This window comes from Danio rerio, chromosome 2, assembly GCF_049306965.1.
Source record: "Danio rerio strain Tuebingen ecotype United States chromosome 2, GRCz12tu, whole genome shotgun sequence".
Lineage (NCBI taxonomy): Eukaryota > Metazoa > Chordata > Actinopteri > Cypriniformes > Danionidae > Danio > Danio rerio.
The window spans coordinates 1742112-1803059 of record NC_133177.1 but is presented as its reverse complement, the minus strand read 5'-3'; the positions used below and the strand labels follow the sequence as shown (position 1 = coordinate 1803059).

The 60948-nt window shown below is 36.2% G+C and overlaps 2 protein-coding genes and 1 long non-coding RNA gene across 50 annotated transcripts in view; 2 read left to right on the top strand and 1 right to left on the bottom strand.

Annotated features, from left to right (window-relative positions):
- Positions 1-2534: 2534 nt before the first annotated feature.
- Positions 2535-4254, bottom strand: si:ch1073-339l18.2. Its single transcript, NR_111928.2, has 2 exons — positions 4049-4254; positions 2535-2934 (listed from the first exon to the last, which is right to left on the bottom strand). It is a non-coding gene; the product is annotated as a si:ch1073-339l18.2 (long non-coding RNA).
- Positions 4255-4506: 252 nt separating this feature from the next.
- prkacbb (protein kinase, cAMP-dependent, catalytic, beta b) lies at positions 4507-29183 on the top strand. The gene is given in 10 exon segments (NM_001034976.1): positions 4507-4562; positions 16305-16366; positions 20182-20310; positions 20424-20522; positions 21715-21797; positions 22906-23032; positions 24701-24796; positions 24912-25034; positions 27467-27631; positions 28243-29183. Coding segments are annotated over 10 exon segments (1056 nt in total). The 5' UTR covers positions 4507-4516; the 3' UTR covers positions 28369-29183.
- A 5766-nt stretch (positions 29184-34949) lies between these two features.
- Positions 34950-60948, top strand: part of dab1b (DAB adaptor protein 1b) — a 74115-nt gene continuing 48116 nt past the window's right edge. For 25 of the 48 annotated variants that reach the window (XR_012389357.1, XR_012389348.1, XR_012389343.1 and 22 more), the window contains exon 1: positions 56805-57442. The gene's annotated coding sequence lies outside the window, so the exon portion shown is untranslated. 48 annotated transcript variants of the gene reach the window in all.

Here is a 60948-nt window from a genome sequence, read left to right as displayed (position 1 = left end):
GCCTGTTCTCGCCGTCAGTGAGAGTCCTCCTGCAGGGGGCAGCATTAGTGTGCATCCTCCAGGTTGCAGTTTGTTTATTTTACATTTTTTAATTATTTATATCTATTTTATATTTTTAATTTTAGTAAGTTTTTTCTGTTTCGTGTGTGTAACTGACTAAGTGATTATATTTTATTAATATTACTAGAGTAAAAATGTTCGTAAACTGCCTGTTTTCTCTGTCGTTAAATGTCCTCCAGCAGGGTGCGGTATACTCCTCCTCCAGATTGCAGTTATTGTTTTCTCATAAGTTTTTTATTCTGTTTCTATATAAATCTAACGAAACAAATTTATTATATTCAGTATTACTACAGTAAAAATGTTCGTAAGCTGCTGGTTTTCTCTGTTGGTGAGAGTCCTCCAGCAGGGGGCAGCATGAGCCTGAATCCTTCTCTAGGTCGCAGTTTGTTTGTTTTATTTTGAATTATTTTTATTTAGTTTTATTTTTTCTGTATAAAACTAACAAAATGAACACATTCTATAAATATTACTAGAGTAAAGATGTTCGTAAACCGCCTGTCATCACTGTCGGTTATTATCCTCCAGCAGGGCGCAGTTATTATTTTTTGTTATTCATTTCTGTTTTTTCCCAGTATGAAAATGACAAAAAAAAATACATGTATTGATATTACTATAGTAAAAATGTTCGTAAACCACGTGTTCCCTCTGTCGGTGGAGTCCTCCAGCAGGGGGCAGCATGAGCATGAATCCTCCTTCAGGTCGCAGTTATTTTTTATTGTTTGTTATTTGCTTGTGTTTATGTCTATGAAACCAACAAAACGTATTATTTGTATTGAAATTACTAGAGTAAAAATGTTCGTAAACCGCCTGTTCTCGCTGTCAGTGAGTGTACTCCAGCAGGGGGCAGCATGAGCATGAATCCATCTCTAGGTCTCAGGCTGCGTCCGAAACCGCATTCTTCCATACTATACAGTTTGCTACAATCAGTATGCGGGCCGAGTAGTATGTCCAAATTAATGGAATTCGAAAAACAGCATGCGAGAAGTACCCGGATGACTTACTTATTCCGGCGAGATTCTGGAGTGCGCATCCCATGCATGCTGCGAGATCCGATGATGCGATTTTATGAATGGGAGTAAAGCGACGCAAATGACGCAGGTACGTCACGTGACTATGTCAAAATGGCGGATGTAGTATGTCCGAATTCCATTCTTACTTTTCACATTCATACTGTATAGAACGCACTTTTCTAATGGTTGCGTAATACGTTTATATTCAAATGCAGTACCTACATAGTCGGCGGTTTCGGACACAGCCTCATTTTTTCTTTTTTTAGTTTTTTATTAATTTTTTTGTGCATGAAACTGACAAAATTAACTTATTGCGTCAATATTACTATAGTAAAAATGTTCAGAAACCGCTTGTTTTCTCTGTCAGTGAGTGTCCTCCAGCAGGGGGCAGCATGAGTGTGTTTCCGCCAGGCCAATTTTTTTTTTAATATACATTTATATAATTTAATTTATTTATTTTTTATTACGGTCTTTTTTGTGTGTGTGAAAAAAATAAATAAATGATTGTATCACTATAAGTAGTACAAATATTCATGCATTGCATGTTTTCTCTGTCAGTGAGTGTCCTCCAGAGGGGGGCAGCAGGTATGAGTGTGAATTCTTCATTTTTTTATTCGTAAGTTATTTTTACAGTTTTAGACAAAACAAATTTAGTGTATAATAATAAATATTAATATTAAAAAAAATATTAATATTGAAAAAAAATTCACAACCCGCCTGTTCTCTCTGTCAGTGATTATCCTCCAGCAGGGGGCAGTGTGAGCGTCGTTCCTCCTCCTGGTCTCCAGCACAGAGGAAGATGGGCTCTATGCACGGCGGCGCGTGACGCATTTCCGGTAAAATTTAAGACCCCGAGCCTACTTCCGCCGATCGTACAGTACAGTGCTACAACAGGAGCGCTGCTGATAAAAACGAGTAATGTTTTGGACAGTTGTCTTAATGTTTTATGCCATTATAGCCCACTTATATATGTCTATGTCAGCTACATAAATATGACATCTAAACGTTTAAAAGTGTCATTTCAAAGACGTGAGAACAGTACTTGTAGATACCACTGCTGTGTTCAGCAACGCACAGCGTCAAAAATTGAACTCTTACCTTAGTTTCCACATGTTTCCAAAAGACAAAGTCGTGCAGAAGAGGTGGGTTGTTGATATTAAACGTGAGAATTTTACAGAAACAGAAAAAAACAAGAGTGTAGCTGACAATTTCAGTCTAGCAAACTGATCGAGGCTCGAGTGCCAACCGGATGCAGACATTTAAAGAAAGGAGCTTTTATGGCAAATAATAGTTTTCATTGCCTTTGAAGTTAAAAAAACTGAACATTAATATACATAAACATTTCTTAAGCTACTTTCTAAGTGCAATATTTAATTCAGAATAAAGACCTTTATTTTATTCACTGTACATATAAAATATAATTCACTGTATATAATTTGAAATAAAAATTGTCAAAAAAATGTAACATTTTGAAAAAAATATTTTATTCAGATGAACAGAAACAATAACATTGAATCAGTTGTTTTCTTGAATCAGGTGCTTCTTCTGTAACTTGTGCTTAGAGAGGTATTTGGGCTTATACGTATTAAATAAATAAATAAATAAATCACCCCTCTGTTTCATGGAACTTAACACATAATTGATCCATTCCAAACAATTGTTCACGTGACAACACACATTACACATTTCAGAGTAATGGGCTGTCTCGAAAAGCAAAGCAACCAAATGTTTGCATATCCCACTCTCAGCCACACAAGAGCAGGAGCTATTAACTAGCAGACGATGGCATGGATCTTCTGACGGATGTCCGCTCCAGGATTAAGTAACACATAAAATTTTCTAGCTCTGAATCTCATAATGTTACCTAGAAAACAGAAACAAGAATATTAATAGGTTTTTAAAGAGAGTCATTAAAGGCACTTCACTCAAAACTGAAAATTCTATTTCCTCATCCTTCACTTGTTCCAAACCTGTATGAGTTTGTTTCTGATGTTTAACACAAACAAAAATACTTTGAAGAAAGCTGGAAACTTGCAACAACTGATATTCATAGTAGTTCTTTTTCCTACTATGGAAGTCAATGGTTACAGGTTTTCAGCTTTCTTCAAAATATCTTCTTTTGAAAGGCATCTGCAGCAATATCATCAGATTAAACTACACAGTAAATCATTAATTTAAATTATTTAAAAGTAGCTCCCTTTAGTCACACTTTAAAATAAGGTTTCATTAGTTAATGTATTTGCTCACTATTAAAATAACTATTTAATATTTAATAGTTAGCATTGTTAAACTAATTTACTAATGAATAAAAATCCAAAGTCATGCTTGTTAACATTAGCTATTACATTGTGAGTTAACAAGCACAATGAATCAGCATTTGTTCATTAACATAAAAAACTAATAAATATTGCAATAGACAAATTGTTGATGTGAAATTAACTAATGACACCTTATTGTTTTGGGTCACCCTCCCATTTAATTACAATGTTATAGGCTAAATAGAAAGCATGCTATCTACACTGTTACACTGCATCTGTCATCTCCACTGTTTCAGCAATAAATCAGTTCAATAAATCACAGTGCTATTTGTCTGTTGTGGATGGAACGGCATTGTATTATTTCATTCCTAATATATCTTGCTCATTAATCATGCTTACAAGCTAAGACAGCATCTGTGTTTCTGTAACTATCCGAACTGAACAGTGGTGGTCACTTTAGAACAGTAAAAATACGAATAGGACAGAACTTCACATGTATGCTGTCCTACTCTCAGCTAGTGAGGAGACTCCGATTTCTTCATAGATCTATCGGTAGTAATGAGCTCTCACTGAGACCTTATTCCTGCCCTGTTTTTACCTGACACTATGAGACAGAATTACGTACACATATGATTATTTTTACTTACGTGATAAAGCTTCCGATGGACGGATCGTAAGAGTATTAACGCTAAAGTTAGCCTTCAGGCTAGCTGAACTTACCTTCATAATTGCACAGGTAGGAAGATGCATAAAACTTGAAACCTTTCTCAAGCTTTGCTCTGCGGTGTTGTAGAGTACATCCGGACAATCATTTGCACATCGTTGACCATAATTTACTCGCAAACAGCGAGTAAATATTGACGACTCTGCCATAATACTGTTTACCTCCGCTTAAAATCACCCAGACCGGAAGCTGGACCGCGGCCTTAGACAAAACGCGGAAGTAATGCGTGCATATAGCCCATTCCGGCTTAGCGAGTGAAGATCGCGGCGAGAAAGTCAAGAGACTCCGCGATCACCGTGGCGGAGATCACAGCTGTCATCCGCGGCACGGAAGCAGAAACCCCGCAGAGGGATCACTCCCGTTACCGGACTCCCGGTGCTCCGCGATAAGACCCGGCCTGAGGTGTCGAGTTCACGGAAGCTTTTCCCAAGGACTCGCCGAGGATCGCCAGAGTCTCCCGCACTATGGGAAACGCAGCGACCGCCAAAAAAGGCAATGAACTGGAGAGCGGTAAGAAGATGAGATTAATCACATTACATTTAAATCACATTAATATATACTTTACATATTTAGGGAGTCTTTAAAAAACGGCGGTGTTTGTTTAACTTTGCAGCTAACGGCGGCTAATGATGCTAGCTGCTTAACCGAGTGCAAATGTTAAGCAGGACTGGAGAGCTTTACCATTATAAACGCACTACAGCTCTTTATTCATCTCTTATTTAAAGCACAGACAGTTTATTAAGCGTTTAAATAAATTAATTAGTTGTTTACATTGTGGAAACCGCAGAGTAAAACCGTTAAACTAGCTTCATACTAGGCCTGAAGATAGTCGATGTATTCGTTTTAACATATAAGTCAATGTACATGATAATTGTGCAGAATTAAACGATAACATTGGAAATATGTAGGTTTGCTTGTAGTATCTGTGCCTCGAGCATATGCAGCGGAGTCAGAAGGTTAAAGGCTAATAAGCTATCCGCTAGTCAGAGGCCCTGAGCTCTGCTGTATCGCCACAAACACTCGATTTCTTATCGTCCACACATGTTTTGTGGGGCTTTAGATAGTGTGTGCATGAGAAGGAAGAGCTGATGTGGTTGTGTTGAAGTGAATAATCGTGAATATAGGGAGATGTTTTGTGTGTTGGGCCTGTTCACAGCAGTCTCTCCTGCCTCTAGTAAACAACATCAAGCCATTAAGTTAATTAAACGCCTGTTGTTGCTGTTGGCAATGCGATAAACTGTTGAAAAAACTGCTCAAATAAGCTGTTTTGTGGGGGTTTTGCTGTAATACACGTGAAGATTAGTGACTGTGGGTTTGTTTGGCTTAATGTTCAGGCTGTTGAGGAAATGTTAAACATAATTAAGTGTAATATCTAAAACTGTAAATTGAGAGTAAAGGTTTATTTTTGGGTGAACTCTGCTATTTAAATAACTACGTTTGTGTCGAGAAATTATTTGTTGTCCTCACATTTTTGTTTCTTCAAATCCTATGTTACTGTAAAGATATAGTTCACCTAAAACTAAAAGTCTGTCATTGTTTACTCACCCAAACATGTTGTTTTATTTTAGATTTTTTCTTTCTGTTGTAAACAAAGGACGTTATTTTGAAAAATATTGGACATCTGTAACCACTGATTTCAATAGTATTTGTTTTTCTGCCTTTAAAGTCATAGGCTTCCATCCACTTATTTTATATGTACATGTTAGAGATGCGCATAAACATTTGATGGAAACAGCAAGATGCGCATAAGTTTCAAAAATGCACATAAAAAGACATATGGGCACTAGGCTTGGGCCGGTATACGATTCTGAGGGTATGATAACCTTGGATAAAAATATCACTGTTTCACGGTATTGTGATTACTGCTGTAAAATATACATTTTTTAAATGTCCAAATAAAAAAAAAAAACTTTTTCCCCTTTTTATTTTAAGTAGCATTTAAAATATTTTGATGCAGTAAACGTCAGACTATAATTTAACTTTACTATAATTCAAAATAATTATTGACTTCTGCTGTCTTAATTTCTTTAAAAAAATATATGTTCTTTTTACGATTTAAAACGGCATCTTTGGAGATATTTTCTGCTGGAGATACTGTTGTAATAAAAAACAAAGTAAATAAAAAAAAGCATACTCATCCCGTAGGACAGAGGTGTAAAGAGTACCTGAAAACCATACTTAAGTAAAAGTACAGATACCTTGCTGTAAAAATGACTCCATTACAAGTTACAAGTCACCAATTCCAGTTTTATTTCCTAATATAGAAATCAAATGAACACCTCAATGTTTCTATATGGCAGAACAAAATAGATTTAAAAAAGTCTCAGTCAAATTCTCAAATTTTCAAAAAAGACACAAACAATTTTAAAAAAAATTACATAAAAAAATTTAAATGTAAAAAAAATTTCTGAGTTTTTCAATTGATTATGATGTCTTCTCTGTATTAAAATTAAACAGAGGAGCAGTGTTATTTTACAACTTAGTAAACCACATATAAATTCAAAGAAAAATACATCACAAACTCACAGCTAAATGCACCTGATGCAAAATGTATAATTTCAGCGATACACATCCCCAATAACCCACCATAACATCTTCCGTCATCATTATATTTTACAGGAAAGCCTGAATGCTTTCATACATCTGATTTGAATGACGTGAGAGGCGATCTTTCTGCAGTCATTACACATTTAGTAAAGTTGAAATAAATGTATTAATCATGTGTTCCGAACCGTAAGTTGTGACCCGTACGAATCAACCGTGATCCATTACACCCCTAGTAAATAGTGAGTACATTTTCTTTTTTTGGTAAACAATCCCTTTGAATCTTTAAGGTGAGTGTTTGTGTCAAGAAATGTACTAGTTTTATGATGTAGTCATTCTCCAAAGGGAGAATGTTAGTATAATTACGCTGCTGATATAATTCTGTAAGTCATGCATTGCTCCAAACTCTTTACACTAATTCATTAATGTTCAAGGGAATTTAGTTTTCACTGGGCTTGGTTTGGTATGCAAACCTGTTTCTGCTACAGGATAATGAGGTAAAAAAGATAATTGCGAACTTCCGTCTTACATTTCTGAGTTGCTTCTTTCAATTATGTCTGCTTTTTTTCACAGTTGTGGGACAAAAGGTCAATTGCGAAATCTAAAATATTAAAATACTTAATCAGAGAGGGAAAATGGCAGAACTTGGAAAATGTTGGAATTGTGAGGAAAATGTGCAATTTTCTTAATTATTTTACTTTTTAATTTTATTTTCATAATGTTTTGAGTTTGAATTTTAAGTTCTGAGATCAAAAAAACTATTTTACTATTTATTTATTTTACTATTATTTATTTATTTATTAGTAAAACAAGCAGCTGAAACAAGCTTCCCTAGGTTAGATTCTCGACTCTGGTCAACTTGTGCCCATTTCACTACAGTAGCAGCTTGAGTTGCATGAGTTTGCACATGCATAGGGAATGTGCATGTGTGCAGGTTGCTACAGGTTTTGATTGACGTAAATGCACATTATAATAACATCCAGATGGATGCTAACTAGTAAAATTAAATACACAATTCCAAAAATAAAAAATACTAATGTATGTTAAAGGCTATCTTAAATATTAATAGTTTTTGTTATGAAATTATGCAAAACAGTTATTATTTCAAGATTAAATTATAATAAGTTGTATATGTATTTTAAATCACCTAAATGTTTTGTTTTTGTTATTGTAATATATTAAATATGTCCTAATAATCAAACATCTGCTAACAAAAGTGGCTCGTGTTTGAGCCTGACCATGTAGGTGGGAAAACAGTTCAGATTGCTCTAAAGGGATAGTTGACCCAGCTTGTTGTATTCATATGTATGTAAATAATTGTGTGCACTATACATTTAAATAGAAGTTTAAATCAATAATCATGTTTGTACTAGTATAATCAGTAGCTATGTAAAATTAAATCATTTGTGCTTTACATTTTCAATTTTACATTGCTCTGCGACCCTCACTAATATCATTAATTACCTTCAGTAAACATGTTAAATAATTATTGATCCTGCTCCATGAAGACACTTTGTACATTTCCCATTATAAACATATCAACACTTAATTTTTGGAAAACTTTGTAAACGATTTTTTCAATATTTGTTTATTTTTATTAAGCTTTTTGATAATGATAAAATCTCAAAAAATTGAAAAAGTATATCCTTAAGACAAATATTTAAAATATTTTAATTAAAAAATATTAAAATATATAAATTAAAATATATAAATAAATAAACTATAGACAAAATAAAAAGTCTATCGTGTCATATTATATCGAGGTGTCACTTAATACATTGTTTATGGTAATATTTTTTTCATTTTATAAGTGCAATAATACACGCAATTACGTGGATGGAGAAAAAAACCTGAATAACTGCATCATGAGAAAGTTGCAGACTTGAAAGTACAATGTTTACATTTTATTTAGCAATTTTTATATTCGACCTGCAGTCATTTATTATTCGAAGTATATTTTATTAATATTTAATTTATATTTCTACATTCTTAATCAAACATTTGCCCTGAAGTTCGAAATAAAATCAAAAATATGATCCTAAAATGAATTAGTGCATAGTAGATACTTTGAACTGTTAAAAAAATGGCTCTTTAGTTGTTATCAATATATGTCAATTATTAATCGATTGAATTTTCAGAAATAGAACTAAATTGTTATTAGTTGTGTATTGTTATCAGGATTTGTGATTACTTATATCCTGATATGATATTTTTGTTGTATCTTTTGCATTATTTCCTAACTTTGATTGACATTCTCCCTTTGTACGTGTCATCAGAGGGGGAAAGCCCCGCCCACTAGTGCTCATCTCTCCGTCATTAGCATGAACAGCAGCCCTGAGTGAGAAGCAGCCGTCTGTCCATTAGCCATCAGAGTTTTTGAGCTGCTGAGGATCATGTCAGTTTAGATGGATAACTTTAGTCTTGATTTTGAATCTGCCGCTATACTGATTCAAAGGGGTTTGTAGCTCCGCCCTATTTTGAAAAGCGCACAATCTCATTTGCATTTAAAGTGACAGCCACTAAAACACCACAATTCGAAACAAAGCCTGAAAGTGTCAGTCTCAGAGAGTTATGAAACATTATTTTTATGGTATTTTCAAGCTCAAACTTTACACACACGCACTTTGGGGACATCACAGACTTATTTTACATCTTGTAAAAAAGGGGAACAATAGGTCCGCTTTAAAATAAAAGCGTTTTAGATGCTTGTATATTTCTGGCATGAACAGTAAAATTCTCTCTGAAGCAGTAGCACTGTGGTGATTTTTCACTACAGCATACTCGCACGCGCGCACACACACCAGTCACCTGTAATCTTGCTACTATCAAGGTCTTTCCAAGCCTAAGTAAGTACACTTAGCTTTAGTCATTGACTTAGCTTGTCATTTTCAGGGGATAAAGGTAATTAGTAGATTTGAAAAGCTCGATGCTATCAACTGCAATCAGCACTGCTAGTCTAAGAGTAAAACATCTTTACCCTAGATGCACTGCTCTGTGTGATAACCCTACATCTGATGTAAACTTTACATTTAAAACGCTTGCACGCAGCTAAAATAATCAGTCTGATATGCTCATATTGATGATTTTTGCTGTGCATTTGCATGGTTTTGATATTTCGGTAGCATTTTGAATAAGACTATACAATATATCGTAAAAAATCATTATTGTGATGATTATATATGCAATATTCATATCGCAGACGTGGTAAACTACATTAATGCATTGGTTGTTTTATCTTATTTTGACCAATCAGATGAAGCCTTACTATCTTTAGCTCCGCCTCACCAGTAATTTCTGTTCTGTTATTGGCTGGAGCGACCCAAAAGCTGAACCCAGAGCTGAAAACAAACACTAATTGCGGGAAAATGACTACAGCCAATCAGAATCCAAATATCTGCAGCGGTTTTTACTCATGCACAGTGTTTAAAAGACTAAATGTTTGCACTTCGACGTCGTTTTTTTGTCTTAATTAGCCCTGAAGGATATCTTTTACCTGTTTATTTTAATATCATTCAAATATTTAAAAGCATAGCTAATAATACTAGCGTTTTTCTAGGGAAATGTTACATAGTAAGAAATAGCATTATCGCAATACTCAACAACAACAACATTGCATATTTTTCCAGTATTATCCAGCCCTAATTTTAAGGTTGTTTGACTGGTGGAGCAGGTTACACAACAGTTAGCCTGTGGTTAAAAGGTAATTAGGTTATTTTGTATGGTGGTGCATCGTTAAAAAATTCCTACATGTCAATCACTGTCAGTCAAAAGTGTGTTCAGAGAAAAACATATAAGCAGGGTTCAACGCTCAGGATTTTTTCAACTGGCCCGATTGGGCCAGCGGTTCAGATTTTTACTTGCCCTACCAATATTTTCACTGGCCCCACCAAATAAAAAAGTTAAGTTAATAGCTGTTTCTTAGCCACATGTTTTTAATATTGTGTCAAAAATGTGTTTGAATCTAGAATTTTTAATATTTTTAAAATGTTAATAAATGTATAATGAGCATATCTTCGCATTGTACCCACGTAAATGTCTGCTTCCAAGACATTCTTTTAGCCTCATAAATTCATTTCGCTCTACTGGGTTCTAACAGGTTACAAAAAAACGACATACTCACAACATCCAATCAGATAGAAGGAACCGAAAAGCAATATGGTGTTTACAACATCACTGAGAAGGTAGCATTTAAAGGCTTAAAAGCACAAACTGTTTCTCGATTCTAAGGCTGCTTTCACATCTGTAGTTCACTTCATTTGGTCCGGACCAATGGTAATAAATGATGCATTGTTGCTGCATCTGCCGTCTTTGGGTCGTTTTTACACCAAAACGCAGTCATCTGACAAAATCCACATCTCTCATTGGCCAGATGTTGTTGAGCATATTTCCTGAACTGCTTATTGATTGGTCAGAATTCAAGTGCGGGAAAATGCCAGTGAACTCCTGCAAGTAAACAAAACCTTTTACTCTGGAGGGACGACTGCGCTGGCTGATTGTATGCCGGCTTTAGACAAACTATACATTTCGAGAATGAAGCGCTGCCGCAGCTGGAAAACAGTGTTTAATGCATCACACGTCACTTCAGGAGGAGGCGTGAATTCATTTAGCTAAACTCTGACATGGTCATCTTGCGGAAATTTTAACAACAATCCATCAGGTAATGTTTTCCTCTCTTTCTCTCTCTGTTGGTAAAGCGCTGTCAACAAATATTTTTCCTCCATATTCCATAATGAACAGCGCATCCGTCTGGCAGCTGAATTAGTCCAAAATGCGCAGTACTTTTTGCGATTGGACCTGTTTTAGTACGGATCATATTCTCACCACAAACGAACCGCTCCAGGGTTAGTTTGAAAGCGTACTGAGACCATCTCTTCAAGCAGGTCTCGGTACACTTATTTACGGTACACGAATACGATTGCTGCATTTTCACTTGCCCAAACGAACCGTACCAAAAGGGGAAAACGAACTCTAGTGCGACTCAATCGAACTAAATAAGGCAGGTGTGAAAGCACCCTAAGACTGTATTCATATGCAGTTGACAAATTGTCGCAGAAAAATTGAACTTTTGTGACTAGGCACTACGAATCAGGCCAGTAACAATTCTGTCTACTGTCCAGAGCGCCTCGCACGCTGGCCGAGGGCCACCGGGCAGTCCTTATTGCTGAGCCCTGGATAAGGCATAACTAATGCTTAATGTTACCAATGTTCAAAACACAATAACTAATTTCAAGTTAAACCTTGACTAAAATGTACATCATTTGACATAATTATATCAAATTTACAGATGTTCAATTTATAATTTGGTTGATAAATGGTTGTTTTGTTGCCAAATGAGCACACCATTTGATTAAAATGATTTAATTTTATAGGAGGCTCATGTACAGGACTTACTTTACATTTTATTACATATGTCATGTATATAAGCAGATGTACGTATATGTTAAATGCGTAGGCTCGTGTTTTGATTTTGTGTACCTCCTGACAAAAAATGAAGCAAATGTTGTTCTTAAGAAGCCTAAAATAAGAATGTTTTTTACACTGAGGGTTGCTAGTGTTGTGGCACATGTTGATTGGTTATTAATTAAGGATGGAACAACAAATTAATGCATCATAAATTGAGAAATAATTAAGCGCCGGTTTTGAATTAGTTTGATTGCATTGTGATTCTCTTTTGGATCACAGTTAGCTGTTAATAATGTGGTGCTGATTATTATTTTGGTACTACTGACAGTGAAAACATCAGAAAAACCTGTAACCATTGACTGCCATAGTATTTGCATTTTCTACTGTAGAAGTCAATGGTTACAGGCACCTCTAATTTGATCTAAAACAAATGCTCTATATAAATGTTTTTCTGTACAACATTATTACAAATCGGTGGACTGATTTCAAAATATAAACGCATTTAGCCTTAAATCTTGAACCATAATTTTAAGCGGTTGTATTTTACTAAATGGTTCATTCCAGGCCGTGGCATACTTGTGAAGAAGAGCATACCATAAAAGGATGAGACAGTGAGAAGATCCTCCTGCAGACGTTTGCTGTGGCAGAAAGCTTCAAACAGCCAGAGTGACACAAGTTAGCTGTTAGAGCTGTGCGGTATTCAAGAAATAAGAATAATTCGATATGCAATATGATATTATTTTAAAAATCTTGCAACTAATACAATTGAAGTCACAATTATTCACCCGCCCGCGTCCTCCTTTATTTTTCAAATATTTCTTAAATGATGTTGAACAGATTCAGGAATTTTTCACAGTATTTCCTATAATATCTTCTGGAAAAAAAATTGTTTTATTTTGGCTAGAATAAAAACAGTTCTAAATTTTAAAAAATAATAAATTAAGGTCAATATTATTAGCCCGTCAAGCAATATTTTGTTTTGGATTGTCTCCAGCAGGGGTCTTCAACCACCACTTTTTTTTTTGTCTGGCAGTTTGGTTTTACTTTGAATACCAAATACTGTTTATTATATGCTTCCACAAAGCATTCTTGTAAACACTTCTGTTTTTCGTGGGGTTTTACAGTATTTTGCCATTCTATACCACTATTTAAAAGGGCTGTATGTACGTTTTTTGACTCTTCTAAAGCAGTAGACCTCAACCACCAGGCTGTGGACCGGTACCGGTCTGTGGATCAATTGGTACCAGGCCGCACAAGAAATCATGAATTGTTTCTGTTTTATTTTTCGGGGCGGATAAAAGTGAAGAGCGGGGGGCGCGGGCCTATGATAATGTCTCCGAGGCCCCCCTAAATGTATGGGCCCTTAAAATCGTCCTAACTCTAGTTCGATATAATAAAAAAATGAATAAACAAAGAGCACTGGTCGCTCACTTACCAAATCTGTAGAGACAGGACAGTTAACTAACTAACTAGAGCCGCGTCTTTATTAAGAGGAGACGAGCAGCAAATCCGGATCTCACCATTTCCAGATGAGAAAAGCTCTCGGGCAAACAATGTTCCTTAGACACGTATTGTTGTCGAGCGTCGCGCGCACTGTAATCCACACGTGAGTCCAGCTGCGCTCTCATAGAGAGAAAATGAAAACAAAACCTTCTCTTTTCACCTTGTTTTGGCAACACATTGTGGTGTCTCTCTGCCGTCTAAACACTGTAAACATTAATGAATATTAATGAAGTTGCACAATAGAGCGCGCTGATTGGTTTGAACCAAGCCTTACTCATGCATTAATGCAGCACACTGTAAGACGTAATAAGACACACTCTGGCAAAGAAGTCCAGTCTGCACGCTGAAATACACGCTATTATCTCATGACCGTGACGCAGCTTCAAAAATTCGTTTCAAACCGGAAGTACGAATTTGCTTGAAAAAACGCAAAAACAACCAATTTACACTTTTTAGTGAAATATAGGTGTCCTAATAGTGTTTATAGCAGTATGGGACACATATACGACTGTCAACAGCTCATAACGTGTTTTGGTGTTTCATGACCCTTTAAAGGGCCATGAAACCCCCTGGTTTCAGCAGGGTGTTTTCACACCTCTACTTTGGAAAAAGTCAGAAAAGTGGGCGTGTCCAGCTCTGTTTAGGGGGGAGTGTCGGAGGAAGAAAAGAGGCACGGTGTGGGAGTGTCTATTTGGGCGCGCTGAATTTCAGAGTCAAAACACACACCCACAGCGGACAAAGTGACTGTGTTTACATGGACATTTGTAGTCAAATTATTTGCCAAATTATTAAATGGTGGATTTTAACTGCAGTTTGGCTCTTTCATTCAGGGAATTCATTCATGTACCTCGCGACAAACGTGATATTTCATTCGAGGAACTGCTCTAAGCGTGTATTTTTCATGCAATGTTTGATACCGCACGGCGAATGAGAGATAAAAAAACTCAGCATTTCCCAGAAACTTAGATGCACTCGACAGGTAGTGTCAGAAAGCCGCGTGTGTTATTCCGGTCACAAAATCCAACGCGAGGTTATAGTTTGGTTGTAGTGCTAACTTGTTTACACTCGGTGCAATAGTTTGTTTGATACGAATAAAATACGAACTGAATAAACAAAGAGCACTGGTCGCTCACTTACCAAATCTGTAGAGACAGGACAATCACCAGCAACTAGAGCCGCGTCTTTATTAAGAGGAGACTACAAGAGAATCCGGATCTCAGCGTTTGCAGATGAGAACAGCTCTCAGGTAAACAATGTTCCTCCTTAGACACGTAAGTTATTGTTGTCGAGCGTCGCGTACACTGTTAATCCACATGTGACTCCAGCTGCGCTCTCACAGAGAGAAAATGAAAACAAAACTGAACTGCAGCAAACTATAAAAGCAACACTTCACACTTGTTTTGCCAACACAACGTGGCGTCTCTGTCGTATAAACACTGTGACAGTAATGAATATTAATGAAGTTGCACAATAGAGCGCGCTGATTGGTTTGAACCAAGCTTTACTCATGCATTAATGCAGCACACTGTAAGACGTAATAAGACTCACTCTGGCACAGACGTCCAGTCTGCACGCTGGAATACACGCTATTATCTCATGACCGTGACGCAGCTTCAAAAATTTGTTTCAAAGCGGAAGTACGAATTAGCTTGAAATAACGCAAAAACAACCAATTTACACTTTTTAGTAAAATATAGGTGTCCTAATTGTGTTTTTAGCAGTGTGGGACACATATACGTCATAAATGTCAACAGCTCAACACATGTGTTTTGGGTGTTTCGTGACCCTTTAAATGTCACTTTAGGCATAATACTAGTGTCTTGAAGAATACCTAGTCTAATATTATGTGCTGTCATCATGACAGAGAGAAAATAAATCAGTTATTAGAGATGAGTTATTAAAACTATTATAATTAGAAATGGGTTGAGAATTTTCTCTGTTAAACAGAGATTGGGGGAAAAATACACAGGGGAGCTGACAATTCAGACTTCAACTGTATGTTTGATATTATTTCAGGAAAGAGAAAGCATCAGTAGAGCTTCAGAAAGTGAGCAGTCATGTTTTACAATCGCATAAAACAAGTCAAACTCAGCGATTTTGCAATCCTGTGATAAACCATGATGTTTCCCCTCAGGTTGTCTCCAGCAGTCATCATAGTTGTGTGATTAAGTGCTGAACCAGTGTCTATTTCTCTCAGCGTTTGCATTGTCTAGTTTTGTTAATGCTGTACTTTTGTCACGTCTAATCCATGCCGCTTAACTATGTGATTGTTTGACGGAAATCTTTCTTTTATCTCTTTCTCTCTCTTTGTCCTTCTCCTCTTCTCTGTCTGATTCTTCATCATCCCATCCATGTGGGTGAATGTTCCTGAAAATCCTTGCTGATCTGTAGAGACTTTTGGTATGATCACAATTACATTAGGTTACTTCAGTGATGGAAAAAACACGACTTTTGTAAATGCTCTCGGCCGCTGTAAGACAAGCCGCAGTAAATACAATGAATAGCTTTCTTTTTTCCATCACTGTGGTCAACTGAAGTCTGCTGTGGTGTTTTATGTTGGATTGTTGATGTCTTGCTCCTTTGTTAATGATAAATGCATGCCTCACACAAGCCATGATGTCCATGACAGCTCGATTTTTCATGTCTAGAATGTGTGACTAGCTAGAAAAATGTTCCCTTGTGCACTTCTAATCTATTTAGACTTGAATGTGGATAATTTTTGTTCATTTAGTTGACTTCCTTTAACAAAAGTTGGAGCGTTTGCTTGGTTTTGCTCATTTCGTTTTTTACTCTTCCTCACAGTCAAAGAGTTTCTAGCCAAAGCCAAAGAAGATTTCTTGAGAAAATGGGAATCGCCACAACAGGTGAGTAACAACTGGATAGTTCACCCTCCAAATAATGAACATTTACTTACTTGTTTCTTCTGTTGAACACAAAAGAAGATATTTTGATGGATGTTGAAAACTGGTAGCCATTGATTTCCATAGTTCGTTCATTAATTTTCCTTAGGCTTAGTCACTTATTTATCAGGGCTATCCACAGCGGAATGAACTGCCAACTATACCAGCATATTAGATTAGATTAGATTCAACTTTATTGTCATTACACACAGGCCCGGATTGGCTAATCTGGAGAATTCCAGGTGGGCCGGTCCGGTTTTTGGCCGCGAGGGCCGGTGTCCCTAGCTGCTTGCACTTTCATCAGTTGCACTTTTTGCATTTATTTGTTTATTTGACCATAACTCTTTTTATTCATTATTTTGCCACAGCTCCGCTCTTTTTTTTTATTTTCTTGCAGCCCCGTGAGCAAAATGCAGCCCGCATCATTAACCTGCATCATCATGCACCCCATTCCACCCCAAACAGCGGCACCTTAGTGAATATTAATTAATATTAATGAATATTACACCTGCTTAATGACAATCAGATGATTCACTACATTAATAAATCTGACATAACTTGATCAGAAATCTAAAAAGGGGAGAAAAAGAGTAGGGTAAAAAAAAAAGATAGTAGACATCAATAGCTGCAGATAACAGTGCAATACTTAACAGCGCCACCGTGGTCTAGTGGTTAGCACGTTATGTTACGACGCAGCTGATCCGAGTTCAAACCTCACCAGAGTATAATATATTTTTTACATTTTCAGTGTGAAGACATAAAATACTGTTTGGGTTACTTATGTTGGGGTACTTATTTTTTTTCGTGTGATGACCGTTACAAAGGACTGGATATCTATAAAGAATTAATGTTCTCAATTTTATGAAAAATATTTGAAGTTCTAAAGCAGCTGTCTCCTTGAAAAAGACGTGTTAGTTTCCTTTAAAACTGAATTGTAAATGATTTTAATATCGTCAGTCGTCGACTGAGGTGGGCCGGTCTAAGGCTTGAAAGTCCAGAGCTGAAAAGGAGTCCCACTCCGGCCCTGATTACACATGTACAAGTACAAGGCAACGAACTGCAATATGTTTTACGCAGTGGATGTTCTTCCAGCTGCAACCCAGCCCTGGGAAACACCCATACTCATTCACACACACACGCATACCTATAGCGCATGTTTTTGGACTGTTCCATATTCACAGCTGAAGCCCGCGCTTTACTTTTAGCATTGGAGTATATAGAAAATGCCCAACAAAAGAAATCCATCATTTTTACAGAATCTAAATCATGCCTCCAAGTTATGGAATCTTCAAAGAATGATCATCCTTTGATTGATAATATCTTAACTAAAGTTCACCAACTACAAAATCAGTTTTATCACATCATTTTTTGCTGGGTTCCAGGACATGTCGGACTTTCAGGCAATGAGCGAGCTGATGCAGCTGCTAAAGATGCTTTGAAGCAAGTAGTGAACAAATGCCAAATTCCTCCATCAGAGATGAAACCTTTTATTAACGCTTACATTTTAAACAAGTGGCAAAAGGAATGGGATGCATTAGAAAACAATAAATTACCTGAAATCCAACCTGAAGTTTCACACATAATTTTAAGACATTTTAACAATCGATTTGATTAAGTAGTTTTTACCAGATGTTGTATTGGGCATACGAGAATAACACATGGATTCTTTGCTCCAAGGTGAAAACCCCACTCAGTGTTTGTGCTGCAAAACTCCTCTTACTATAAAACACATTTTACTGGACTGTCCTGCTTTTACTGATTCCAGAAGACTTTTTTATGAAATGAACTCTTTAAAGGACATTTTTAACAAAGTGAAACCGGAAAAGATTTTAGAATTTTTATCATGTATAAACACAAAAAAATCTTAATTAATTTATGTTTTATTTTGTTTGTTGATTTTTAAATTGTATATTTATGATTGAAAGATTCCTGCCATGAAAATAGCCTTGGTTGCTGACATGGCATTAAATAAAAAATACATTACATTTTGGACTGTTCCTCCAGTGGAAACCCACACCAACACGAGCAGAACATGCAAACTCCACACAGAAACGCCAACTGGCCCAGCCGGCACTCGAACCAGCGACCTTCTTGCTGTGAGGCTACAGTGCTAACCACCGAGCCACTGTGCTTCCCCAAACTTTCATAGTTGAAAAAAGAAAAAATACTATGGAAGTCATCGGCTACTGGTTTTCAACATTAGAATTTAGGGCTAAAAGATTAGTTGAAATTGAAATACAGTTCTGATTTGAAACATATTGTGATTAGCTAATCGCAAAGGCTGCAATGTGAATGCAATATAAATATACCAACATATTTATTCTCTGTCTGAATCTGAGGGCGGATGAATTCTTTACAGCTCTGCCAATAGCTTAAGCGCAGCCTCATTCTGCCCAATCAGCAGTGTCCAAACCAGCTGCTGTCACGCCCACCATAAACAAAGGGGAGTAAAGGTTGATTTACGCTTATGCGTGAAGCACTTGTGTATGGTTCGATGCAGCCTTCGCGCGATCACAGACCCCTCGCCATGGCTGGCGCTGAAGCACACCTCTCAAAAAAATGTAACTATACATCGCAATGATGCATAGCGCAAGATTTGTGATTGGTCGGCTTGGTATCTGTGATGAGTATGGGTTGTGCTGAACGCCACGAGCCTGATGGAGCGAGTGTTTACAGGTGTGGAATCTCGTGAAGGAACTTCAGATTGAAACTTTTGTTTTGTGTTTACCTTATGATTAAAGTTGTTGCACGTCCGTCGGTTTCCGCCTCTGAATGAGCGAGTTTGAGCTACTTGTACATTGAGGTTGCGTTCAGAAAAAACTTTTGATTGTTGATGTTAAGTAATAGTTGATCAAATTAGAATTAAAATAAATTTATACAAATTTATACAGTATGTAAATTTATACTGAGAATTTATACAGATAAACGCACATACTGCATTTAAATTTGTTCGCTTTTCAGGCAAATTTAACTTGAGTAAATTGGAAGCATTTATATATTAAGGATGTAACAGGAAGAAATGTGTTTGTTTGTTTGTTTGTTTTTTTGCTGTATCTATATTATATTTTAATAAGTTTGTATTAGTGGACGAGGCAGTGGCGCAGTAGGTAGTGCTGTCGCCTCACAGCAAGAAGGTCGCTGGGTTGCTGGTTCGAACCTCGGCTCAGTTGGCGTTTCTGTGTGGAGTTTGCATGTTCTCCCTGCCTTTGCGTGGGTTTCCTCCGGGTGCTCCGGTTTCCCCCACAGTCCAAACACATGCGGTACAGGTGAATTGGGTAGGCTAAATTGTCCGTAGTGAGTGAGTGAGTGAGTGAGTGAGTGAGTGAGTGAGTGAGTGAGTGAGTGAGTGAGTGAGTGAGTGAGTGAGTGAGTGAGTGAGTGAGTGAGTGAGTGAGTGAGTGAGTGAGTGTGTGTGTGTGTGTGTGTGTGTGTGTGTGTGTGTGTGTGTGTGTGTGTGTGTGTGTGTGTGTGTGTGTGTGTGTGTGTGTGTGTGTGTGTGTGTGTGTGTGTGTGTGTGTGTGTGTGTGTGTGAATGTGTGTGTTGATGTTTCCCAGAGATGGGTTGCGGCTGGAAGGGCATCCGCTCCGTAAAAACTTGCTGGAAAAGTTGGCGGTTCATTCCGCTGTGGCGACCCTGGATTAATAAAGGGACTAAGCCGACAGGAAAATGAATGTATGAATGAATGTATGAATGAATGAATGAATGAATGAATGAATGAATGAAGTTTGTATTAATAGATTTTCATTTGATAATCTTATTTTTTGATTATTTTCTGTAGAGCACAACTTGTTTAGATGACTTTGACAGACAGAAGACTCTGGGCACGGGATCCTTCGGGCGAGTCCTGTTGGTTAAACACAAGGCTTCAGATCAGTACTATGCCATGAAAGTCCTGGACAAACAAAAGGTTGGTTGTAAAACTCATTAAACTCTCCCAAGCATGTATGATTTCTTTCTCTACAGGGCATATGATCATTTAGTTAATTTCACAACTTATTCATTATCATCATTTTTTGCCAGGTGGTGAAGTTGAAACAAGTGGAGCATACGCTAAACGAGAAGAGAATATTACAAGCAGTTTCCTTCCCATTCCTCGTCAGATTGGAATATGCCTTCAAGGTACAGTAACACTGTTCATTAACTTTGTGCATTGGTAAACAGGTCGGTCAGACAGTACTTTCCATTTAATCTGCAATGACCACGTCTCCTTTAGCCAAGAAAAGGTATTCTTTAATTCATTAATGATACATGGAAAAAGTATTGAACACTTGAATAAAGGGAGGGTGTTTTTGATATTGTGATATAGGTCTGAAATTTAATACTTAAGGGTCTTAAAAAGTCTCAAATTTGACATTATGATATCTGCAGAAACCCTGGTCTATTTTATACTCTAATATTTTGTAATTTTTAGAGAAAATATCAGTTTTGTTAACCAATCAGATATAAAAAATGTAAATAAATCTAATCTAATAAAATAAATATATCCATGAAGCTCATATACACTACATATATATATATATATATATATATATATATATATATATATATATATATATATATATATATATATATATATATATATATATATATATATATACATACATACATACAGTTGAAGTCAGAATTATTAGCCCCCCTGAATTATTAGCGCCCCTGTTTATTTTTTCCACCAATTTCTGTTTAATGGAGGGAAGATTGTTTCAGCACATTTCTAAGCATAATAGTTTTCAAAACTTATTTCTAATAACTGATTTATTTTATCTTTGACATGATGACAGTAAATAATATTTTACTTGATATTTTTCAAGACACTTCTATACAGCTTAAAGTGACATTTAAAGGCTTAACTAGGTTAATAAGGTGAAATAGGCAGGTTAGGGTAATCAGGCAAGTTATTGTATAACGATGGTTTGTTCTGTAGATTATCCAACAAAAAAAAGCTTAAAGGGGCTAATAATTTTGTCCCAAAAATGTTTTTTAAAAAATTAAAAACTGCTTTTATTCTAGCCAAAATAAAACAAATAAGACTTTCTCCAGAAGAAAAAATATTACCAGACATACTGTGACAATTTCCTTGCTCTGTTAAACATCATTTGGGAAATATTTAAAAAAGAAAATCAAAATCAAAAGGGAGCTTATAATTCCGACTTCAACTGTATATATATTGACATATATTATAGTGACAGCATGGCAGAAATAATAATATTGTGTTGTGGAGAGGTAGTGCCAAATCAGAAGCAATAGCACAACCTATTAAGGTTGACCACTAGTTTTGTGTCTGTCCATTTTAATTCTGTCTTTGCTCTCACAGGACAACTCTAATTTGTATATGGTGATGGAGTATGTACCCGGAGGAGAGATGTTCTCGCATCTTAGACGAATCGGGAGGTTTAGGTAAGTGAAGACTTGATTAAACCAACATTAAACTCCAACACAGTAGAGATGCTTGGGTCATTTACATTTTTGAAAGTCTATATTCACCAGATTTTGTGTGTTGTTCACAAAGGGAATGAACTTTGAGGGCCCTGTCATACACCTGTCACAGTGCAACAAGTGTTTTTTTTTTATACTTTAAGCCCAGTGCAGGTGTTATTTTCACATCATGTGTCATGCTTTTTATTTTTATAAAAGCCAAAAACTTTAACGCTCATGGGCATGCTGGTGTGTTTACATTGTTACATTTCATTGTGTTGGCATTGACGCCCCATTCACACAGGGCTTCAGCGTCAACGCTTGACTGAAGGCTTGTCTGAAGTTGGGGCTGAAGCGATCGTCATGGAAGCGTTAGCCAATGAAATTCGGTCAGCAATAGGCCGCTGTCTAGCTGGTGTATTTGCATACAGCGATCTGATTCCCTGACGCTTCCGTCGGCGCTTGAAAAGTTGAACTAGTCCCAATTTCTGCCTATTCACACTTATTCACGAGTCCTGCTGAAAAAGTAATTGACAGGTGGTAAATATGTGTGTAACTTATCTTTATTCATTTATGATTTGGTTATAGGTAAAACAAAGGCCATGCGGGTCAAGTAGTTATAACGGTAGGCTAAAAATAACCAATTCGTTATGAATTAATTAATTAGTCATAATTAATTCACCGCCGCCAATGACGACGATGCCATCGTCCATCGTGATGTTTCATATTAGACATCGTATGATGACAAATTGATCGACATCGCCCAACCCTAGTGTGAACTTAACTTAAAAGGCTTTTATCACTGCCTGTTAGTTCATGTGTCCTTAATATACATCACAGTGTGTTTTTGAAGGCAGGGAAAACTGTTTTTAAAAATACTTGTGTACATATGGACATGGCCTAATAACAACCCTTTTGAATCATGCGCTGGGCGTGGTGGGTGTTTTTCCTATCCTTAAAATAGCAAAAGTGAATTCAGACACTCCCTAGGTGAACCTGTGATCATTTAAACAGAGCCCTCGTGTATCTCTGGCTGTCATTGAGATCTGCTGTTTTCATCTCTAACTTGTGATTTTTCTGTGATCGGCAGTGAACCACATGCACGGTTTTATGCTGCACAGATCGTCCTGACTTTTGAGTACCTCCACTCACTAGACCTCATCTATAGAGACCTGAAACCTGAAAACCTACTTATTGACCAGCATGGATATATACAGGTAACCAGATCATGATCAGACATGATCAGTCTAAACTAATCGCTCACAGATAGTTGTTGTTTTGAAAATAATCACAATGCAGAGCAAGGAAAGTGAAACCTTGGATAATTTTTTTCTGACTCTATTTTAGAGGACAAGCAATAATCTGGACAAACTAAAGACATTTTGCAAAACGTTTAACCGTGGCAGAACCCCAAAAATTAGAAAAAAGAAGAGAAAGACGATAGCAAAGTGATAGCTAAAAAAGATAAAATAATAATTTAGAATCACAGATGACTTATTTAAGCGCAATAGCCCAAATACATGTCATAAAATAATAATATTAACAATCATAATTTAAATGATGAAATTAACCTATCCCAATCCTGACATAGCTGCGTTTAAATAATAACTGAAGACGCTCCTTTAATGCATTCGCATGTTAAATTATTTTAAATTACACGCCCCATCCATAACTAGCCTCAAACCATACCTGAACTCTGTTTAACAGTTCCAAGTAAACTGTTTTGTGACATTCTCATAAAATCTCTCTGGTTTTGAATATCTTTGTTCGTAATTGTTCTTAGCTCTGTCAATGTTTGTCTATTTTGTATTATTATTATAATATTTAATATAATAATATTTCCTCTCCTGTTTCTCTTACGTTTATATTCTTTAGCTGTCAATATATTACTTCGCGTCTATGGAAGAAAGAGTCAATAAAGATAGACAATGTGTAACATCATATTCATCAAAAGACGGTTTATGTGCAAGTAACCGCACCGGTCCGAGCAGGGAGCGATGGGAGACAAGCTCCGATAAGATTGCAGAACAACGTCTGTCCCAGGATCCGAGGAGTGAGCTTTACGCAATCACCAGCTGGCTTCCGTTACATAAGGGCAAATATAGATGACTAAACCCTCATTTACTCATTTTACTCATACTTTTTATTATTTATAATGTCCAGGGCATTGATATTAAAATTAAATGCTACTTTTTTGCCTTTATTAGCCTTTTTCTCGCCTGTTTACTGGGTTAAAAATCTTACATTATTCCATCTCCACCTGCTGGTGAAAGCTAGAGCAGCTGGCGATCTTCACTCTGCAATCTATTGCTTCTCCTGCAGTTCCCGGATGTAATGTTGAATTTTAACAGTCGAATTTGATCCACTGAATTTATGGAAGCGAATATTAGAACTGAAATTAAATGAACTGAAAATGACCTTTTGAATATTATACATCGCATTTTTAAAGGTTTTGAATATTTTGTAAGTGAAATCTGAAAATTGAATATGAGTTATTGAATTTTTAAGTATGAAAACGTGTTTGAAATATTTTTAGTTGAAATATTCACAGCTTAAATAAACAGATATGTTAAATTTCAGGACCTAAAAATACAAACCCTGGAATTCAATTCATTAAAATGCAAGAACTTGTTAATACGTGTATTATTGTTTTCAGTTTGTGATATTCAACAAGCTTTTTAATTCAAGACTTTTGGCATTGATTTTGTTCCATAGAGTCGTGACTAAAATGTACCCCCCATCTCTAACATGCTTTTAACAGTACAATGAGCGCATCAAAAGATGGCACACAAAACATGCCATTTGATCTCTATTTTTGAATATTTTCTAGTGAACAGATTATACAATAAATATAAATGTATTAAACAATTGTCCCCCTCACGCAGGTAACAGACTTTGGATTTGCGAAAAGAGTAAAAGGCAGAACCTGGACATTATGTGGAACTCCGGAGTATCTGGCGCCCGAGATCATCCTCAGCAAGGTCAGCATTTATTTATTTATTTATTTATTTTTTTACCACAATCCAAATTTCCAGACATGCCGCACTTTTTTTTTCTTTTACTTGATTCTTTGACTTATTTTTTGTTGACATTTAGGGATACAACAAGGCTGTGGACTGGTGGGCCCTCGGCGTTCTCATATATGAAATGGCAGCTGGATATCCTCCATTCTTTGCAGACCAGCCCATTCAGATCTATGAGAAAATTGTGTCTGGAAAGGTATTGGCATTTTGCGTTGTGCCCTAAAGGCTTGATTCAATCGCAGAATCAAAATGTCCTTAATTTTTGTACATCTTGCATCCGATCCATTTCTTCAGTCGAAATAGAAATAAGCAAAACATGCAGGATTTGTCTCCATATAGTGGATTTGTGTGTGTTTCCCCAAAAGTATGTAAGTTTCCTCAAAAATAATTGGTGGAGGTGAAACGATAACTCAACACTTTCACTGTCAAAAAAATGACAAACAAAAGACATTGTTATTTGCTTGTGTTTTAGATTTAAGGAGTCTTACAAAGTTACTTTAGGTCATTTTAATTAAATAAAAAACAATTATTACCAAGCATATTTCCTCTGAAAAATTAATTTTGACTGAAGATGTTGGATGGCAAGGGGATGAGGTTTATCTTTAGTTGAACTAATACTTTAATACCTGTGTCTGGTACATACCTGTCAACCCTCCTGTTTGTCCCAAGTATCTCCCGTATTTTACAATTCTATCTCGCCATCATCCCATAAAGGTATTTTCTGGTATTTCTCCTGTGTTTTCCATCAAAGGGTGGCGATTAACATTAAAGAGCCAATCCTCCCTATGCATAACCCATACCGCCAAACCACCAGGGGCCGCCTCTCTCTCTTAAACTTGAATTTATTCTGTGCTTTCATTTCATTTACGCATAAAACACTTGTTACCAGTGTTGACTGGTATGGTCTGGTCACGAGATTAGATTTACAGCATTCCCGCAGGTTCTGTGATATTGTGAAATAAATAAGTTAAAAGGAAAAGTATTAGTAATTTTTTTTTTTGGTACAGTTAGTGTGATATTCAGAGAGGCAATTGCAGATTAGGAAGTGTAGTGGAGACTAAATAGTTGAGTTTTTAGTCGTTTCTTGAAAATAGCGAGTGACTCTGCTGTTCTGATGCAGTTAGGGAGTTCATTCCACCAACTGGGCAGATTGAGCGTGAGCGAAAGTGATTTCTTCCCTCTTTGGGATGGAACCACGAGGCGACGTTCATTCACAGAACGCAAGTTTCTGGAGTGCACATACATCTGCAGAAGTGAGAGCAGATAAAAAGGAGCGAAGCCAGAAGTCGCTTTGTAGTCAAACATCAGAGCTTTGAATTTGATGCAAGCAGCAACTGGCAGCCAGTGCAAACGGATGAGCAGCGGAGTGACATGTGCTCTTTTAGCTTCATTAAAGACCACTCGTGCTGCTGCGTTCTGGAGCAGCTGGAGAGGTTTGATAGAGTTAGCTGAAAGCCCGGCTAGTAGAGAGTTGCAGTAATCAAGTTTGGAGAGAACAAGAGCTTGAACAAGGAGTTGAGCTGCATGTTCAGATAAGAAGGGTCGGATCTTTCTGATGTTATAGAGTGCGAATCTGCACGATCGAGCAGTTCTAGAGATGTGGTCAGAGAAGTTTAGTTGATCATCAATCGTTACTCCAAGGCTTTTCACCATTTTGGATGCAGTAATGGTTGCCCCATCCATCTGGATTGAAAAGTTATGGTGTAGAGTCGGGTTGGCAGAAACTACAAGCATTTCCGTTTTTGCGAGGTTCAGCTGAAGATGATGATCTTTCATCCAGAGTGAAAGATCCAACAGGCAGGCTGAGATGCGAGCTGGAACCGAGGGATCATCAAGATGAAAAGAGAGGTATAGCTGGGTATCATCAGCATAGCAGTGGTAGGAGAATCCATGTCTCTGGATGACTGGTCCTAGAGATGATGTGTAGATGGAGAAGAGAAGTGGCCCAAGAACAGAGCCTTGAGTTACCCCAGTGTTTAGATGCTGTAGGTTGGACACCTCTCCCCTCCAAGACACCCTGAATGACCTGTCAGAGAGGTAAAATCTGAACCATTGTATAACAGTGCCCGCAACGCCCAGTGACTCGAGCGTAGATAGCAGGATCTGGTGGTTGACCGTTTCAAAAGCAGCTGACAAGTCCAGCAAAATGAGTACTGATGATTTAGAGTCTGCTTTAGCCAGTCTGAGATCCTCCACGACCGAGAGCAGGGCAGTCTCAGTTGAGTGGCCTTTCTTAAAGCCGGATTGCTTGTTGTCCATGAGGTTGTTTTGAGTTAGAAAGTCCAGGACTTGATTGAACACTACTTTCTCCAGAATCTTGGCCATGAATGGAAGCAGGGATACTGGTCTGTACTTTTCAAGTAGCGTATGGTCCAGGTTGGGTTTCTTTAGCAGTGGGGTTACCCTAGCCTGCTTAAATCAAACACACAGGAACACAAAACAACACAGTCCTAACAGTGGCTATTAATCTCTTGCAAAAGGATTTTCAAGCTAAACCCAATTTACAATTCTGCAAAGCACAACAGCGACCTGCTTTTCTGTTCATTGAGGGTCATGAAAATGCAGCATTTTAGGCAGTTTAGTCAGTAAATGCCCCATAGACTGCTAATTTCTGCTTGTGTGTTGTAGGTACGCTTCCCGTCGCACTTCAGTTCGGATCTGAAGGATCTGCTGAGGAATCTGCTGCAGGTGGACCTGACCAAGCGCTTCGGCAACCTGAGGAATGGAGTCAATGATATAAAAAACCACAAATGGTTTGCCACAACGGATTGGATAGCCATCTATGAGAGAAAGGTATAATTCTCGAGTTCTTCAGTTCACCCCATTGGCAGGGTGTCCTTTACTACAGCCACTAAATTAAGTACTTTTCTGCGTTACAGTAAACAATTTAAGACTAACTTCACAGTATGACTGCATGATTAATTATTAAATTGTAAAAAAAAAGTTGAGGTCTCGATTCGACCCGAGTGGTTATTTGAGTTACTGTTGCCTTTCTATCAGCTGGAACCAGTCTGGCCATTCTCCTCTGACCTCTGCCATCAACAAGGCATTCGCGCCCACAGAACTGCCACTCACTGGATATTTCCTCTTTTTCTCTGTAAACCCTAGAGATGGTTGTGCGTGAAAATCCCAGTAGATCAGCAGTTTCTGAAATTCTAAGAGCAGCCCATCTGGCACCAGCAACCATGCCACGTTCAAAGTCACTTAAACCCCTTTCTTCCCCATTCTGATGCTCGCTTTAAACTACAGCAGATCGTCTTGACCATGCCTATATGCCTAAATTCATTGTAATTGGCTAATAAAGAAATGTGCGTTGAGCAATTGAACAGGTGTACCTAATAAAGTGGCCGGTGAGTGTATGTGGTATTCTTGTGCTAATGTCTCTATCTCCTATTGTTCACCAGGTGGAGGCGCCGTTCATACCAAAGTGCCGAGGTCCAGGAGACACAAGCAACTTCGACGACTACGAAGAGGAAGACATCCGCGTATCTGTTACAGAAAAATGTGCAAAGGAGTTCTCCGAGTTTTAGTTACGGGACACCTCAACGCTAGACACATGCATGTATACATATATTCACCTATAGCGGTATATGTATACATGCGTTTGTGCGTGTGCGCTTCACACCACACGTCAGACAAAGGGTTCCTTTGCACTCTAAAGACATGGGAAGAGCAGAGAGCACATCTACACCCTTCAGCGTCTCGTGTACTTCCTTCATTCCATCCGCTTTAGAGAGGTTTTTCACGCTCTTAAAACCATCATGCACTGGCACATCTCTCGCATTCACTCCCGTATCGATCCGTCTTTACGTTCTTCCCTGTTTCAAAGATTATTTTTGAAAGTATGATGTTAAAAAGGGGAGGAAAAACACACACAAAAACACAAAAGGCCAATTCAGCATTGTTACATGTTGTTTTTTTTAATGTTTCATGGCACCGTCACACAGTGTTGTGATTTTGAAGGCGTTTATCTGCGCTTTCTGGCATTTTTGGTGTTACGCGTCTTTTTCGTTTTTCCGTTTTAGACCAAAACAACTGACAGCTTGTTTATTTTTTTGTTACGTGTGCATATCTATTGATTTCAGAGTGGTTTTTTACTTGATTTGAACCACCTCGTGTGTTGAACGCATGACCAAAACCATCGTGTTGTGAACGGCAGAGGAGGAGATCGTAAATCTTCGGACTTGCCTTAGAAATCTGGATATTACCGAGCCCACAGAGCGAACGTTTTAGTCACAATGTTCCCGTGAAGGTCCAGTCTCATGCATATACTGACAGATAATGTTAGCAATATAAAATTTATCATATTTTACCACTTTTTTTGTGCTTTTTTTTTTAGTTGTTATGCAAAAATGATTTTTTTTTATTGTGAAATGTTGGAGTAGTGCACCTAAAAATGAAAATTACCCTAAAATGCTCACTCTCATTCTCTGTGCATGACTTCGTCAGTCGAACGCATTTATTGTAGTTTTAAATTGTCCTGGCTCTTTTTATACTGTATAATGATCGTGACTTTTATTTTGAAGCTTCAAGGAATGCCTCGCACGCCGCCAGGGGGTTAACGCATGTCTTAAGAAGTTGATCAATGCGTTTTTGTATCACAAATATTTTCACATTTGTAGTTATAAATTTCAATCACTGATTTCCGGCAGTGCTCGAATGCACGTTATGCGCGACGCACGTAAATGACGTATAATGTAAGACATTCGTTATGGGAGCTCTGGAAATAGATGCATCCATCGGGAACCTCTTATCACACGGTTTACCACCGAATATAATGACGAACAAGAAACCTAGTTGGTGCGATTTAATGTTATACAACATATTACTTTTAAATTGACAAATACTTGCGTCTAATCAAACTTTTTGTCTCGTATCCCACGTATATATCAGTCGCACATAACACGCATTGTTTGCAATTTGTAATTTAATAATATTGCATATATTAGTCACAAAAATGCTTGAATCATCCTTATGAGACATAGCCTGGTGGCGTGTTTAATAGTTTCACGACAGATATATGCACTTTCTTTTGAAAGCTTCAAAATAAAAGTCCCTATCCAACACCATTGTACTGCTAGGATGTCAAACAATGCTAGTGCAGCTTTTGTTTCTATAGTAAAGGCGATGACTGAATGCATGTTATGCATAACTGACGTTCACAACGTTTAACGCAATCACGTAAGACGGGTAAACGCACATACGTGGCATTGCTAGAGAACGCCAAACCAATGAATTTTCTAGTTCGTCGCCATCTTCTGTGGTAAACAACCTATTGTAAGTGGTTCCGGTGAGATGCGTTTATTTTTTCGGCTATTAATACGTCATACATTATTTGATGTATACGTCAGTTGCGCATATAATGTACATTCGCACACCACTGGAAATTAACTGTTAAAATTTAGCAAAATTATAGATTTTTTTTAACAAAAACACATGGATATGCTTTATAAGACGTGTTGATTACCTGATAGCGTATAAGTTAGATCTACGACAGACTTATGCACTTTTTTTTGAAAGCTTCAAAATAAAAGTCCCTATTCAACACTATTGCTAGAATGTTGAAATGATGCTTGTGCGGCTTTCATTTCCATACTAACAGATTGACAGGGTTCTCCAGTTGTTAGTAAACAACTGGAATATTTCAAGTTTTTAAATGTTAAATTTCAATCACTGACTTAAGCTGAATGCATGTTGTGCATGACTGACGTTTACGGCGTTTAACGCAATTACGCAAGACGGGTAAACACGCATACACTGTATTGTAAGAGAACGCCAAACCAATGAATTTTCTAGTTCGTAGTCATCTTCTGTGGTAAACAAACTGATGAAAGTAGTTCCCGTGAGACACGTTTATTTTTTCTGATATTAATACGTCATGCGTTATTTGTCGTATAAGTCAGTTGCGCATATAATGTACATTCACACACCACTGGAAATCAACGATTAAAATTAAGCATAATTATAGGTTTCTATTTTACAAAAATACATGGATCTGCTTCATAAGACATGCATTAATTACTTAATTGTTTTACATTTTCAAAATAAAAGTCCCTATGACACATTAAACTGCTAGACTGTTGAAGCAATGCTTGTGCAACAGATTGACGGGGCTCTCCAGGATTGTTGTAAACAACTGAAATGATTTTAAAATAAAAGTCCCCATCCAGCACCATTATATCTTATAGAAGAGCCAGAATAAAATGTAAAACCACTCTGTGTTCGTCTAACAGAACGAAAATAAATTAGGTAGTAATTTTTATTTTTTGAGGTGAACTATTCCTTGCCGGATTGGTTCGCTTTGGTCATTTCAGTGCTGTTGTTTATTTTTGGCTATTTAAAGACACAGTTCACCCAAAAATGTAAAGTCTGTCATTATTTACTCATCCTTCACTTGTTTGAAACCACTTTGAGTTTCGTCTGTTGAACACTAAAGATGATGCATTGAAGAATGCTGATTGATGACACCCATTGACTTCCATCGTTTTTCTTTCTGTAGACATCGATGGGTAGCATCCACCAGAGTTTTAAATATTAAACCATCTCCTTGGTGTCCAACCAAAGAAACTCAAAGGTTTAAAACCACACAAAAGGAATAAATTGTGCATTGTTTAACTTTTTTTAGGTGAACTATCCCTTTAAAATGAAGAATAACAGCCAATGCATTGGTGCAGTTGAGCTAGATCAGGGTAGTCCACACTCGGTCCTGGAGAGTTTAGCTCCAACCCTGAATCATTTAACCAAGCTCTTGCTAGATATACTAGAAACTTCCTGGCAGGTGTGTTGAAGCAGGGTAGAGCTAAACTCAGCAGGACACCGGCCCTCATGGGATTGAGTTTGGACACCCTTGAGCTAGACGATCACAGCGAGGCACTACTCAGTTACATATCAGTTACTTTTTTTTGGGGTCACCGTTTTTTAATTCGTCAACGTTGAAGCTGTTTTGCAAAGTTCTCTCTTAACCGAAAATTGTAAAACTGCCAAAACGCCGTGTTGTCGTCTCCATCGTTGCTGTTATACTTCTGTCGTTCTTTTGTTTTTTATGACCGAATGTAGTGTTGAAACTTCTAGGTATGCATATTGTTTGAAGAGTTTGAAGTTTTGAGGTACTTTCTCACAGACGTATACTAAGAAATAATGTTACAAAGACAGAGAGGAGGAGGAGGAGGAGGAGATGGGAAGAAAAGCGGGGGTTAGTGAGCCTCTTCTTTGTATCACGTATAATCCAGTTATTGTTCAGCTCATAATGCGTATATGCATTATTTCTTATAAATGTTTTTATTTATACACACATTAGAGAGATGCTAATAAATTTTATTTTTAAGATTGGTTGTTTTTTATTTATATTTCCTATGCATGATGAATGAGTGAATAGTTTTTTTCTAGTTTATATTAAGGTGTCCTTGTTACAGTTTGATGATTCATTTAATTGCTGAGTCATATTAAGTGTTTACTTGTATGGTTGTGGTTAGTTGCGTACAATTACGCTGGATTTATTGTAATTGCTATAGTAAGGACATGAGCCATGTGTAACAAGGACACTTTAAATGGTGTTACTGTGCATTTTCTGGTTTAATGTGGTCAAATAGCTTGCGTTTTGTTTTTTAATTGCAATAAATTGACCCACTCAGCCATTAGTGTTCAGGCAAATCAAGCAAAAACACTGTTGTGTTGCTGTACATGAGAAAAACAAATTAATTCACAAATTTTTTTCCAAAATTCATTAGATTATTTTATATTTAAGATATATATATTATATTTTATTATTTTAATTAAATTAAATAAATATAAACATAAATAAATATAAATATATAATTGACTATTTATTTATTTGTATTTATTTATGTTTATATATATATATATATATATATATATATATATATATATATATATATATATATATATATATATTCAAATATATATTTATGTTTATATTCATTTAATTGTATTTATGCTCATGTATTTATAAATTTTTTTATTTATAATTATTCATTTTATATTTGTTTATTTATTTTTTTGTGTTTACTTATGGAACAAAAAAAAAAATATATATATATATATATTATTTTTGTTTATATTTATTTGTTTTTGTTTATGTATACATTTATTTATTTATATATATATATATATATGCAATTATTTATATATTTGTTTTTATTTATATTCGTTTATTTACATGTATATTTATATATTGATATATTTATTATATTATTTATATATTTATGTATTTATATATTTATAAAAAATTCAGTGAGTGTGTGTGTGTGTGTGTGTTTGTGTGTGCGTGTGTGTGTGTGTGTGTGTGTTTGTGTGTGTATGCAATTATTTATATATTAAATTTATATATTTATTTTTATTTATATTTATTTACACGTTTATTTATTTGTGTTGATATATTACATATTATTTATTCAATTATTTATATTTAAATATTTATGTATTTGTTTTTATATTCATATATTCATAAAAATTATATATATATTTTTTTTTAATATATTTTTTTGTGTGTGCGTGTATATATATTTATTCAATTGTTTATATATATATATATACTATATAAAAAAACTATATATATATATATAGTTATTTATACATTAATATATATTTATTTTGTTATTTAAGGAGAGATTTCTAACATTCCATTAAAAATCATTCTTTACAAAGATTTAAATATTGTAAAAATTACTCAAACCAATCAATCAGTTTAATTCCAGTCCGCTGAGGAGGAAAAAATTATTTATCTACTCATAAGCATTGACGCAAAATGCATTAGAGGACAACTATTAGCCCTCCTGTATTGTTATTTTTTATTATTTCCAGCTGATTTTGAACAGAGCATGGACATTTTTGACACCCAAGTATATATTTTTATAATTCACGAAGTATACATGACAGATATTCGAGAAAGAAATGAAATTTCACAGTGGGCCTAATAATTTTCCTTTCTGATGTACTAAAAAACTACACCTTACTTTTGTTTCATAATTCATTATTATTACTGTATTAAATAATCATTGTTTACAGTCTGCAAAAGCATGGAGTTCAGCATCTCTTCATATGCAAGGAGGTAAGTGATAGCCAAACACTCCAGCAGGGGGCGATATGGACTAATAAGGACTCAAAAAGAAAGATTTTTGGTACAGTTTTAAGTTGCCATGTTATTGACTCTCATGAATAATGAATAAACCAATATCTGTGTCTCATGTCAAAACTTTACTAGATACCTACATTTTTCAGACGGCTGTATGTTTTAGGAGCCTTACATGATGCCTGATGCACTACACATTTTATCCACTTGAGGGAGCCGCATGATTCAACTTCAGTCTGGGTTGCCAGGTCCGCGGTTTTCCCGGTGAAGACTAGATGGGATACAGCTGTGGATGGTACACATCATTATGAAAATGTACAACAATGAATGCTTTTACAGTAAGTCAGGGGGATAGGCGTTAATTAAATACTATTTAATTGGTAATTTATTAACAACACTTCATATAGCTACTGTTTCTACATTACTGTGAGCATTGGGGTAGGGTTAGATGTGAAAAAAGTACAATTTAATGGGTAATTTAATAAATAATATGAATAACGCTCGTATAATTACTGCATATACAGTATTGTGAGGGTTGGGGTAGGGGTTGACCTTAATAAAATACAACTTAATGGGTAATTTAATAAATGAAAAAAGGCTGCTTGGCTGGTTTTAAAGGGGTTTTGGCCATTTCCAGGCTGGTCTTAGCTGGTTAGGCTGGAAAATGACCAGCTAAAACCAGCTTGACCAGCCTAGTAGCCAGGCTGGGAGCCCAGCCAAAACCAGCTTAAACCAGGCTGGTCAAGCCGGTTTTAGCTGGTTATTTTCCAGCCTGACCAGCTAAGACCAGGCTGGAAATGGCTAAATCCAGGCTGGTCGACCAGCTAAAACCAGCCAACCAGCCAAGGCTGGTTAAAGCTGGATTTTTCAGCAGGGATAGTTATCAATACTCGGTGTTATTACTGCTTTTACATTACTCTCGAGGGCTAGATATTCATTCACAATTTAATTGGTAATTTAATAAGTAATAGGAGTAAAGCTCGAAACAGTTTACAGTACTGTTGGGGTTGGAGTAGACGTTAAACAGATTGGTGCTTCCAGCCGCAGCTGTATCCCTAGTAGCAACAACTGCGTACTTGGTCTATTTTACCAACTGTCCGCGGGTTACAGGTTTATTATATTGCATTAAACGTATTTGTGTGGATGTGTTGAGATATTTTAATCTACTCATTTCAACCAAACTTTATATATAGCTAAAAAACTGCTAAGCGGCTGTAGCTAGCAGATTGCTCGTGCGGCTGATTTCGTTTCCATTTCCATAGTAACAGATTGACTCAGCAAATGAAGCTGCTAGTTTAAAAAGTGTATTTGACAAACGCAAGAAAGTCAGTCGAATTACAACTGAATGTTTATTTCTGACGTTTTTAAAAACATCTTTAATTTAAAATTAATTTCACAACCTTTCACTTCCGCCGGAGTTGTACTATTGGTACTTTTGGCCGCATGCCCGCATCTCTTGACATGAGAGACGCCATTACCTGTATCTTGAGGTAAGATTAGTATTTTTTTCAACGTTAACTGAATCTTTATGAACTAACTTGCAGTTATTTGCAAAGAAGAAACCCTGTATAATGCATATTGAGCAAAAAATAAATAAAAAAATGACTGAGTGAGAAAGTTTGCGTTCATATACGTTAACTAATATCTAACTGTTTCTAAATGGTCTGCGTCTAAAAGTGTGCACCCCTGGTCGGTGGATATTTAGAGTTTTGATACTATTGCTAGTACAGTCTCATTGTTTGTAGCTAAAGTCATTGCAAAGTTTACCAGTAGGCTAATAGACTAAAGTTTATAATTTACATGTGTTTTTAGGAAATTTGACTAAACATTTCAAGCAATTTTGCAGGATTAAAAATGTTAATAGTTTTTTTATTATGGTGTATTTCATATTACATACATACTGTATTAACATACAATGTATTTTTTATTTATACAATTTATTTATTTATTTGTTTATTTATTTATTTATACAATGAAGAGTATACAGTGTTATCTTACAATTGACTTTTCAAACTCATACACAACATCCAACCTAGTTCATCAATTCCCTAATAACACATGTGCTTGAACTGTGGGGGAAACCGGAGCACCCGGAGGAAACCTACGCCGACACGGGAAGAACATGCAAACTCCACACAGAAATGCCAACTGACCCAGCTGGGACTCGAACCAGCGACCTTCTTGCTGTGAGGCGACAGTGCTGACCTCTGAGCCACTGGTTCACCAACTGTAGAATTAGCTGAACAAATCAATACTATAGTTGTTGTGTTACCATAGCAACTGCAAAACAAGCCGAACAAATCCGTTACTATAGTTGTTGTGTTAAGGCTGATTTATGTCTGCGTCAAGCGCACACATATGCTACTGAGCAGCCTATGCGTGGACGCATAGCCCTCGCCATGGCCATCGGGGTTGGTGACGCACACCTTTTAAAAAACTTAACTACATGTCGAAACGCAGCAAAGCACAAGCTTAATTACCATAGTAGTTGTTACCATAGCAACTGTAAAATTAGCTGAACAATTCAATTACTATAGTTATTGTTTTACCATAGCAACTGTAAAACTAGCCAAACAAATCAATAACTATATAGTTATTGTGTTACTATAGCAACTGCAAAACTAGCAGAACAAATCAATTACTATTGTTGTAACCATAGCAACTGCAAAGCTAGCAGAACAAATCAATGACTAGTTATTACCATAGCAACTGTAAACATAGCTGAACAAATCTATTACTATAGTTGTTGAGTTACCATAGCAACTGTAGAATTAGCAGAACAAATCAATTACTATAGTGGTTGTTACCATAGCAACTGTAAAATTTGCCGAACAAATCAACAACTATAGTTATCGTGTCACCATAGCAACTGCAAAACTAGCAGAACAAATCAACACCTATATAGTTATTGTGTTACCATAGCAACTACAAAACTAGCAGAACAAATCAATAACTGTATAGTTATTGTGTCACCATAGCAACTGCAAAACTAGCAGAACAAATCAACACCTATAAAGTTATTGTGTTACCATAGCAACTGCAAAACTAGCAGAACAAATCAATACCTATATAGTTATTGTGTTACCATAGCAACTGCAAAACTAGCAGAACAAATCAATACCTATATAGTTATTGTGTCACCATTGCAACTGCAAAACTAGCAGAACAAATCAATAACTAGTTGTTGTTACCATAGCAACTGTAAACATAGCTGAACAAATCTATTACTATAGTTGTTGAGTTACCATAGCAACTGTAGAATTAGCAAAACAAATTAATTACTATAGTTGTTGAGTAACCATAGCAACTGTAGAATTAGCAAAACAAATCAATTACTATAGTTGTTGAGTAACCATAGCAACTGCAAAACTAGAAAAACAAATCAATTACTATAGTTGTTGAGTAACCATAGCAACTGCAAAACTAGAAAAACGAATCAATTACTAGTTGTTGAGTAACCATAGCAACTGCAAAACTATAAAAAAAAATCAATTACTATAGTTGTTGTGTTACCATAGCAACTGCAAAATTAGCTGAACAAATCAATAACTATAGTTGATGTGTTACCATAGCAACTGTAGAATCACCACAGCAGACTATTTCAAGTACTTTACAATGGACCTTATTCTGCGATGAGGAAGTGCGCTCTTTTTTTGAGCTTGTTTTAGAACTTGGTTTAAGAACAGAGTTAGTTGCCTATGGGAGAAATGACGAGGAATAATTAACGGTAAAACTACTTGCTGTTGTTCATGACTATACATAAAAAGTCGAGTAATATAATAAGAAAAGATCAGTTTGTAACACAACAAGCTATTTTTAACGTCTGAAAATCAATGGAGGTGGATGAGACCGGAAGTCGGGAGCCAAAAACATTCCAATGGCTGCGCTCGCTCGTACGTCATGAATAAGCTCAATATTGTTGCATGCCGGAGAATCCTAATTTGGTGCTGTTTAGAACCATTTCCCCATTTTGTCTTTCACCTATTATCCTTGTGTTTATATATAGCCTTTTGCTTCAGTTGTTGTTGGTGGTGGTGGTTTATTGTCTTTATAATACCTTGCTAAGCCGTTTTGTTGTGGCATGTTCCAGATGGACTGTTTTTCTGTCTCTGGATTAGCTTTATCTTGTTTACGGAATAAAAAGCTGCAATTAGATCCGCATCTCAGCTCTTTCCTTCGTGTGATTTTACAATTCCACCCTGTTTAGATTCACCACACAAACCCACCGTATTGCTGTCTGTGCGCTCCAATAATACCGCACCCACAGATCAAAACTGAGTCATTTCAGTTACTCATCACCAGGCCATTCAGATGGGATTCTCTTTGAAGGATGAAGCCACATATATATAGGACAGAGAATATCAAATCTTTTTTTTGTGTACACTTTGTGGAAGTCACAAATGCATAAAACAGCCAAATAACTGCTGTAGACACAGAACTGAACAGCGCAACTTTTGTGTTTGTCTAGGAGGAACTATAGTTGACAAGATGGAAGATATAAATGCATTTTGGGAATGAATAATGTCGAAAGAAACCAACTGGTTTTCTAAGAAATAAATAGCAAGATGTACAGTTGAAGACCGGTATATTTTTTCCCCAATTTCTGTTGAACCGAAAGATTTAACACATTTCTAATCATAATAGTGTTAATAACTCATCTCTAATAACTGATTTATTTTCTCTTTGTCATGATGACATTAAATAATATTAGACTAGATATTCTTCAAGACACTAGTGTTCAGCTTAAAGTGACATTTAAAGGCTTCACTAGGTTAATTAGGGTAAAGTTTGGGTAATTAGGCAAGTCATTGTATAACAGTGGATTGTTCTGGAGAAATAGTTCTTCTGGCTAATAACATTGATCTTAAAATGGGTTTAAAACAACTAAGAGCTGCTTTTATTCTAGCCGAAATAAAAACAAATCAGGCTTTCTCCAGAAAAAAAAAATAATAATTATAGGAAATATTGTGAAAAACTCCTGAATCTGTTAAACTTTATTTTTAATTTATGTAGTTTTATTTTATTTATTTTATTTTATTTTATTTAGTTTTTTGATTTATTTTATTTTAGTTTTTTTTTTTTAGTTTTTTTTTCATTTTCATTTAATTTTTCAAATTTTGTTATTTTATTTATTTATTGTTTTGTTTTTTATTTTAATTATTTTATTTTATTCATTTTTATTTTATGTTATTTTTAATTGTTTTATTTCTTTTTCTTTTCTTTTTTTCATTTTCATTTTATTTAGTTTTTTAATTTCATTTTATTAATATTTTTTTGTTTTGTTTTGCTTTTTATTTATTTTATTTTGTTTATTTTTATTTATTTCATGTTATTTTATTTATTTTAAATTTTTTCATTTTATTAAGTTTGGTTTTTTATTTAAATTTTAATTTAATTTTATTTTATTTATCATTTTATTTATTTTATTTTTTGCTTTTCTCAATTAAATTTTTATTTCATTAATTAATTAACAATTTTTTCATTTTTATTTAATTATATATATATATATATATATATATATATATATATATATATATATATATATATATATATATATATATATATATATATATATATAAATAAATAATTTTATTAATTTTTTTCTTTTTTTTTTTGAGTAATGAATTTAAACGCAAGGCCCAGTAATTAGGAGCCACATCGGTTATATCTCCAACAACAAAGGCACAGCAAAACGTTTGCTACGGTGATTTTTAGAGTCCCTCAACACTTCTTCATTCCTTTTTAAAAGACATTTGAGATTTGCAATAAAGAACATGCTACTGTGCCACTAAAAAGGAAATACGGTTTGCACTATTTGCAATGCTAATGAGCATTCCCAAACCAACTCGATGGGAAAGAAGAAGAAGAAACATGAGTGTTTCAATGTTATTCAGCTCGCAGCGAAAGAAGATCAAAGCATTCATTCTGCCCACACCTCTCTCTCTCTCTCTCACTCTCTCTCTCTCTCTCTCTCTCTCTCTCTCACTCTCTCTCTCTCTCTCTCTCTCTCTCTCTCTCTCTCTCTCTCTCTCTCTCTCTCTCTCTCTCTCTCTCTCTCTCTCTCTCTCTCTCTTTTCGCTGTGCCCCAGTTTTCCGCTGTGGAATTCCCACTTTCCGAAACAGCACACACGTGTCTTGCGCATCTGTTTCTGGGAGACTCTGTTTGGAGAGTCTAGTTCAGGCAGAGGATGAACATCTAAACCAATTACTTTAAAATAAATGGAGCATGATTGTGATTCTGCCAGGACTCAGTCAGGCATACAGCACCATGGCACATTCAAATGATGATATGTTCGCGTGTTGCACAGCAGTGCTGCTAATAACCCTGTTGCTGGAGTCTTGGCATCTGTACTAACGAGCTGATAACCTCAATCAGATGTGTTGCATTAGGGAGACGTGGGTCATTCTTCAACTATACAGGCACTTTTAGCCTTGAGAAGTGGAGTGAAAAAAACGTGTTCAAAATGAACGTAACACATCCTCATAAGTTTAAACAAGTTGTCTAGTTTTAGGATCTGTAAGAGGACAAACTTAGATAAGAAGAGAAACAAATGTCAACTCCAGCACATCTCAATAAACAACTTCAAAATGAAATAAATGATGGCAGTCAAACATTGTCCAAGATCATTTTTTTGTATCTAGTTTAACCAATCTTTCCACAATATATATATAACAATTATACATTTATCAATTAAATAATTTAGTTGTATGCTGAATCGTACACCTGTCACGGGGAGAGCATGCAAACTCCACACAGAAACGCCAGCTGGTCCGGCCGGGACTCGAACCAGCGACCTTCTTGCTGTGAGGCGACAACCCTAACCACTGTGTATATTACTGCTGTTTATTGTTTGATGGGACAGATTGTTTGGAACGGGCTGTATGGACTGCAGTCCTGCAGCATTATGATACTCTGTCACGTGATTTAGCGTTTTGCATATTCAGATGCGCTGAACGTGAAGGTTGAGGAATGTAGGTCAGAGTGGCACCGCATTATACACGCAGATTACACAACACACAGACCGTATTATGTGTGCTGCTTTTTTTAATATCATATTTGTCCTTTTAATACTTTTCAAAATCAGAACAAATGATAAATTCCTAAATCCATGAATTCCATTAATAAAGAGTCGCTTTTGCCATCATCACACAATATTTCTTTCATCATCATCAATACTTTAGTATTATTATTATTTGTATTAATTTTATTATTATTATTATTATTAATATTTATTATTACTATTATTATCATTTTTATATTATTATTATAGTTATTATTATTGATATTTTTTATTATTATTATCATTATTATTAATATTTATTATTATCATTATTATTATAGGTATTATTATTATTAATATTATGAATTTTCTAATTATTATCATTATTATTCATATTTATTATTATTATCATCATCATCAATACTTTAGTATTATTATTATTTGTATTAATTTTTTTATTATTATTATTAATATTTATTATTACTATTATTATCATTTTTATATTATTATTATAGTTATTATTGATATTTATTTTTATTATTATCATTATTATTAATATTTATTATTATCATTATTATTATAGGTATTATTATTATTAATATTATGAATTTTCTAATTATTATCATTATTATTCATATTTATTATTATTATCATCATCATTATTATTATTATTAATATAGTTATTATTTTTTATTATTATTATCATCATTATTATTATTATTATTTTTATTATTATCATCATCATCATTATTATCGTTTATTATTATTATTATTATTATTGTTGTTATTCTTATCATCATCATTGTTATTAATATTATCATAATTATTATCGTTATTAGTAATGTCATTGTCATTATTATTATTATTAGCATCATTATCATTAATATCATCATTATTATTAGTATTATTATTATCACCATCATCATTATTATTGTTATTGTTTATTATCGTTATTAGTGTTGTCATTGTCTTAATATTATTATCGTTATCATCATCATCATTATTATTATTATCATTGTATGCCATTATTCATTCATTCATTTTCTTGTCGGCTTAGTCCCTTTATTAATCTGGGGTCGCCACAGCTGAATGAACCGCCAACTTATCCAGCATATGTTTTTGCAGCGGATGCCCTTCCAGCTGCAACCCATCACTGGGAAACATCCATACACACTCATTCACACTCATACACTACCCAATTCACCTATACCACACAGGTTCCCAGTGATGGGTTGCAGCTGGAAGGGCATCCACTGCGTAAAACATATGCTGGAATAGTTGGCGGTTCATTCCACTGTGGCGATCCCTGATTAATAAAGGTACTACTAAGCCAAAGGAAAATGAAAGAATGAATGTTATAAACAGGTAACCGTCGACTCACATAGTAGAAAAAACAAATACTATGGAAGTCAATGGTTACCAGTTTCCTCCCTCGCTTTCATTCACACTTTTTAAGTGGGCTATATTAGTGGACTGATGTGGAAATTAGTGAATGAGGGAGGTTATTTACATTATGACAGATTTAAATATTACAGTTTAGATTAATTAATGCAGTAATACTTGATAAATAATTGAATTCATCACGAGTTCTACATTAATAATATTAATAATAATAAAAATGCATTTTTCCCAGTACTAGGTTGCAGCTGGAAGGCCATCTACTGTGTAAAACATATGCTGGAATAGTTGGCGGTTCATTTCACTGTGGCGACCCCTGATTAATAAAGGTACTACTAAGCCAAAGGAAAATGAAAGAATGAATGTTATAAACCGGTAACCATTGACTCACATAGTAGAAAAAACAAATACAATGGAAGTCAATGGTTACCAGTTTCCTCCCTTGCTTTCATTCACACTTTTTAAGTGGGCTATATTAGTGGACTGATGTGGGATTAGTGAACGAGGGAGGTTATTTACATTATGACAGATTTAAATATTACAGTTTAGATTAATTACTGCAGTAATACTTGATAAATAATTGAATTCATCATGAGTTATACAATAAAAAAAAATAATAATAATGCATTTTTCCCAGTACTGGGTTGCAGCTGGAAGGCCATCCGCTGCGTAAAACATATGCTGGAATAGTTGGTGGTTCGTTCCACTGTGGCGACCCCTGATTAATAAAGGTACCACTAAGTCGGATTAAATGAATGAATGAATGAATGTTATAAACCGGTAACCATCGACTATGAACAAATCCTATGGAAGTCAATGGTTACCGGTTACCAGTTTCCTCATTCGCTTTCATTCACTTCTTTTAAGTGGACTACGTTAGTGGACTGATGTAGAGCTTAGTGAACGAGGGTGGTTAATTACATTATGCGGTTATATATGGTGGTTAATTCCACTGTGGCGATCCCTGATAAATAACGGACTAAGCTGAAGGAAAATGGATGAATAATGCATTTTGTTTGTAATGCACTTTTATTAGCCCCCAAAGCACTACAATATAAGATATTAAACACATAAAATAATAATAAAAAGTACAAAATACAAAAACAGTACAAAAATAAACCATCAATTAAACACAAGCTGAAATGAATCTGTCATTTTAAAATGATTTCACTCATTATTAACTCATAAGTATCTGTGAATTAGCATTGATCACTGCATATTAGTGCACCAGTATTGTATAGTATTAGCAGAAAGGCGTGCATTTAGTTCTCGCTTTTCAATTTCACATCTGAACCTACATAAAATCAGAAATAAAACGGCTTTTATGATGATTGATCTCAAATCACCTGATTTTCTGAGAGCGGAGGCCATTGAAGTAGATGCAAATCCACTCAAATGCTAGACGCATTCAAATACAGCCTCAAGAGCAGCTTTGATTATATGACGGCTTTGATTTTCTGCAATGTCAAGTAAACAATCAACTAAAACAAATGTAACTCTGCACCCACGTACTGCATGCAATCAACATCTGTAAGCCGACATCTACAATCAAACATCTCTGACTGCAAGCCTGCCTAATTATTAAAACACAACATGCAATTCACAGACGCACATGCCTGTTCCCTGCTGTTAAAAACCCAAGATTCAGACACATTCATCATGATCTGATGGAGAAAGAAGTCAACTGTGGCATGGCTCAGATTTCCCTGATGAAAATTTTATAGGAAAACCTTATTTTTTATCTGTTTGGTGGGTTAGTCATTCATTTATTTTAGATATTAAGAGGATACTGACCTCTTAATTTACTCCCGAAACTTCGCCATCGCCATCACATCACTAAGGTACTCCAAGTTTTGAGACAACCAGGGCTTAATTAGTGCTGGAACACTCCGGATCCTGATCTGGCAGCTCATTTTAGCAATCCCCCTCCTCAACCACTCATCTCCCACGTCCGCTGTTCACTTCCACTTTATTCCACGACTCCCCAACCCTCTACACTTTCCCCTGCGCCATCCAACACCCCCCCCAAACCCCTCCCGCACTTCACTTTTACATTTATACATCCTCAGGTAATACGCCGGATCTGTTAGCCCGATCTGTTCCGGGACCTCACAATTCACAAATGAAGCACTGGAGACAACACCAGCTTTTCCTAAAGCTTGATTAATGTGAGTTCCAGAAAACCTCTTTACAGTTTTTGGGCTATATGATCTCTGCCGGGCGAGGCAGTGGCACAGTAGGTAGTGCTGTCGCCTCACAGCAAGAAGGTCGCTGGTTCGAACCTCGGCTCAGTTAGCGTTTCTGTGTGGAGTTTGCATGTTCTCCCTGGCTTCGCGCGGGTTTCCTTCGGGTGCTCCGGTTTCCCCCACAGTCCAAAGACATGCGGTACTGGTGAATTGGGTTGGCTAAATTGTCCGTAGTGTATACTCCAGCATCTCCTTGATTCCCTAAGTGTGCCGTGTGTCTGCAACAAACTTCCATGCTACCAACGAACTTCCTTGTTTACAACAATGACTGTAAAAAATATGGACGACGCGACAGCCCCTTTTCCCATTGAACGCTTTGAGGGCAAAACGCCTGCTTGACGGGCACAAACTGTCGCAAAAGACTGCTGAAATTGGAGCCTTGACATGCGCAGAAGGACTGTCTGATGGAGCCAGAGGAGGAGCCGCGAAAATGAGCGGAGTCGAGCTTCCAACCAAATGCTTTATGTAAAATCAACCATGCCCCCCGAACTGCTCAGCGTGCGTTTGCTGTCATATCAACACAAATGGATGTAATAACGTTAACAAATATGAGGGTTTTATATATTCAATCGCGCCAGCTCCGGGCGCATAACCTACTCGCGGCATTGCGGGCTGATTCCGGCTCGCATGCGGCAGCGCCGGCTCACTTGGCCGCCGCATCTGGCTCGATTGACTCGGGCTGGAATTGGGTAGTGAGTCCAGGCATCCGGAGTAGGTCCAGCAGAGGTAGTCAGTCTGAGCTCTGAGGGGTAAGTCGCCGGCAGGCGAGAATCTAGCTGGAACTGGCTCGAGTGTATTTTGCTATCTGGGTGGCTAGGCGTACGTGAATCAGCAAACTAATAAAGCCCGAAAAAAGCCCTGACCTTAGCGAATAAACAGTGTTCCACCAGGATCATGTATGTCAGAAACTGTAGTTTACTGCTGAACTCATTTTGTCATGGTAAAATAACACAGAAATCCAATAATAACACTTCAGTCTCCTGCCGAAGCTCAGACGCGCTGCTTTGAGAAACTGTCAATCACAGCTGTCAATCACGATGACACGCCCAGCATTAAATTACTACTAAAAACAAACTGTTTACAAAAATGAAGATCTGCACCTATTTCAGCACAATAACCAGTGCCTTAATCCACCAGAACCTTCTTTCGGGACAGTTTATTGCAAGTGTAATTAATTTTTTTATTTGGGCTCAAGTCTCCTTCATTAACACGGAGGAGGCGGGCTTTATGACTTGTACTGCAGCCAGCCCCCAGGGGGCGATCTAACGGCCGAGACCTTCACTCAAACGCAGGCTTGCGGCACACTTGGTTTACAACGAACTCTCTCTGAACTAAATCCAAACTTCCTTTATTGACTTTGGGAATAAACACCTGTTTATATATATCCCTCCTGTGTCCAGTCCTCAGTGTGTCGTGACAATTGGTGGGTTAGCCGTCAACTTATTTTAGAAACTGCAAATGTCAAACATCTGTCTAAACCCCCAGACCTGCATGTTAGAGTATATTAATGTGGTGCAACACTAAATCAGCTTCAGTCTGTGTAACTTGTGCTGGAAGAAACCGCACGAGTCAAACAGCAGGGGCACAGCAGTGTTCGTATAGTGTCAGATGAGTTAAAGAGCATTTCAGCATTAACTGGCGCTTTAATCTGCCATTAAAACTGGCAGGAAAGAAGCTTACTAGTGTTTCTGTGACAAATCCGCTCCTGAAAGCCTCGGCATTGCTCTTATCTGACCTCTCACAGGATTAACACTCCTGCCATTCACAGCCAGCAGGAGGGAGAGAACTGAGACTTATGGAAAGGTGTGAAGAATAAGACAGAATTTATTGTTCATGCAATTCACATTTGAAATGTTTTGTTTGTGCTTAAAACATGTAAGTTACTTATAAGTATTTAGTGCATTGTCGTAGCATCAATGTGCTTTTAATATGTTGATTTTTTTAAACAATCAAACAACTGACAGACCAAATGTTTGGACGTCTATTAGATGTCTTTGAAGCACAAAACTGCTTGGTGGGTTAGCCATTAAATTATTCGAATATTGCAGAGACAAACGTCTTTTTTTTTTTTTTTTACTAATGTTTGACGTCTTTTAGATGTTCACTTACAGACCAAACTTAGCCTTGTTTTCAGTCTGTTTGCTCGTCTAATAGAGTTTTTTTTAACACATAACTACTTGGTGATTTAGCCATCATTTTATTTTAGATATTGCAAAGATAAGCATCCTTTTTTTGACTAATGTTAGACGTCTATTAGATGTTCACTGACAGACTAAATTTAGCTTTGTTTTTAGTCTATGCTTGGACATCTATTAGATGTCTTTTAAACACAAAACGTCTTGGTTAGTTAGCCATTAACTTATTTTAGATACTGCAAAAGACAAACATCTTTTTATTTATTTTTTTTTATTTTTTTACCAATGTTAGATGTCTTTTAGATGTTCACTGACAGACCAAATTTAGCTCTGTTTTCAGTATGTTTGCTCGTCTATTATATGTCTTTTAAACACAAAACTGCTTGATGAGTTAGCCATTATTTTATTTTAGATATTGCAAAGACAAGCATCTTTTTTTGACTATTGTTAGACGTCTATTAGATGTTCACTGACAGACCAAATTTAATCATGTTTTAGTCTATGTTTGGACGTCTATTAGATGTCTTTTAAACACAAAACGTCTTGGTTAGTTAGCCATTAACTTATTTTAGATACTGCAAAAGACAAACATCTTTTTATTTATTTTTTTTTTATTTTTTTACCAATGTTAGATGTCTTTTAGATGTTCACTGACAGACCAAATTTAGCTCTGTTTTCAGTATGTTTGCTCGTCTATTATATGTCTTTTAAACACAAAACTGCTTGATGAGTTAGCCATTATTTTATTTTAGATATTGCAAAGACAAGCATCTTTTTTTGACTATTGTTAGACGTCTATTAGATGTTCACTGACAGACCAAATTTAATCATGTTTTAGTCTATGTTTGGACGTCTATTAGATGTCTTTTAAACACAAAACTTTTTGGTTGGTTAGCCATTAACTTATTTCAGATATTGCAAAAGACAAACATCTTTTTTTGACCAATGTTAGATGTCCATTAGATGTTCTCTGACAGACCAAATTTTGCCTTGTTTTCATTATGTTTGCTCGTCTATTGGATGTCTTTTAAACACAAAACTGCATGGTGAGTTAGCCATCATTTTATTTTAGATATTACAAAGACAAGCATCTTTTTTTGACTATTGTTAGACGTCTATTAGATGTTCACTGACAGATCAAATTTAGCCTTGTTTTTAGTCCATGTTTGGACGTCTATTAGATGTAATTTAAACACAAACTGCTTGGTGGGTTAGCCATTAACTTATGTTAGATAATGCAAAAGACAAACATCTTTTTTTGACCAATGTTAGACGTCTGTTAGATGTTTACTGACAAACCAAATTTAACCTTGTTTTTTGTCTAAGTTTGAATGTCTATTAGATGTCTTTTAAACACAAAACTTCTTGGTTGGTTAGCCATTAACTTATTTTAGATACTGCAAAAGACAAACAATTTTTTTTTACCGATGTTAGACATCTATTAGATGTTTACTGACAAACCAAATTTACCTCTGTTTTCAGTATGTTTGCTCGTCTATAAGATGTCTTCTAAACACAAAACAGCTTGGTGAGTTAGCCATCTTTTTATTTTAGATATTGCAAAGACAAGCATCTTTTTTGACTATTGTTAAACGTCTATTAGATCTTAACTGACAGACCAAATTTAGCTTTGTTTTTAGTCCATGTTTGGACGTCTATTAAATGTCTTTTAAACACAAAACTCCTCAATGGGCTAACCAATAATTTATTTTAGATATTGCAAAAGACAAACATCTTTTATGACTATTGTCAGACGTCTATTAGATGTTCACTGACAGACCAAATTTGACTTTGTTTTTAGTCTATGTTTGGACATCTATTAGATATCTTTTCAACACAAAAATGCTTGGTGGGCAAGCCATCAATTGTTATTACACATTGCAAAAACAAACATCTTATTTTAACTATTTTTAGACATCTATTAGATGTTCACTGACAGCCCAAATTTAGTCTTGCTTTTAGTCTATGTTTGGATGTCTATTAGATGTATTTTAAACACAAAACTCTGCAATGGGCTAAACATCAATTTATTTTAGATATTCCAAAGACAAACATTCTTTTTTGACCTTTTTATTCCTGCCAAACTAAGATAAATAAGACTAATAAGATGAATAACAGATTCTTAAAGAATAAAATAAAATAATAGGAAATACTGTGGAAAAATTTCCGTGCTCTGTTAAACATTTCACAGAATAGTTTTGTCTTCAGCTGTATGATAACAGCATTATAATCTGACATCACTAGCCTTTAAGTCTAACCAGCACATTAGCATTATGTTAGCATGTTGTCTTGTCATGAATTGTGTTTACTATTTTGTTCCGCGTACAAGACCACTGAACAACCACAGAATCCCTGATCAAACGAGGTGAGTTTTGGCATCTTCTCTTGTTATTGTCACTTCAAATACCAGCTACATGCTCAGTGTTTCAGAGCCCCTGCAGCAAGGTGACACTGAGGTAAAACACTATTCCTGACTCCAAACAGGGTTCAGAGTGAGTTACGAATCCTGCAAAATAATAGGAATGACAGTCTGTTTATTCCTGAGCCAGGAGATAGCATTTAACATAAAGAATAATGTAAAGCCCGACAACTGTAAAGCTCCATACAACTGAAGTCAAAATTATTCGCCCTCCTGTAAATTCCTTTGTCAAATATTTCCCAGGCGATGAGGAACAGATTCAGGAAATTTTTCACAGTATTCCCTATAATATTTGTCCTTCTGGAGAAAGTCTTATTTGTTTAATTTCGGCTAGAATAAAAGCAGTTCTTAATTTTTTAAAACCCATTTTAAGGTCAATATTATTAGCCCCTTTAAGCAATATTAGTTTTGGATTGTCTCCAGAACAAAATACTGTTTCGGCTGTCACGGTCATCAGCAAACCAGCCTGTGTAGATCACTGCTAAACACACAGTATTGCATAGAACTACAAATCCACCATTAAATGAACTACAAGATCCAGTCATGCACCACTCACACACCTGGCCAAGATCCAGTTCTTAATTTGCGAATTGCGAGGTCCCGGAACAGATCGGGATAACGGATCCAGCATATTACCCGAGGATAGGTATCACGCAAAAAAAGTAGTGGATGGCGGAGGGGTGTCCTGGAAAAAACGTAGAGGGGAGGAGGGGGATCGGTAAAATGAGGTCAGATTTTAGAGGTGTCGGATTCGACATGTTCCAACACAAAGTCCTACTTAGATCCCAATGATTGCAGACAGACACAGCCGGAGGATTGTCAAAGACTGATTACTAGGACTATATACACAACACACATGCACAATTCATTGCTGAGTCTTGTTGATCTGTCTAGTGAACTTTACGACGGGGTTTCCTTGCCTTCTCCTGCCGTGTACTGATCTTTGCTTTGTTTTGTTTATGTTGCCTGCTGCCTACCTGTATTGACCTATCACCTGTTATTCGACCCAACTCTGCATTCCCTGTGCACATCTGTTTGCCCGTGTTGACCGCCCTCTCTGCATAATAAACCTACGTTTGGATCTGCACTTCTGTTGTCAGCCCGCTTCACACTTCACATTACAATGACTTGCCTTATTACCCTAACTTTACCCTAATTTACCTAGTTAAGCCTTTAAATGTGACTCAATACAAATTTTTCAGTAGGTCTAATAAATTTGTCTTCAACTGTACAATGCACCAAAGTTATCCAGAAGACTATGTGCATCTCCAGTCTCTGGAAATAATCAATTTGTCTGTATGTGATTCCAAATCGTCAAGTGGTTACAGTTAAAAGAAAAGGAGATAATTATCAAACCAATCAGTCTGCTTGTTCTTAAATGTCAAATGTTATTTATAGTGATGTGTTGCCATTGCTCACTGTGGAAAATGCTGCTGCATGCCACTAAAAAATACACACTTGGCTGAAGAAGCTGTTCTGTGAGCTATTTCATGACTGATAATGCTGACAAAATGAACAAGGCCATAACTAATAATGTTCATATTTGTCGCACGGCTCATTGCTTACGGTGTAGAAAAATGGATGAATTGTCCCCCCCCATCCAACAAAGCTACAACAAGGCTTCATGACAAGAACAGCTTGGCTTTATGACATGACACACATCTCCGCTTGATGTAATTGCATCATGTATATGTAATGTAATATGTATTTATATAGCGCATTTAGGTCTCTCCACATCATCACCAGTGTGCAGCTCCACATGGATGACTCGACGGCAGCCACAGGACAACGGCGCCAGTGTGCTTACCACACACCAGCTATTGGTTGAGTGGAGAGACAGTGATACAGCCAATTCGGCTGATGGGGATGATTGGGAGGCCATGATCGTAAGGGTTGATGGATGGAATTTGTCCAGGACCCTGGGGTTATACCCCCACCTCTTTACCAAAAGTGCCATGGGGATTTTTAATGACCACAGAAAGTCAGGATCTCGGTTTAAAGACGGCACCCCACTGACAGTGTAGTGTCCCCGTCACTATACTGGGGCATTACGACTCACATAGACCACAGGTTGAGCGCCCCCTGCTGGCCTCACTAACACCACTTCCAACAGCAGCCTAGCTTTCCCATGTGGTCTCCCATCCAGGTACTGACCAGGCTCGGCCCTGCTTAGCTTCAGTGAGTGACCGGTTTCGGGCTGCAACATGCTTGAGTGGATCCAGAGACCCTTATTTCCATAGATGCTGAAATAAAAGTCAGAGCCCATGTTTCACTATCAGTGGGAAAGCCATAAAAACACAAGTATTTATTTATAAAAGCATAAGCACAGTTGTTGTAATTATGTTTTGTAAAATTAATTCTATCAGAATTAAAATCCCCTATTCAATTGTCTTCTTTAAAACCAACCCAGGCTCGTTAGAAACACATGCCATTGACAAACGTAAAAATACATTGCTCGGGGTACATTTAGTTGCACTTTTCAGATGACAAATCCACTAGAGTGCGATGTCTACATTTTTGGACATCCAAAACAGGTTACTTCAGGTGTGTTTTGTTGTATGTTTCAGATACACGTCCTTCTTGTAGACGTCCAGAGGAAGACGGAGCTTGTCGTACAGATCAGCTGGCGAAACATTGAGCTAAATTTTTTGCTAAACCCAACCAATAGTGTTTTCGTAAAATACGTTTCCTCATGGGATCAGGCTGGTTATTTGGAAATCAATAGCATTTCCACAAGTTAATAAAAATAGCTAGTTGAAAACGTCTGGAATTACATTATCAGCTGTTAGGGGAGATCTCGCTGATGTTTTTAATTTATTCTGATCAAATGCTTGATACAAAGATACTTTCCGTAATTATAAATCAGCAGTGCTGGTTCTATTTAACCAAAGATGAAAAAGTCCCCTAAGTCTGAGTTTGTGTTTCCTAAAAATCTCCCTCAAAAAATCCCCGACAGCCTCAAAGCATTATAAAAATCTGAGTGTGCCTCACACAGGTGAGTGGGCTTGACAAACCACCTGTAGAAAACACATGCTTTTATCATTTTTGTCATGAACTACACCTCTACCATCACATGAACTAGACCTACCATAGCCCATCTGCCTCAAGGTTGGACGTGTTGTGTGTTCAGAGATGCTCTTCTGCAGAGCTCGGTTGTAACGAGTGCTTATTTGAGTTACTGTTGCCTTTCTATCAGCTGGAACCAGTCTGGCCATTCTCCTCTGACCTCTGGGATCAACAAGGCATTTGCGCCCACAGAACTGCCGCTCACTGGATATTTCCTCTTTGTCGGAGCATTCTCTGTAAACCTTAGAGATGGTTGTGCGTGAAAATCCCAGTAGATCAGCAGTTTCTGAAATACTCAGAGCAGCCCGTCTGGCAGCAACAACCATGCCACATTCAAAGTCACTTAAATCCCCTTTCTTTCCCATTCTAATGCTCAGGTTGAACTGCAGCAGATCGTCTTGATCATGTCTACATGCCTAAATGCATTGAGCTGCTGCCATGTGATTGGTTGATTAGAAGTTTGCATTAACAAGCAGTTGGACAGGTGTACCTAATAAAGTGGCCGGTAAGTGTATAATTAGCACCATGTCTGTTGCATATGTTTTAGAAAGCAGACGCCCTTCCAGCTGCAACCCAGTACTGGGAAACACCCATACACACTCTACATACATTCAAATGCCAACTGGCCTAGCCAGGACTCGAAGCAGCGACCTACTTGCTGTGAGGCGACAGTTCTAACCACTGACCCTAGTAGTCCTAAAATATTATTAATCTTACCTTACAGACACTATACTAGATGGAAACAAGAATCTGAGCTGAACAGATAATAGTATAATGACACAATTGTCTTCTGTGGCTGCGTTCGGAGTTGCTGCATTAATTATTAACACTGAATTGAATTAACACTGAGCTGAACTAGGCCGAATAATTAGACTATTGTCTTGCTCTCTTGTTAATGTTGCTGCTAATGTTGTGCGATGTGCGGAGCTGCTCCACTGATCTGATCCCAAAGCACCCAAATCCCACCAAGCCGTTTTTTATTTATGGATGTATTTGGGGAAAAGAGGGTGCTCTTATGAACCAGACGAACAACACACACTCCTCTTCAGCCAGCAGCACTAATTCACTATAACCTATAAGGTCGTGGGTCTAAAAATAACCTGTCCACAGAGGCGACCGCCGCAGGGAAAGGCTTGTGTTTCACCCATAAAGAATGACCTCAACTGTAAACAAACCGTAAAAATGCTACCATCAAGATTTCTTTAATGGCGCAGGGGGTAGCACGATCGCCTTACAGCAAGGAGGTCCAAACACATGCGCTGTAGGTGAATTCGATAAACTAAATTGGCTGTAGTTTATGAGAATGTATGGGTGTTTCCCAGTGTTAGGTTGTGGCTGTAAGGCGTTGCGTAAAACGTATGGTGGATTAGTTGGCGGTTCATTCCATTGTGGGGACCCCTGATTAACAATGGACTAAGCCGAAAAGAAAACGAATGAATGAATAAATAATGGCATACAATAATAATAATAATAATGATGATAACAATAATAATAAGACAATGACAATACTAATAACGATAATAAACAATAACAATAATGATGATGGTGATAATAATAATACTAATAATAATGATGATATTAATGATAATGATGCTAATAATAATAATGACAATGACATTACTAATAATGATGATAATATTAATAATTTGGGTTTTTGTAAAACCCTACTCTATGAATTGACACAATAGAGCAGCGGCAATCACAGCAAGGCAAAATCAAGGGTCAGTTCCTTTTACCAATGGAAATTTCACACTGCAGATGAATATGAATAGACTCTGATTATCCACATGAGCGACTCAACAGCCAAAGAGAGGAAATTGCTCATTTATTTGTCATAAGATGCAATTATTAGGCAAGTTGCCTGAAACCGTCACAATGAACTTTTAGCCACACAAATGTGGAAGCTTTTAAATAAAAACATGTATTAACCAGTTAAACTCTGCTGTTATTTTGGGATGATCCGCCTGGATTTTGCCTGACCAAATTTAAAAGCTTCCCAAATCTACATGCAGAGGTGTAAATGCAAAAAATGTGGTATCATTTTAAAGAAAACCCTTTAAAGAAAACACTATTGAAAGTGTGTAAAATATCTGTATATGTTGTCTGTGTTATAATAAACACCTAATAAAAGAGGCGCTTTTTGTATTTTTTTTTTATAAACTCAAATGTGAAAGTGTATATTTTAGATTGTGTGTGGTCTAGCGTGCTGTAATTAATGTTGGTGGTTCCTGCACATGTCTGTAATCAAAGGAAACAAGAAAAATGTCTCCACCATAATCTATGCAGAAGTTATTGTATTCCAACTGATGAGAGGTGCTGTACAAGCCACAGGGATCATCATTGTTTTCATATTTCACGATTCTTTTGTTTGATCAAACATAATTCACTGTGTTTGGAGCACGTCAGACATATAAAAGGATTACTTATGCACATCACCTCAAAAACAGAGGAGAATGGCCCTGAAGCGCACAGCATAAGGTGAGAGATGACAGCTGTCTGTGCTATCTGGGGCTGCTTATTGATCATAAATGTATTGTTTTCACTTCTGCGCCATGGAAACACCGAGATTCATTCGACAACAGTTTGATATGTGAATATAATTCAGTCAAAAGAATGCTAGAACCGTATGAGCACCGGCAAGAGCTTTCATTTGAGCTATAACTTGTACATGTGTCATATGAAAAATATGAAAATGAACTAATGTTCAATACCCAGCCATCCCCATAATAATACCTTAATAATTAAAACTCATTCATTCTTTTTCCTTCGGATTAGTCCCTTTATTCATCAGGGGTTGCCACAGCAGAATGAACCACCAACTTATCCAGCAAATGTTTTACACAGCGGATACCCTTCCTGCTGCAACCTAGAACTGGGAAACACTCTCACATTCACACACACGCTCGTACACTGGCCAATTTATTTAATCAATTCCCCTAAAGCGCATGTGTTTAGACTTTGAGGGAAACCGGAGCAACCAGAAGAAACCCACACAAACACAGGGAGAACATGCAAACTCCACACAAAAATGGCAACTGATTCAGGCTCAAACAAGTGACCTTCTTGCTGTGAGGCCACACTGTGCTAACCACTGAGCCACTGTGCCGCCCACATTATAAGTAATTAATTAATTTTTAAATTAAGTCATTTTTTTTAGATATTTATGTTTCAAAATGTCACTATATGACAGTATTACAAATCAGACAAATCTTAGATTAGGCTCTTCCACTGTAAATGACACGTTCAAATGACGTCCAGCAGGATTAAAATGTAGGACAAAAACAAACACAGACGGCGCTGACATCACTGCAGACACAACAGAAACAACTGGGAACGAAAGCATCTGTTAAATATCAGGATTAGTGTTTATATCAGCAGTCATGCCACTGCACACTGAGGCTGCTTCGATTTTAAAAACAAAATAGCGCTCAAAGATTACGGTACAAATTTTTACAGCAATGTTTGTAAATTGACAAACTAAATACATGGACATGATCGTAGATGACAGTTGTGAACTGCCAACAACAGTCAGTCAGAATAAAGGATGCCTCTCTAACCTGAAAAAATACTACTGTAATTTACAGTAAATAAATTTGTTTTAATAAATTGTTTTGGATTCATCGTAAAAATACAGCAACCGTAGAATTATTGAACTGGTAAACTAATAAATACTGTAGAATACTTTACTTTTATGCTGCAGTAAACTGTGGTGTATAGTTGCAGAAACTATTAGCGGTTGCTAGAAGGGATACAGCTGCAGCCAAAAGTTTATTTATTGAATTAGGCCTACATATTAATTTTATTAATGTGTACCCGTAAACTCAGCCCTCCTAGTATTTTATTATATTATTCATATTATTTAGTAAATTGCCCATTAAATTGTATCCCTTCTAGACTACCTCAGTGGAGTTGACATTAATAAAATGAAATTTAATGGGTAATGGGTCAATGGCTTTGAAGTAGTCGTTAATAAAACACAAGTAATTAATTTAATTAATAAATAATCCTCGACTTCCGACCGCAGGTGCATCCCTTCTAGAGTTACCTCATGGGTGTAGAAGTTAATAAAATGCAATTTAATAGCAATTTAATTATTACTATGAATAAAACTCGGTATAATTACTATTTTTACATTACTGTAAAGGTAAGATTTAAGAGTGGTCGTTAATAAAACACCGTTAATTAAATTAATCTTTAACTTCCGACCGCAGATGTATCCCTTCTAGACGTTTACCTCAGCTGGAGTCGACGTTAACAAAATGCGATAATGGGTAATTTAATTAATAATATTAATAACACTCAGTGAATGACTGTTTTAACATTACTGTTAAGGTTGAGGTCAGGGTAGTCGATAATAAAACACAATTAATGGCTAATTTAATAACAGAAATAATTCCAGCTAACCTCCGACTCCAGCTGTATTCCTGCTAGACTTTACCTCAGTTTATAAAATGCAGTTTAATGGGTAATTTACTGAATAACATGAATCATACTCGGTATGATTACTGTTTTTATATTTCTGTGGGGATTATGTCTGGGGGTAGTCGTTAATAAAAACACAAGTAATGGTTGATTTACTGAATATTGGAAATGCGTTAACTTCTGACCGCAGCTGTATCCGTTCTAGCAACAACCGTCAACCGGTGATTTTGTTTGTATTTCGATATGTATCGCGTTTCCATAGCAACACATTCAAGCAAAATAAAAAATAACACTACAGCATCAACTACAGATATTTTTATTAATGTTGGACTCCAGCCAATTTTTAAACACCAATCTAAAACATTATTCGTACGTTTTTTGCCCTGTACATCACCTGAGTGTTTTGAACATAGACCGTCAAAAGCACTACAGATTTGGGCATCTGTTAGTTTATATATATGTAACGGGTGGGCTTCTGATTCCCCCATTTTCCACTTAATCCTCTCCCATCCCCCTTCAACTCATCTCCGCATTATCCTCCGTGCATTTGAATGATTTTGTCACGGGGGTCTTTCTGCTTTTTTTTCTCCCCCTCCCCATCGCCTCATTTCTCTCCCCTCCGCCGATTATTCTGCTGTTTTCATTTCTCTCCAGCGTCGAGAAGCGGAAACTGAGCAACTTCACATGCTGCCTCTTGATATTTGACTTTCGCATGTAGCCTATATGTACATGCAGGAATGGATTTAACTCATAATCCGAGCACTGGAGCTGCTGGACATTGATAATGGTTGGAAATAAATGGATGTATATCGGAAGTGACCGCGACGAGGTGAGTAGCAATGCGTTACAGGTGCGCAGTGTGTTTATAAGACACTATAGATATTTATAAGATATTATAAGACATTATAAGATATTATAGACGTGATATTTTATTTCCGAACTCTTTATTTTGGTGTTTTTTTATGAGTTCTGCAAATATATAGATGTGAAAAGAATAATATGGTTAAATTAAAATGCATTTTTATGAAAGCATGATGACAGCAAAATATAATAAATGATGTAGCGTATCGGTTGCTAATTAGCTGATTGTTTTTTAATTGATCTGTAATTGATTGAATTGTAACGTGGGAAGTGAATCACTGTACTTAAAAATGTGTTAGATTGTGTATGGTTAGAAGCTGGGTTATTTCAACCCAAACTATGGACAAACCCAATTTTTGGTCTTGTAAATGTAATAAATAATTAACCCAGCGGTTGGTTTTGTTCATGTTTTACTAAACAAGAATGCATAATAATAATTAAAAATTAAGTTTTGATATATTTACAGTAGTACATTTACAAAATATCTTAACAGAACATGATCTTCACTTCAATTTCAGTCATTTTTGGCATACAATTATAGATTTTGTGTTAGTTTTGTAGTTCAGGGTCACATTTCTCATAGGATTTTCATATAATTTTTCCAACAACATTGGTTTATATTCATTTGTTTTTGTCTATTGAGTCTTCTATTATGTAAGCGTCAGTCGAACAAATGCACTTTTCAGGGATGTTTAGATTTACTCATCAGTTTGCATATCTGATATGATTTCACATCGCATGATCCAAACCCCCAGCACCAAATCCCAGAGTCTGTCTGTTTGTAAAATACGCTTTTGGTATTGTTGTGATTTCAGCTATCCTTATTTTTCGGCTATTAAAACTAAACCCGGACATAAAAACACTTTTAGCATAATTTAGCGCATGGAGTTTTCAGAATTTGTTAATCTTACAGTCTTTTAAAATGCTGCTTATTTTTTACCCAACAATGGGTCAAACCAAAAGCTGTTGATGTTGTTATTTATTTATTCAATTAAATTTGAATTAGAATTATGTGTTTTTGTCTTGATTCTAGTCTAAATATCTAAAACTTCTAGACAAGAAAAAAAATATTGTCTTGTTTTTAGAAATAATGCATCAAAATTTAAACAATATCTTGTACTTGTCTAGAAAATGCTTCTTTGTTTAAGATTTTTTTTAGATATTTCAACTAGAAACAAGACTAAAACGTTTAAGTAGGAACATTTTTGCAATGTAGGTTGTTTGTGTCCATATTTTGGGGTAAAATAACCCAATATTGTTTATAATGTATGAATTAGTTATGCAAAAATAGCAGAATGGGAATGTGTTTGCCGAGTGTCTACATTCAAAGTAAAAATGCTGGGTTATTTCAACTCAAATTTGGGGTAAAATATGGATGAATCCAACTTTTTGATTTATTTTGGTCATTCATTCATTCATTTTCCTTTGGCTTAGTCCCTTATTTATCTGGGATCGCCACAGCAGAATGAACCAACAACTATTCCAGCACATGTTTTACACAGCGGATGCCCTTTAAGCCACAATCCAGTACTGGGAAATCTTTTGGTTATTTGTTTTTATTAAATTCATAGACCAAATTTAACCCAACCTTTTGGGTTTGTCCACATTTTACCCAAGTTTGGCTTGAAATATCCCTCATTTAAAAAAAAAAAAAAAGTTTGAATGCATTTATATCCATGAATATGGTTTGATCTGGAAACTTTGATGCTGTGATATTAGTTCTGATTGTCATATCATTCAGATTCAAGACAGTCACATTATAAATAAATAAGCACAGAAATCAGTATGATCAGCCTCCCAACAAAACCTAAAAATTAGCATGTAAAAAAGACATATAGGTTCTTCATTCGTTTATCCTTCGGCTTAGTCCCTTTATTCATCAGGGGTTTTATCCAGCATATGTTTTACACAGCGGATGCCCTTACAGCTGCAACCAAGTACTTGGAAACACACATTCAAACACACACATACACTACGAACAGTTTAGTTCATCAATTCCCCTACAGCGCATGTGTTTAGACTGTGGGGGAATCCGGAGCACCCAGAGGAAACCCACGCAACACAGGGAGAACATGCAAACTCCACACAGAAACGCCAACTGACCCAGCCAGGACTCGAATCAGCGACCTTTATGCTGTGAGGGCACAGTGCTAACCACTGAGCCATCGTGCCGCCCCTAGTTTTGATTTAAATATTATAAATAATTCAGATTCAAGACAGTCAAGTTATAAATCTGTAAACCTAAATCTTTATATAAATAAGCATAAACACATTGCATGTAAAAATGATAAATTGAAGATTTGCTGTTCAAACTGTCTAGCTTGTGGTTCACTCCTGAAATATGAAGAGTTTAGATGCAAAAACCTCTAAGTGGCACCTGAAATTTCCTCTAAAGTGTGCATTTTTCTCAGGCTTCTGTGTCTTGGTTCAGTAATTTCACTTTTGTAGGAAAGAATAGGTCACCTTCATCGATTTTAACATGAAAGAACTGAACATAAACATGAGAGGCGGAGAAAAATGCTCGTTGTAGAAGAAAATTCTAGATGGCACTTAGAGGTTTTGCATCTGAACTCTTAATATTTTCTTGCAGATCTACCTTATATACTACATGCAATGCTCAGACAGTGGGGTTTGGATCCTGCGATGTGAAATCTTATCAGACTGACATGAAAACTGATGAGTGAATGTGAACATGCCTGAAAAGCGCATTTGTTTGACTGATGCTTACATAATAGAAGACTCAGTAGGCAAGACAAATGAATAGTAGATATGAACAGAGATTGAGTAAATGTGACCCTGGATCACAAAACCAGCATATATGTTGGAGGATGATATATATTTTTTGGCATTTAGGCAAAAAAGTACATGGCAAGGGTCAAAATTATAGATGTTTTTTTCATATTATAGTCAAATGTTAAGTATTATATATGCAGGCATATAGTCAAAGTCAAAACGATTCACCTGCCTGTAAATTTTCTTTTTCAAATATTTTCCAAATGATGTTTGACAGATTCAGTGAATTTTTCACTATATTTTATATCATATTTTTTCTTCTGGAGAAAGTCTGATTTGTTTTATTTCAGCTTGAATAAAAGCAGTTTTGTAATTATTTTAAAATAATTTTAAGGTCAATATTATATATATATATATATATATATATATATATATACAGAGGGTGTCACGATCCTCCAAATTCTCGATTCGATTACATTTTCGATTCTAAAGGCACGATTCGATTCGATTTTCGATTATGAATAATTAATTAATTAATGACCAATTAATTATTAGTAGCCCACCGTTTAAACTACCTGACCTGCATGGTCTGTTTAACCCATAAACAAATTATACAGTAAATGAATAAAGGCAAGACACACACATAATTACCACCTGTCAATCACTTTTTCTGCGGGACTCGTGAATAGGCAGTGATCTGTGTCGTTATAATGGCGTCGGTAACAAAGACGCACAACCAAC